This window comes from Carassius gibelio, chromosome B14 (genome assembly GCF_023724105.1).
Source record: "Carassius gibelio isolate Cgi1373 ecotype wild population from Czech Republic chromosome B14, carGib1.2-hapl.c, whole genome shotgun sequence".
Classification (NCBI taxonomy): Eukaryota; Metazoa; Chordata; class Actinopteri; order Cypriniformes; family Cyprinidae; genus Carassius; species Carassius gibelio.
This window is the reverse complement of record NC_068409.1, coordinates 19,074,338-19,125,399: the sequence shown is the minus strand read 5'-3', so window position 1 is coordinate 19,125,399 and position 51,062 is coordinate 19,074,338. Positions and strand designations below refer to the sequence as shown.

At 35.9% G+C, this 51,062-nt stretch overlaps 3 protein-coding genes across 3 annotated transcripts; all 3 read right to left on the bottom strand.

Moving 5' to 3' along the window:
• Positions 1-22,344: 22,344 nt before the first annotated feature.
• LOC127971944 (coiled-coil domain-containing protein 69-like) lies at positions 22,345-33,137 on the bottom strand. Its single transcript, XM_052575281.1, has 9 exons — positions 32,917-33,137; positions 29,793-29,856; positions 29,311-29,468; positions 27,139-27,226; positions 26,891-26,964; positions 26,650-26,751; positions 26,447-26,566; positions 25,988-26,085; positions 22,345-23,856 (listed from the first exon to the last, which is right to left on the bottom strand). Exons 1-9 carry the CDS (start codon positions 32,962-32,964, stop codon positions 23,697-23,699), a joined length of 912 nt encoding a protein of 303 aa, XP_052431241.1. The 5' UTR covers positions 32,965-33,137; the 3' UTR covers positions 22,345-23,696.
• Positions 33,138-34,596: 1,459 nt separating this feature from the next.
• On the bottom strand, positions 34,597-39,968 carry LOC127971287 (ganglioside GM2 activator). Its single transcript, XM_052574178.1, has 4 exons — positions 39,450-39,968; positions 39,211-39,358; positions 38,807-38,992; positions 34,597-34,680 (listed from the first exon to the last, which is right to left on the bottom strand). Exons 1-4 carry the CDS (start codon positions 39,494-39,496, stop codon positions 34,597-34,599), a joined length of 465 nt encoding a protein of 154 aa, XP_052430138.1. The 5' UTR covers positions 39,497-39,968.
• A 395-nt stretch (positions 39,969-40,363) lies between these two features.
• On the bottom strand, positions 40,364-42,989 carry gm2a (ganglioside GM2 activator). Its single transcript, XM_052574884.1, has 4 exons — positions 42,650-42,989; positions 42,035-42,187; positions 41,042-41,224; positions 40,364-40,913 (listed from the first exon to the last, which is right to left on the bottom strand). Exons 1-4 carry the CDS (start codon positions 42,752-42,754, stop codon positions 40,734-40,736), a joined length of 621 nt encoding a protein of 206 aa, XP_052430844.1. The 5' UTR covers positions 42,755-42,989; the 3' UTR covers positions 40,364-40,733.
• Positions 42,990-51,062: the final 8,073 nt, after the last annotated feature.

Genomic DNA, 51,062 nt, shown 5'->3' with positions numbered 1-51,062 from the left:
TGCTATACAACATCCATCACAATACAGAAATACTATGTAGAGAGATTTCATATCTGTGGTTACTATGCCTTTTTTGATAGAATATAAATCACACTTTTCTTGGCAGCTGATGCCAACAGTCCTGTCTGAGGAATGCAGTGAAAACCCTTGAGCCATGCTCACATTACAGCGATGATGTCGCAATGATTTAATGATGACAATTGATATTAAAGTACTAAAGCTGTGTGTGGTTAGCGTTCCCATTGAGTTGATTGCTATAAAGATATCTGCAAACAGCACAGAGATTCCTGCTGTGAAGAAAAGAGAAACGTGAGTTTTACAGAACAAAGGCAGCCTTTGCTTCCGTTTTAATTACTTCAACACATTCAGTATGTGTGTTCTTTGTTGGCTACCCAAAACAGGATTAAGCACAAAAATCTAACACAATGATAAAAACAAAACAAGAAAGTGCTGCAAGAACTCACCTTCTACCCGAAAGATAATAAAACAGATTGCTTTCCAGATAAAAACTCATAATTGCTCTCATAAACCATCGAGAACTTCTCAGATGTTTTAAGCAGTGATCAATTAACACTGTTGCATGTGAATAAACAAAATTAATCCCCCCTGAAACAAGATCTGCCAACTCTTTTCATTGTGATTTTCATGTCTTTGGAAGCACTGTGCTGTCCGGGAGGACATGAGTGAAACTTCAATCCTGGAGCAAAAATCTGAGACTGGAGCAGCGTTGTTGTAGTGGATGATGCACAAATTTAAGAGAGACAGAAAAGCAAAATGAGCGTTTAGCCGCGAGTGTGAATTGCCTTTCGCACCAGACAGATTTTCTGATCCCATTATGGCTCCAGCTAGCGTTTTTAGTGCAAATTTCTCAGTGCTTGTGTGGATTGCACATGCTCCCGATGCCTAATGAGGGAGCATTAGCCAAGGGAGAAGCAGTAATTAGAGCAAGCGTCAGAGCTGAGGACAGATGGCATGCAAAGACAAGTCTTTTCCTTCAGACTTATTGTCCTTCTCCTATGAGGGATGTCAAGACACGCAGCTTTGATTCCGGCTCGTGATACTTTTGATACACTAATTACAAAACTGTTTACTTTGAGGAGCTAAAAAGAGGATTACCTTCTATTCCGTAATTCTTATTAATCTTAATCATATTAATCTTATTTTTATATATATATGAACTGAAAGTTTAATTTATAGAGAACATTTCCCAGACCCACACAAAATTATAGTCAGAAATAGCCATTTTTGATTTAAAAAAATTATTATACACCCTTATAAACCTCTACTGATCAACCTTTTTATTAACATCGTAATATCTCCTAATATATATATATATATATATATATATATATATATATATATATATATATGTATATACACAATGTTATGTAATTTTTATGAACATTTACATCTTATAATTCTTATAAATGCACGTTTCACATTTGGCTATTTTGTTTTTCTGGCCAATATATATTACAAATATATGCCAAATATATATTATGTGTTTGAAATGTAGTAAAATATATGTTAACAACAAGCCTTAATAATTAAAACAATATATTAAAATGTATATCATTAAAATATTAAATGTGTAGTGTGGCCATTTTGTGTAAAATGTTGAATTATTTATTTAAATTTATAACCCACATAAAAATTATAGCCACATATCTTGAAATAATTTTTTTTTTTTTTTTGTAATTTTAGGCATTTTTTACAGCTAGTCATATTCACACAAACTATAAAACACTAAGATTTTGAAATGTCTTTTTCCCCCCTACCTTTGAATGCATCTGAATGTGCAGCCTGTGTTCGGCGAGTAGCATGTCTGCCTTGTTAGTGGGAATAGAAGTAATTTATTTATCTTTTCAGAATTCATAAAGGCTGATGTGATTATTTAGTTTTGACTGTACATAATTAGCTTGAAATTATGGCATAATTTAATGTGTTTTATTAGTGTATTGTTTATGGTAATTTATTGTTCATGTACTCAAATATTGCGAGACGTTCTGCATTTGTCAATGGCACATTTTGATCTCTAATTAGGTTGCATGGAGTTGCGAAGAAAATTGTGCGAAGATGTTGACAGGCCTATCAACATATCTCAGAGGTTTATGGGTAACTTGCAGTGTGAGAATGTTACTTGGATGACAAACACAATGTGATGTGCCCTGTTTATGCGTCTCAGCGTGTATTAACATTCGTGCACGTGCTGCTTTCGCAAGCTGTTTTTATGGCAGTGACGACAGACACTCGCACTCGCACATAAGCGACTGTCAGGAGACTTCTGTTTGTATCAGAGCAAATTCATATTTACTTAAAACTCAGTATTCACACAGTGCACTTTGAGCTTCTCCTGTTACTCATGCAGTTCAGGTGTCGGTGGTGAAGGTGTTATATGGGCTGTGTGAAGCTGGGCGCATTAGTCAAGGAGGCCCAGCCCTCTCTCACCGGATGCAATGCTTTAGGGAATTCTTTCTGATTCACACATATTCCCCCAAGCATCTCTCACTCCGTCTGAAGTCACTGAATCAGCACTATGTGGATTTACAGGGCCCTCGATTCTCAGAGAGGCCTGACAGCTTCGGCTTTCATAGCATTGTGACATTCTTGCGTCATATTTTGTTTATTTTCCTCTTCCTTCATGTCGGGAAACTGCTAGCGCTGCTGTCCGGCTTACACACCTGCAGCGCGGCTCAGACCCTACACCCCTGATGCTCTTAACTTCTAGGAAACGGGGAACAATTAAACATGAGGAACCTTTCAGAGATCACAGAGTGTGGAGTTATCACCCGGCCGTAACAAAACACTGCGGCTGCAGTTCCGCCGCTCTATCTAAACACCAACAAAACCTGTCATCTCCAGGCAATTATCAACAAAGACATATTGCCAGGAATTAAATTTACAGTGCCACACTTAAAATACGGGAATGATGTTTAGTCGACAATCCCAATGAACGCCTTAGTGTTTTTGCACTCCGTATCAAATGAGCTTGATGGTTATACGGGATTAATTGTTGTTTTTGGAATAACAGTATCTGTAGCTACTGGTCTGTTTGTGTGTGTGTGTGTGTGTGTGTGTGTGTGTACGCGTATGCACATGCTAACTTTTTTTTTTTTGCATATGCATGTGTGATCTGCAGCACCTGGGACATCAGGCACACCAGGAACGGTCTCTTTCCCAGAGTGCCGCGCAGCAGTGCCCGCCTAGCTTTGGCACCTCAGCTGTCAGCCCGCTCTGCTGATGAGGAGAAGGTGTGGGGCGATGAAGTCGATAATGAAGGTACCATCTTGTTGTCACGACAGATTGTTTGCTCTGGGCTTTCCGAGGTGCTGGCGAGCTCCTCCAAACTCCACGCCCCCTCCGCCTCGGGGCTTGGCACCTCTGCTGGGGAGAGGAAGGTATTTTTACCCGGCGTGCAACTTTCCGCACTCCTTGCCCAGAGCAGCCATGTTAAATCTGAATGATAATATTTTGCCTAATGACTGTGTATTTTGTAGAAGCGCACGTGTTTTCGGTCTCTCTCTGTGTTAATAAACTGTAAGCGCACACACTCAAGCGATTTTACTCTGAAGAGCATGGAAAATTAAACTCGCCGTTGCAGATTTAGATTTACTTCGAAATGGTTTCATGTGAAGTTTCTCGCTCTCTCTGTGGAGCTTTAGAGCTGAAGCCTCTGAATGGCAGTAGCTGAGTGAGCCAAGACTTCAAAAAGGGGTCTTTGTGAAATCTGTCAAGGATTTGCCTCTAATGAGAGTTTGCCCACTTGATGAGGGACGCCCACTTCCTCTGCGGTAAATGCCATATTCATTACCTGCTTGTCTCTGATATTGTGCTCTTTGTCTCTGACTTGTTGTATTCTTTATAATCTGCCACTCCAGATCAAAGTGATCTGATCTTTATTCTCCCTAAACGCATAAGGATCCTTGCGGATGGATAGAAACAGAGGAAAGTCTAATTAACTTTATAAACTAACTCGTATATAGAGACTTTGACAGAAGATTTAAAACTAACTAAAATGAACTAACTAGTGAGATTAAATCTATGCTTGATAGTCTAGAAACAGGGAAAAATAATACAAAGATTATTGCAGATTTACAACATAAATAGATAAATCAACAAATGAATAATTAATAATAAAATTTTAATTCAGTGCTATACTTGCTGTTTTGAAATTCACTTGCAGTTTCTGAGTGAAAATAGTTTTAACGTAATTCTACACCATTTTCTTTCAGTGTAATTAAATACATAGTAATTAAAACAAGAGGACAAGAGCACATGCTAGCTAACTTACTAAGTAAATAAATAGTGATCTGATCATATGCAAACACATACTGACTGGCAGAAGGGTACAGTAGAAACGGGAAAGACTAACCAGCTAACTAATCCAGTGTAAAAACTAGACCATGACAGAAGGATTAAAACGAAGGATAGCTAAATAACTAACTATAATAATAATATGTTTAATTTATATAGTGCCTTTTCCGAGCTCAAGGACGCTGAACATTGTACACCAAAGCAACAAAAATTGACAACAAGGAACAATTTCTTTGGACATTAGCCCAATCCAAAAAAATGCAGTTGAATATAACACAGATTATGTAGTGGAGACATAAAAATGGAAAACAAAACGGACAAGTACACATGTAAATTAGTGATAGTGTTGATTAAACAAATATGTTTTAAGTTTTGACTTGAATTCACTAAGAGAGGTGAGTGTTCTGAGTGCCAGGGGAAGTGAATTCCAAAGTTTGGGTGCAATAACTGAAAGGGAACTGCTGCACATTGAAGAAGACGGAACCTAGGTACAGAAAGAAGTTCAGAATTAGAAGACCGGAGTGTGCAAGAAGGTATATAAGAAGATAGTAGGTCAGAAAGATAGGAGGGAGCAAGACCTTTTAAGTGTCTTCAAGGTGAGCAGAAGAATTTTGTATTGCACACGAATAGATACAAGCAACCAGTGAAGATTAAATAAAATAGGGGTGATGTGAGCAGATTTTTTTTTGTGGAAAATAATAATCTGGCAGCAGATGTACTGAATGTACTGCAGATGAATGATGGAGTTGAGATGGATTAGCTGGTAAACCAGAGAAAAGAGCGTTACAATAGTCTAGGCAAGTGGTAATAAATGCATGCACTAATGATTCTGCATCTTTTCTACTCCGAAAAGGATGAAGTTGTGCAATTCGACGTAATTGGAAAAAAAGCAGCTTTGGAGAGTTTGCTAATGTGGTCACCCAAGGTTAGTGATGGGTCTAGAGTGAAATAGCTCGTGAAATAGAAATAGCGCCATGGTCAAAGCTAGAAACAATTTTATTTTTTATTAGAGATGGGGGACCAATTATTAAAATTTCTGTTTTATTCAAGTTCAGACTGAGAAATTTAGAATGTAACCAATCCTTTAACTGACACATGAAGATAAGGATGTCATCGACTGGGTAGAATTTGGTTGATAAGCAGTATATGTCTGGATGTCATCAGCATAATTAGTTAAAACCATGACGACGAATTATTTGGCCAAGAGGCTGAATATAAAGGATGAATAATAATGGTCCGAGAACTGAGCCTTGGGGAACTCCTTGTTTGAACAAGACAGCATGAGATTTGGAATTGTGCAGTGAGATGAGGTATTGTCTATCTGTGAGATAGCTAGTACCTAGTAAGATGATGTCTGTGCTCAATAAACATATAGCCAAGAAACCTCTCAAAAGTGTAAAAACAGGACAATAACTAACTTAATTGGTGTACTGAGGTAAATTCCTAAAAACAACATAATGACTTACAGAAGGATTAAAACAGAGCAGCACAGCTAATTTAACTAGCTAATTATATAATTAACTAGTAATCTGATATTAGGTGAACACATATGGACCCTTGCAGAAAGAGAAAAGACTAACTAATTAACTATAAATACTAACTAATAAAGCATAGACCTTGACAGAAGGATTCAAACTAAATCACTATCTGTAAGATGATAGACAAATAAACAACCTCATAAAAGTGTAAAAACAATTTACCTAACCAACTGAAGTCGGGCTCACACTACAGGATTTTTAGCAGATTTTCAAAGATCTTGTCAAGCACCTCGATCGGTCCCAATTTTCGGTTGTGGATTATCTGGTAATGTGAGGCGTTCACTTATTAAATTTTGCACCTCCCGATCTGCTCGTATACAAATTGAGGCCTCCCTGATCATATCAAACATGTTTGATATTTAGTATTTAAATCGGGATAATGATGGCAATATGATTACGTCAGTATTTTTACAATAGCCAATGTGCGAGTGCAAAACAGCTGCTGTACGGCTCTGTTGAATACTGGAGACGGAGGAAACTGCTTTTTAATGTTTTGTAGTAACACGATTGTCTGTATAATGTGTCGAAAATGTATCATAAACGTAAGGAGAAAGACAAGCGCTGGGGTGAAATTGCCACAGTTTTGAATGAGTGCAGAAAGCTACTATCATGCTAGCTAACATATGTAAACATAACTAAAATATCAATGAGGATCTGCTGGCATGATAATCTTAATATATCTTTTGTGATGTGCCACGATTTTCTAATCTTGTAATGTGTACATGTTTAAGAATAGCAAAGATTGCGTGTGCTGCGACCAGATTTCATAATCGGTTACGATTTTGAGCGTGAGCCAGGCTGAAGTGTACTGCGGTTCATTTCTGATAACAACATAATGGATCAGACAGAAGGATTTATAAAGCTAAATTAACTTACCTCTTACAATTAACCAATCTGATCTTAGGTAAATACATATGGGCCCTGGCAGAAGGGTAGACCAAGGAAAAACTAACTACTTGACTAAATGACTAATCAGCAACAAAAGGATTAAAACAGAGCAAAACCAAATAATTAAATAACTGACTAGTTAGATCTTAAGTCTATTCTCGATAAACATATGTAAGGACCTTCAAAAAAAAATCTAGAGAGAGAAAAAATACGAAATTAATGCTTAAGTGCACTGATAAAAACATAATAAAACATAATGGCAAAGCAAACGTTCCTATACTAACTAGTGATCTGATTGTAAAGAAACTAACTAACCAGTTAGCTAGCCAAATAACTAGTGGTGTGATTTTCTGATAAGCACATCCACACACCCTGAGAGAAGTGCAGGAAGAGCTAATCGAGTAAATAAATAAATCCTAATAACTTTTAGGGCATTAATCCCACTAATGAAATGAATCATTTGAATGGAACCATATGCAGAAGCATCTGCTTTCTCTGACTCTTAACTTGCTGAAAAGTCCAAACTATCTCCAGAGTCTCTTGCAGCACACCAAACACTGTTTTCACATGGAAGGGCCATCTGTCCTCCGCTCTTCCCTTGCGAGGGCTTTTCTTGGCACACAGGGATGCTCTACCTCCACCGCCGACACTCTGAAATAACTCTCTCCAGACAACTCCCAATAGTGGTGGGATATGGGCTGTGATTGGACGATCTGTGTGTGTGAATCCGCTGAAAGTATTTGGAGAAGCATAGATCTCACACTAAATGTCACACAAAGTGAACTGCCAACATATGACTTGAAGTAAATATTTTCTCAGGCATAAATTCATGTGACCAATTAACTCCCAATCTGTTTCATCTTTTGATGCAAAAAAAAAGGAAGACAAATCTAAGAATATCTTCATTTCCCGAAACCCTTTTGTCCGTTCCACCTGTTACAAAAGTGAGTCATCAAAGCCCTGGGGCTTTCAGAGGAAGACAGGCTTATGTAGGGACTGCTAAAGGAAAGCTTTAATCTGACGTCTTTTCAGGTCTTGAATGGTTGAGAGCTAAAGAGGTCTGTGGCAATAGGGTGCATGAATGAGATCGGATTGGACGGTCAAAAACTGACCCGTTTCTGTGGGTAATTAGACATTTTGAAAATTAAAGAAAAAAAAAATTATTTATAAAAGTAATGAGATACATTTATTCAGCAAAAGTGTAGGATAGAAAGATTAAGCGAGTAGTATTTGTCTGGTCATGTGATCTTAGTATGGGAAAGGGATATTTTATTATTATTTAAAGTAAAAGAATATTTATTCATTTTAGATTTTTCATTTGTATTTTTTATTTTGTATTTTTTCGATAAATTTTATTTAATGTTCTTTTGTCTATTAGGGTTTTTTATACTATTCTAGTGATATTTAATACTTCAGCTTACTTTATTTCTGTTTATTTTATTTTAATGCAAGCTTATTTTAGTTCCTGAATTAATTTTTTTTTTGCAGTTTTGGTGTTAATTAAAAATAACAACGCTGTCACGAGGTGAGTACAGGGTTATTACAGTTAACTAAAACTAAAATTACAACTAAAATGAAAACCATAAAAACTTTTCACTGCTTAAAATAAAATAAATGTTAAATAATGAAAAACATTTAATTTCAGATAGCTGCCTGGGCAACATTTCTCATTTTTATTGTGTTTAACTAAGTCTAAAATAAGAAAAATAATAAAGTGTGTGTATATATATATATATATATATATATATATATATATATATATAAAAATCAAAAATGAAAAACACACAGCAAAATCACTAAAACTTTAGCTAAAATAAAAGTCGATTTAAAATATGAATAAAACCTATGATAGCACTGGAGGCAATCCGATCCAAATTAAGTTTTTCTTATGCTGCAAAGACTGAATTGTTTATCTCATATGTACGTTATTTTAAAATAGTTGTAGAAAGTACCATTCATTTATTTACCTATTAAAATGAGGATGATACCTCCATTTCACAATACATATGAAGCACCTTTAACTAGCCTTTCAGGGCCGGCATGTTTTCATATCACACCCCATGCAATGAAAGCAATGACCAGATGAAAGGTCACGCTATCGCCAGAATGCCCCCTCGTCGCATAGCTGAAGCCGAAGGTGAGTGCTGTGTTAATCACTGCTGATAATACAGCGAGCTCCGGTCCTGCCGCTCGTAATGAGGGACCTGTTTTGGGAACCTGGGATGACGGCGGCTCCTGCAGGTGTCTTTTGTGTTGGCTCTCCAGGAGAGGTTTAGGAGTGGGAGGAGTGGCGGCTAGTTTGAAAACCACCGCTAGAAAAGGAGCAGGCATGGATTAGCTTGTTCCCAGCAGTATGGGGCTATTTTGGAGGTAACGTCATTAGATGGCATTAAAGCGATTCACTTTTTTCCCCTTTATGCCGGAGTCTTTCTACAGTGAGGGAAGGATTAGAATAAAAGCAGCTTTAATTGGCAAAGCACAATCATTATCGATTTGCCTCCGAATAACGTTATCCTCGCCGATACCCTACTACATAAACGTCTAGCTTTACATCCAGAGAAAACAACAAAGCCTGAAACCAATCCGGAGTTTATCATGTTTAGTCAAACAAGGTTGATTGTGTTTAGCAAAATCCATGTACTTGTATCTGAAATTAGTTCAACATCCAAAGCAGCGTTTTGCGGAAATGCCAGGTTGTTTTGTCTAATGGCTCCTACTTCATGACCCGGCTGAAAAATTGCGATTCGCCAATTACAGCCATTAGAAGTGAACTATTTTGCTCAAGTGAGGTAACTTTACCATTGGCATAGCAGGAACAAGCACTAACACTAACGCAGCCCTTCATCTCTCTAGAGCCGCGCTGTAATTAAAGCATGATTAAGAGGCCGGGGCTGATGAATGTGTTTCTAAGTGCCCCATGCTGTGCTGCTGTTGGGCCCAGCATGCCGATTTTAATTGATTCGGGCTAATCAGTGAACAGAATTAAAACAGTCACAGTTGTTTGGAAGAACAAGAGAGCAGGTCTGGGCACCAGGATGAGTGAAACCAGCAGAAGGCCTGATCCACGCTGGAACGGATTTGAGCCCTGCATAAATTACGGCGAGGAGGCGCAGCATCGCGCCTGGCAGTTTGGTGAGACAAATGTGAGCTGCTATTGTTTATTATCTGCTGAAAGACTGCTCTGCCTCGTTTTTATGCCTACACAGGACTTTGTGTTGTCCATGTGTGATTATTTGAAATAACAATGGAAGTGTATTTTGCGTGTGATTGCAGCGGGTGATTTGATTTATTAGCTTGATTGCTTTGGCGACGCACAGAAAACATACTATGTAGTCAGTTTGAAGATTTCTAATGATTGCAGGGTTGCGTAATGTCAAGCCGAAGGAGTCTATAAGCTCAAAGCTGACAAGCTGAGTAGTCTTTAGTTGGTTTAACCCCCTGTTGTGGCTCTAGTGTTGGCAGGAGGCCCTGCTGCTCAAGAAGAGGAAGTCCTGATGATGTCCGTGACAGCAGCCCTCGGGGCCTGGACCGGAGCCAGAGAGTCCATAATGACAAGCACTCAGATGGACCAATGATTTCACAGGACTTAAATTACTACCTTAAATCAGTGAAGGGGTCAGCTGTGGAGGGAAAACGCCATAGAGGGCAGATAAAGTTAAACCAGGTTGATGTCTTCTAGAATCTAACTTTTAGATTAGATTTGCATGGAAGGTGTTGAAGGAATACTTCACCCAAAAATAACTACTCAACCTACATGTCATTACAAACCTGTATGACTGACTTTCTTTTCTTCTGCATTGAAACAAAGCAAATACATACTTTACAGTTTACAAAAACATATGACTCAAATGCTCCCATCCAGCAAAAAAAAAAAAAAAAATATATATATATATATATATATATATATATATATATATATATATATATATATATATATATATATATATATATATAAATAAATGACCAAAAAATTATTTTTCTAAAATGTTTCAAAATATATTTGTGCATATAATTTGCTTTTGGAAATCATATATTTTTGACAATATACTAATATATTTTAAAACATTTAAAAATATATTTTGACCTATATATGTAAATCCAAGAAAATACATTTACATACAGTAAAAACAACTTTAATTGAAAATACTTGAGGTCTTAACATTTATACAACATTTAGTAGGATGATTGTGCTTTCACAAACAGAGATACCATAGTTCTCGTAACATATTAAGTGTCTTGTAAGTCTATTTATATGGCATTAAAAATGTTGGATCAGTTTATTGTCTTATGAATGAATATCAGGTTTGGAGTGACATGGTGAACTATCCCTTTAAACGGCGAGGATACAACTTCAAAAAAGTTCCCCTATTATTGAATTTACTCTATTTGTGTCCACAAACCAGCTTGGATCATAGTTCCCCAACAAACATGATGTACAGTAAAGACAGATGTTTTGGCTGTGAACACGTCGATGGCGGTGATCTAATGAGAGAAGCCAAGCTGGCTGTACAGATGGCCGTCCTGAGGTGGCTATAACATCCAGAAAGAAAGATGTCATAGGATCTGCCTCCAAGGCCCCTATTAGAAGAATCAGACAATTAAACACCATTTATAAACTCTCTGGTACATATGTATACACAGTGTGGCAGTTAAACACCAATAAATGATGCTCAAATACGGCATAATTAGTACATTTAGATTATCTAAAGACAATTCAAATGATGTTCGTTATTGCAATTCTAATGTGTCTCGGAAGACGAATCGGTTTCCTAGTGGAGCTCTAATTTAATAACCTAACCTCCTCCTGACTGAGCTAAAAATAATGAGTGTGTTTACTGTGAAGTACTACTTAGAAATGACTAAAGTCAATGTCAACCTATTTTGCCTCCGTGATGTGGTGCAACAGGGTATTGAGAACAAATGTATAGGTCAGGACTTGATTTTATCCATCAGGAATGGATTGGACCTTGAAAACTGGGAGTTAGAAATCAGAATTTACTGCCTTATTATTGGTTAATATTATCCATCAGCTCACTCAAGGTTTTTGTATTAACATGCACTAATAAAATGTGCACAATAAGGCACTGAACATCTAAGGTAATAATATAATCCATCAGTGAACATCTAATTGACATCAGTGAAATAGTAGCTTAATTTCCATATGAGTAATTATATTTTAATAAAATATTGTGAAAAATTAAAAAAAAAAAATTATGATAACATCATCTCGAGTTTAGAATGAATGTATAAATTAATTAATTTAAATTATATTTGTTATTATCAGTGTCAGGAAAGTTATTTTTAAAAGTAATGCATAACAATATTGTATTAATCCCTGAAAAGCAACTAATTTTGTTACTTAGTTAGTTTTATAGAATCTAATGAATTACATTACATTGCTTTTTTCATCTGGGTTTTGTTTTCAATAAAAGAAAAGTTATATTTTTGACAAATGTAATATCCCTGTCACACCAAAAATAAAAAGAATGTGCCTCAGGTTGAAGGAAACAAATTAAAGTCATTTTTGCTTATAAATGTGGTTTCATTGGATCACTGAAGGTCAGCAGCAAAATGGCATTAAATACATAAAGGATATGTGTGGTGTTAAAAACTGAATAACTGCTGTTTGCATTTCAGTGTTTTCAGGCACTTTAAGGAATATTGAATCTGTTTTTGTCTGAGAGATGAGTAAATGCATGTTCACATATAGTCTGTAATGACAGTAACATTGACAGCGCACACAACGCCTCTGCACTTACTCCTGGTTTCTCTCAACATGAGGACAGGAGAGCTGTCAGTCAGTACATGGGAAAACAAAGTAACTGGCATTACTCGTTTGAAAAAGTCACTCGGATATTTTCTTGTCAACTAAAAAGTAATTAGTTACTTGACAAGTAATCTTGTTACGTAACTAGATTGATTCTAATGCGTTACCCCAAGACTGATTATACATTTTTATTTACATGCACTTATGAAGCATGCACAATAATAATAATAAAAAAAGCAATGCAAACCCACCTTCTTTACAAACACACACACACACTCACCTCCCCAGTAGGTCTGTGCACTGTAAGAGGCACACCTGGAGACGCTCGAGTGCTCCTTGTGTGAAGCCTGCATTATGCTAATTGTGACCCATGGGCACTGTGTGAAGGCTTGGTATAATTATCCGTGTAATTGTCTCGTATTTTGTAAAGTGCCAGATCGTTTAATTCAGGATTAACATTTCTTCACCTCCAACGGCCAAAGGCTTTACTTGACTGAAGCCCTCACCTCCCTCCCCACCCACAGGGAATTGAACAGTATTCATACATTTGATTTTCATGCACCTCTCTTATTGTTTAGCGTGCATGAACTTACTTATTTGGTGTTCATAAAACAAGGGAGTTTTTTTCCTTGTGTTGTAAAGCAGAGGGTTTGACGTGTACTCTTGTGAAGGGAGATGACAGAACGGCTTTCATTTAAAGCAGCGTCTGTTTTCACATGCTTTAATGATGCCTTAATCCTTCAACCGTTTTCCCGTGTGGCTGTTTGGGGTGAGTTTTCGCTCGCAGCCAGTGTTTCCAACGAAGCCAGAGAAGCAACCACAAATTGAGGTGTTATTAGTCTCTGTAACTCACTAGCGTTGTGGTTTGTTACTAAAGCCGAACGACACTAGAAACTGCTCTGACGCTAAAAGACGTTTTAGCAGCATGTCAATTCATTTCCACAGATGCTCTGCATGTTAAATCAGAAATATTAGTTGTGAGTTCTTGAAATGTTTAATGTCATTTTCCACTTCCCGTCTGTTTCTGTGATACTGACAGGCATGGCTTAAGATTTTTATATAAAAAGTTTGGTACGTGGCCAAGGCTTTTTGTCTCTTGATAATTTGCAGTGTCTATCTGTTGTGACATATACCTGGGTTCTTTGAGTGAGAGACATGGCACTCTATTAATTTCTCATCAGTGTCCCTTCAGGCACAGACTGAATGATTCTTTCAAGTCTTAATTATACACTTACAATTATAATCTATAAACCCCTATGTCTGGGCTCTGCCATCACCTGTCTGAAAATAATAGATGAGTAACTAAGATTGAGTAAGGTAAAAATTGCATCATTTTAAAGTCAGCATGAAATTGTTTCTTCATCAGAACAGATTTGGAGAAATGTAGCATTACATCACTTGCCCATCAATGTGCAGTGAATGGGTGCCGTCAGAACCCATTGATAAAAACATCACAATAATAATATATTAAACTATTCCTTTAAATATATTAAGCAAAAAATATAAAAAAAACAAATGCATCACCCTGTAGACTGAATAATGGTGTTTGCAAACCAATTCTTAGTTCCCAGCCCTAATCACAAAATCATATTATGTATGCTCTGTACATTGCTGACAATTATAAATAGCAGCAGTAACATTGCTATGTCATTATAAACATCTGCAACTAAGAATGTGTTATGAAATGCATCATCCCAACCAAAAAGACATTTCTGGAATATACTTGTGAACGTAACATGAAAATCACTCCAGGATGCAGCATTTTATTTAAACTAATCTGACAAATGAGCAGTCTCGAGCAAAATGATTAGGCCTCGAGCAAGACGAGACACACTGCGGTGTCTCAGGTGACAGCCACTGAAACACCTGACATCGAGGAGTTTTGCATTTAAACATTTCTGGGTAAAACAGTCTGTTCTTTGCTGATGAAGGGCTGCGTAATTCAAGTTTGGACTTGAAACACCCTCACTATAAACTGTACGTTTATTTGCGTTAAAGTGACTCAGCTCCCCCTGGCATGCTGAGTTTTCACATTTCCCAAAATCCATGATAATAGCCGTTTGTCACCTTGATTTACAGTGAATTACAAGCATTAAGAGATATTTGATCTAGTCACAGAAACGCTGTCTTTCAAACGTCTGAAGTCCTGACATGCTTACAGGTCATTAGAGAGGAAGCAAAGTTGGAGAATTTTCCCTTTCATTGAGGGATGATGGCCTACGAATTGCTTGACTGGACATGTCAATATATATAAGACAGACACCACATTGGTCTACTGAGCTCTGATATCTCTAAGATGTTGTTCCAGATTTCCAACACTTCATAAACCTGTTGTACCTTCTGTATGCTGTGACTGCCAAATCATCCTACAGAAAAAAAGAAAAGAAATCATTCCTCATGCTGTGTAAGAGATGAATCCTGGGTTTGTGAAACTCGCTGTATCCATAAGCAGTTACATGATATTCTGCATGTCAATATCTTTGATTCATCCATGTTTTTTTTTTTTTTCTTTGGGATGCGTCCAACATCAAACAAATGCTCTTTGTCAGTGTTTATGACACGGTCTGTTTTTGTTTCCTCCTGATAGGTGACTGACGACTAGCATGTTACCATCTGCACTGTGTGTTTCTAAAAACACTCCAGTGACGCAAAAGGCATCCTGCAGCAGTCAAATCAACTGGCATAACAACTTTGTCAGACTTATAGTTGTCAGTAACAGTGGTACAGAAAGTACATCTAAATATTAGTGGTGCAAACTCCTATTAAAGAAAAAAATCAACCACAGTGCTTTCAGAAGGTTTTTTTTCTTCAGTGCTTTATTCCAGTATACTAGTGGTTAACGATCACGGTGGGCGACTTTTAACTGAACTTTCAAATAAATATTTCAACTGTAAATTTCGGTAGTGCACTCTGTGACTAATACAGTGATTGCGGACCATGCTGGAACCAGACTTACTTTAATGTCAAACCACCTCCCATCAAGCACTTATATTGCATTTTCACATATTAAATTGTTGTTATATTCAGGAGAGAAAGGAACTTGTTGCTAGGTGTTAGTCTATTTTTTTAAAGGTGAAACGAAAATACAAATTACGAGTAGGACAATGTGTCTTGTCATTCTTTTTTCTTTCTCTTTACTCTAGGTCTATTGCACAAAGCTGTTTCCTTAAAATTACAAGAAATTATAATAAATACATAATCAAATTAGTGAAAAATTTTCTCTTTAGTCACAATCCTAGTCTTGACTTAAAAAATAATAAATAAATTATATATATATGCACACACATACATGTGGTATACACTTTATACTTGTTTGCCAGTTTTTTGAAGGTCATTTTCTCTAGGCACACTCCAAGTCTTGACTACAGATAGTTTTTTTTTTGCATATTTAAACTGTATAATTATTTTGAATTTAGCTGTTTAAACAAGCTGTTTGAAACCAATTTACAAACCACTGCTAGAGAAAACATGCACTGGTGTAATTCATCTCCATGTGACAACTAGCCCCGGTCTCCCCTGCAATAGAGAGCGTGCTAAATATATAATTACGTTCTCATTTAATGCCTATAGAGAATTTCTGGCACACTGGCCCTGAAGGAGGGGTGGAGGGACGTCAGAGTGGGCTTATCTGATCCAGACCACTTTGAGACGACACCTGTAGAATTTTCGAAGATAAATAACCACCTAAGTAGCCATAAAAGAGGATTTACTGTCAAACTCCTGCGGTCCCGACAGCTGGAAGAAGCCTTACATCAATGCGCCTAAAATTATAATACTGAGAAAGTTGCATACTAATTCATACTGCTTAACTAAAAAATCTAATTGTTGCAAAATAGTGACAAATTACCTACAGACTGTCTCAAGTTGGACTTTATTTAGTTAAAAGGTTTTGAGGCAAACCGATCACACAGGCCCATTAGTATTGTGCCCAGGGACTCAAGAACATTGATCCACACTGTCAAGTGTCTCGTTGCCCCTGGGGTCTTCCTGTGGTGGCGTATGTTTCCAGTGAAATCCCTAAAGGTGATGGGGCTTTAAATAGAGGCTTTAACCAGCCCAAACGGCTCCCTGGTGTGCACAATTAAGCCTTTGTACATCTCTGTTTGTTTTCCTGTTTTCATGTCGAGTCATTGTTTGTTTTGGTGGAATGTTATGTTCTTACGACGTCGACTTCGTTTTGATGTCTGAAAAGGTGTCATCTTTGAGCTGGGCATTGATTTCCAATATATATATATATATATATATATATATATATATATATATATATATATATATATATATATATATATATATATATATAATCAGAACAAATGTACCAAAACATTTGTCAAACTATCTACTGAGTTCTACAATAAAATAATTGTTGGGTAAATGTTTTAAATTTCAGTTTCTCTAATTTTGAAAGTCATGACTACCAAGAAAAGCAATGGGATCCAAATCAACATTGGGGCTCATTGCCTTTCTTTGTATGAAAAAATGAGTGCTGTCAAGTGATTAATCACATGCAAATTATAAGTTTTTGTTTTCATAATATATGTGTGTGTATTATATGTATATACACATATATAAGAAAAATGTTACGTTTATATATGATATGTTTATATATGATATAAATTATATCAATATAAATATATGCATGTGAATATTTTCAAAATATATGCTGTGTGTTTTTATATTGTATATGCATAATAAATATACACAACACATGTTATGTAAACAAAAGCTTTTATTTTGGAATTATGATTGGTCAATTCGGCTGTCAATCAAGCTTTTTGTGAATGATCAACAACATTCTCAAAATAACAGAACACCCTATTATCTTTAATTGTACTGATATAAATACACTCAGATGCTCTTCAGAATATCTTCTACAAGAAGAGCCAGTTAATTATGTCATGGGTTAATTTTTTGGGCATTTGATGAATTAGCTATTATGCATAATTCTTTTTCAAGTATGAGACTTTTTTATTTATTTTTTTTTTTTTAACTAAATGGCTCTGAATGACTCAGCTAAAGCGCTAACAGGTTGATGGATTATGGCAGGAAACGGACTTTGAAAAACATCCTCGCTGATGATTGACTCAAATTAGTTTCTTCCTGCAAAAATGATATAAATTGACATGACGCATACCACCGAGTTAGAGAGCGAGAGAGTGGACTCATATAAGGTAAGAATGTGGCTAAGCTGCATCTCTTGTCCATCATCCACCTCTGATGTAAGGCACATGTCAGTCACACTCCTTCCGGCTCTCAGCGCAGCCGCAGGGCAATCCTCACCCAGTAACACATCTGTCAGCTTCAGAGCTGCTTGATCCTCGATGATGAAGGACTAAGATGACAACAAGCCAATAATCCTGATAAATATTGTTAATATAAATAAATCGAGGATTTGCGCAGGTGAGCGTCCATGTGTGTCATTAAACAACAGTTTAATTTGCAGGGAACGTTCAGTGATCGCTATACCTTCAAACACACTGGTCTATTGTGTCTACTGTTAAAAAAAAAAAAAAAAAAACTGATGAGGAAGATCCCTGGTGGCAGTTTCATAAAGGCACAGACTTCCTGCTTTAAGTAATTAGTCTACCTGTATCAGCCAAGAGCACCTATATAGACTCATTAGGGAGTCACCTTTTGAGTGCACACAAGTGTCCTTGACCCCATAAGGGAAATATTGCAGTATATACAGTATTGTAAGCATTTAGCTGTGATTATGTGCAAAAGCAAGATGTTTAATCCATGCAATTTGGTGTCACTTTCATGTCCAACTTTGTCTAGCAGTTAAAGGCAGTAATAGTCAGCTTTTAGACGATAATTTATGTTTTGTTCCTCTGGACACTTTGCTTCAGGGGTGGTGTACCATTAACTAAACTGAATCTCTTCTGCATGTTTTCACCTGTATGAGAGCTATGCAAAAAATGCCATAACTCACCATATCTCTGGGCAACTGAAGACATATGAAGGAGTTTGAGCACATATTTCAAAGTGACAGAAACAACTCTTTCACTACCTCGTCGGAGCTGTCAGTTCATCTGTCCGTCTAAATGTAGGACATTTGGAAATCTAATCATCTGGTAACTATAATGAACTCCTATGAAGATTTAAAGAAAGGAAAAGTATGCATGTTGTATTCTAGTGTACAGGCTACAGAGGCAGACTAAAAGGTAATCACAAGTTAAACTAGCCCATTACACTACTTTTATTACCTCATTATGAAGCCGCCACATTTAAATAATTCGCATATTTGAATAAAAATGTAAAGATGATCAGCTTAATATGAAGTCTTTGTGAAATTGACTGTTTTTTACCTGACAATACAGGTGGTATCGTTTCAGTGATCAGCTCTAGCCATCAAATCTCTTGATTTATTAACCAGCCAGACACATGGCGCTATCATCCCGACAAATTACGACGAGTAGTCAGTGCAAACATGTTGTATCTTATCTGATTTGCATTAGGAATTAAGCCAACGTTTGGTGGAGCGCGCATGACTGGAGCGGAGCGCGCTCTCGTGGAGATCCATTACATTACTCTCCAACAGTAGTCCATTGAGAACGAGACGCTCAGCTCTTCTCAAGTCTGAGGGAGAGTAATGCACGCCAGCATTCCGCTTGTTATATTTGAGAACAATTCCGGGGAGGATACTTGTGATTTTAAAGTCTCTCAGAAATGTGAAGATGAAAAGTCCTGTGAAACATGGATCAAATAGGCTACAAATAAGGCAGAAATATTCGAATAATCTACTTTTAAACACGCAGTCCTACCATGTTTATAGAAATAAAATAAAGGTGGTATTCATGTTTGGGTAAAACACTGAATCATCATTTAATCACTCTAAAGATGTCAAGTGGTGTAACCTAGAAACGTAAATGCTTTTCTCGTGCGCGTTAGAGGATGCATGTTATGTATGTAACTTTATAGCCTATATATAAATATTTTATATAAAAAAACAGGCCTACGATGTCTAAAATAGTCAAAAAAATGAATTATAAAATAAAAAATAAAACGTCACTGTGAAAAATATTTGTAACAGAAATAACAAATTATGCAAACATTTAGCCTGTTTTCTCCCTCTACATAATTTCAGGCTTTTAACCAGATTTCCCCCGTTTTGCCTCCAGACCTGTAAAACCTACAAACATGCTAATCAAAAGTAGCTTATATTTTGTATGAATTTTATGCATTTGCATTTTATGCATTTGTTATATATATATATATATATAAGTGTATCATGTCATAAAACACAAGGAAGCGTAGTGACGTAAGACGAAACAGTTTTTTTAGCCTATAAACTTGAATCCTCATGCAACTCTATTTCTGCATTAGTGAATGAAGCCTTGGTTATGTATAAATAGATGCTTCAAATATCGTTGATGTTGTTTGTGAAATGATCCACTTGTTTAAATGCCATCTGTATACCCATGTCATGTTTAAAATATTATACTGCTGCAGTGAAACAGGAGTTTAGGAAATTAAGCTGATTATGGTGTGTAAAAATTGGGGTGATAACCAGCCCCACACCTTTTAATCAAAGCTGTTTTCCCCGGGGTGCAATTTTCACCTTTTTTTTTTTTCAAGTCAAAGTGATAAGGAACAACTCAGCAGCCCCAAATAGCAATCATCTTATTTGAGAAGATTTGTGTCTGCCTCCAACCCCTGACAATTTAAAGGTTATCTTTACTGTAATAAACTGAAATTGTAATAAATATTTTCCAGTTTCGCGCGAGAGCAGATGTAAGTTAATAGCAACACGTTATTTTCCGCACTGTTAATGCATATGGGGACGCTTCTGCTGGCAATTAGCAGATAATGGAATGAAAGACAGGTTTTGTATTACATGCATGTGGCTGATGATGATGTCATTGAGGGACAGCGCGTGAACTCAGGTGTACGGCTCCACTACAAAACCGCGCGCCTTCCCGCCAAATCAGAGGAAGCAGAATTAACATATTTTCTTTTTTACACAAGTTTTAGTTGATATAAAATATAATTTGTGTGTGTGTATATATATATATATATAGCCTATTATAAAAAAATATTTAGGCCTACCTATTTTTGTCAATCCTAAAAATGGTAATTATTTAAACATTCCCACATTCCTAAAATAGAACAAATAGGCCTAATTTAAAATCTATGAGATTGTTGGTTAAATTTAAAGTTAACAAGAATTGTTGCATTTTAGGAAATATAGTAATTGCATTAGAGAAATAACAAAGTATCCAACCTCGATCTGTTGGGATTAAGCAAGCATTAAAAATAAATAAATATATAATTACAAAGTGTTACTGAAAACCGAGTCTCGGATTGTTATTATTAGACAAACAGCTGATTAAATTAGACAATGTAGATCAATTGTAGGCTTTATGTAGCCCTTTTATAATATTTATATTACAAAATTAAAATCACCCAAATGCTCTGTGAAAAATACTGATAAAAGTGCACGTGCATTTCAAAAGATCCTTAATATTTATGCTACACGTTCAAGTGATCCAGCTTTAAAAATGTCTTAAGGCAAAAAATCTAACCTTTTTTGTTTTAGTTTTTTTGCCAAGAAAACCTGCTTTACTGCGGTTCCCTCAAAATAAATAATAATAATGATTGTAATAAAATGCCTTAAAGACTTAAACATGATGACGTTTCATAATTGTTATGCGTCGACCAAAACAAAATTGACGTCAGCGGAGCATACAATTATTCCTAGCAAACTCGTTTGATATGCATTATTTCTGACAAATATTCCATCTTTTGTATTTAATGAAGTAGTCAGTCACTAGTCTACTTGATGTACTGACTAAACACATATTCACCAGTTGAGCATTTTTTAAGCAAAAAGGCACATTTTGCTGCAAATATATAAAAATGCTTACTAGAGTTGCTTTATAGTGATTGCATGAAAAGTTGTTTATTGACACCATGACTTCAAGTCGGATGTTGACTGTTCACTTGGGCTGCAAAGAAAACACTTGAGGTTCTCCAGGTGGCTGGTAAATGCTCTGGGAACCTCCTGACATCACTACAGGGGGCTGACCTGTGCTGATCTTAGTGGCTAGGCAGGTATTGTCCAAACATGTCAGACAGTCAGGGAAGCAGTGAACCCTACATCCGCTCAACCAACAAAAAGAGCCGGGCTCTTCTCCATGTTAAGTGCTGTGTAGTCTACTGAGGGGGTACCACGGGGCAAACGTCTCAGTCGGTCAATCAGCTGGACTTCAGGCTCTTATTTGTCATGAGAGACGCCCAACAATCAGTGTCTCATTACATGCAACAGTGAAAGTTGTTGGGTGAGTGACCTTATACATGAGGCAAAGTCAATTTGTGGGCCAAAAAGGAAAGGGAACTATTAATAAACAATAGCTAAATTAATATATTAATGGCTTCAGTCTGGACCAGACTATTCTAACATCAGGCACACTGACATACTAACAAAGTGCCTGAAGAATGACTTTCATGAAGCTGTAATTCAAAACATATTGACAGGCCGAGGTGAAACACCCAGACAACTTCAAAACTTGTCAAAACAAGAATAACAAAAATTCCCACGCCTGTTTTAATCTGGAGTCCTTGCGCCCCCTAGAGCCCAAACCTGTGTATTAACATCTAAGACATTGGCAAGCCTTGTGACGTCTGAATTAAATTCATTTCATTAATCTTGAAAGCCTAATTTGACTAAACCTGGTATTCATTTAGGAAAACCAAGACTGTGGAAAAACAGGTGATCTGCCATGACCATCCTTGCTGAATATTTAAGTTGTCACTTCTGGAGAAATATGTGTGGGATTTTCCCAAAGCAGTTCTTTGGTTGAACGATTTTGTTCTGGAATAACTGTGCAGAACTTCACATACAGTCCCTCTGATGTAGCTTTTATTGCTTGATTTTTCCAGGAAACAACTTAAACCAAAGGCACTGATGCAGAAGTAAACATATACATGGCAGAACATTTACAATAATTCACAATATCTTACAAAAAGGGGGAGATAAAAAAAAAAAAAAATGGGCACAAAGGCAACCTGTTTAACACGCATGCTTTAAAAAAAAAAAAAAAATCAATGCAATTAGAAGAAAATGAAACCCAAATGTACTCCGGCCACTTGGTGACCAATGAATGCTCTGCAGTGAATGGGTGCCGTCAGAATGAGAGGCCAAACAGCTGATAAAAACATCACAATAATAAACTGTTGCTTTCAGCCAAAATAAAAGTTGATAATGCATAATAATGTTTCTTGCAAATTAAAAGCTAACATGCCTTAACGATTGATTTTTGTTTATTTTAAGCACAGATTTTCATTTCACAAGACGTTAACTGATGGACTTGAGGGGTGTGGATTATTGCGATGTTTTTATCATCTGTTTGGACTCTTAATCTGCAGCACCCATTCACTGCAGAGGATCCTTTGGTGAGCAAGTGATGCAATGATAATTTCTCCACTTTTCTCTTCATTTTGGTGCGAACTTTTCTTTTGAATTATTTAATAACTTTAAAGAGCATACTGGGAGTGTTCCGAATTTTACGATTATTCTTTCAAAGCTTGGGTTTGCCCGGGTGACAAAACAGAAGATGGCTAGACTAGACTCTTCTTCAAATCTTCTTCTTAAAATGACTAGATTTTATCCAATAGGACCCCGGTACTTTACCTACCACTGAAAAGCAGAAGGATTAAAAAAAAAAAAAAAAGAAATACTGTGTGCAAAGTGTAGAATGAAAGCATACTGGTAATCACCATAAGCCCAGTATCTCTCCAACAAATAAAACACTGATAAAAGTGCAAGTGCATCTGATCCCAGATATTCATGTACACGTCCAAGTGCTCTGGCTCCAATAATGCCTTAAGGCAAAAATATTTGCTAACAATACCTGCTGTTTCCTGGAAAGAAATAAAAATAATAATAAAACCGATATCAAAAATGGGAAGAACTGCTACTACACCTTGTTCAACAACAAAAAGACTTAACATGAGTTAACTGCATAGATCCACAACTATTTTCAAAAGCAACCAAAAACTGATAAGAAACGTCTCTTCAAACAAAAATGTACAAAAATATTTGTTTTGCCAGTTAAGATGATAAATGCAGTGAGTAAGTCCATATCAGCACTGCATGCTCACAGCACTCTCCATTATAACCTGGCATTAAAAAAAAAAATCACTATGAAGGCACCGAGGCCAGGTGGGGTGAGGATACAGTGATGCTGCGGTCAGCTGGGGATGACAGAAGGAAGGTGGAAGGAGGAGCATGAGTCTCTACGGTGTATGAGTTTAAAGAGTAGCTCTTCTTTCTCCTGGCTGAGCTTCTGGTTCTGCAGAGCCTGCTTCTCTAGCGCCTCCTGCAGCTCGTTCTGCTCCTTAGACAGTTGTCTGAAAGAGGATGACAAGAGTTTATGGAAAAATTTAAAATAATAACAAGAAAAAAAAAGTTTTTATTTTATGTAGACTCATGCATTCAGTCTATTAAAATTTCAAACTCATAACTGGGCAATCCTGCATCTACAACGCCAGGTGGCGCCACATACAAGCATTTGAGATGACAGACCTTCACTCTGACGGTGCAGGAATAAAAGAACTCCAGGAAAACTTAAAGCTTTTTATTATATTTGGACAATAGCAAGATAGAGACTAGCAAGTGAAAGCCTACTGTATCATATTTGAGGCACAGATTTCAGTCAAATGTTAGTCATTTTTCAAGATGAACAAGATTCTTTATTATTTTTGTTATTCTTGTATTTTTTTTTTTTTTTTACAAAAATCATGTTAAAATGTATCAAATATGATGCATCAGGCTTTTGAGGAACATTTATTTTATTTATTTATTTGCATGGTATTATGTTTTGCCCTCTCCACGATAAAAACAACAAAGCTTTAAATCATAAAACATATTACTGGAAATCTAAACTAGTATTTATATGCATTTTATGCAAGGAGTCCTACTGAAGTACTATACGGTTATAAAGATCTCACTGATTTACATTACATGCTTTTTAGCTACACAACAACACCAGCACAGAATCACATATACTTGCTTTAGTGTGAGCTCCTTATTCTAGTATATCATACTATATGAACCATACAAGCCTGATGTATCAAATACGAAAAAAAAAAAAAAAAAAGTTTTATCTAAAGGGTAAAATAAACTGTTCCCTTAATTTCATACTATTATTTCATATATCAGGTTTGCAGGGTTAAACTAAATTAAATAAATAAAAAAAATCAGTCTATTCCATTACCATATTGGATCTTCATAAAATCTTTGTAAAATTTAAGAGATGCTGCATGTGCTACTTACATTCCTAAATATAATTGCAATAATTCCAGCCATTGGCAGGACAGACAATTCCTGCCCCAAACACTATAAAAGCACAGTCAGGGTTTATACATTTTGAGAGGATCAACCCCTTCAAATGCATATTAAGCTTCTTTACTCTTATCAAACATTTTCACCCAGAAAGAAGTGCACACTTGTGACACATTTCCACCAAAATTGCCGGAACATTTATACCAGGAACGTCTTTTGTTTTTTATCTTCTTCTCACAGGAACTGTTATTCCCCCCAGACCCGTTGCTTTCTGCGTTCCCACCGCTGTCCACCATATAAATGTATGTGTTGTGTTGCTACTGTAAGTGCATGTGTACTGCTGTCTACACAAAGAATTGCCTTTTAAGGACAACAAAGCTGAGTAAGTCAAGAGTACCGTGAAGATTAGGCAAATAGATTTGTGATGTAGGTCTGCCTCCATTTCTCAATACAAAGCACACACATTTCAGACTTGCATCCTCGGTAGTTTTGGACTTTGTGAGTTTGACTCAGTAGTGTGATCTCCGAAAGATGGGACGAAATATTATATCAAACAGTATTGCCTCTTTTTATTTTCATTTTAACATATTAATAGATTAATTGAATAAAGACCAAAGATTTCCTGTTAGATTTACCAAAAAACTTTTTTTTTTATGTTTAGCCACTTGAGAGACATCAGAGCCAGCGGCAGATATCAGAAGGACAAGCCGAGTAGAGGCTGCTCTCGGTGGATACATGATCACTGAGCTCTCGCTGCTCACGTGGAGCTGACCGTCTCTGAAATCGCTGAAACACATTTTTAAATAGGCGCTGTCTTTATAAATAAACCGCAGATTTGAGTTTTTAACAACTACATTCTTGCCTGAAATACTTTTAAAACTAAATTTCATGACACGATAAGAGTAATATTTTAAAATGATGAGAATAAATGGTGGTTGAAATCACAATGCTGCGTGAACTCAACCAATCAGGATGTTTAGTGCCCAAGTCCCGCCCCTGAAAGTTCCAGAACTTTGAAAAAGTACCACCTCTCCAGCAGTGACTTTCTGAGGGGCATTTGTTTTTTTTACCAGGAACTGTATTTAGTTCCTGGTTCCTGTGGTGGAAACACACCGAGTACCAGCCAAAAGTTCCAGCGGTGGAAATGCGGCTGACTATTTTAAAATAGTTAGTTTGCAGATTGATGTAAACACGTACTGTATGAGGCTTTGGTAGTTGTCCATCCTCACTCTGTAGTCCTCGCTCTGCTGGAGCGCCTGCAGGAGCTGATCCTCCAGCGACAGATTCCTCTCCACCTGACAATCACAACAACAAGAAGCAGGAAGTTATCAAAATAGCTGACATATTGTAAAAAAAAACATTGGTTTTGGTTTGAGTTGAGTTGGTGACTTCTGCATTTCTTTATGCAAACAAATAGGTCAATTTGCCACATTCAAATAAACACATGAATACACAAATAATGCACCTGGACTTATTTTTGTGCATTATTTCTCCATGACGGAGTATAAAGCAGATGACTTGTTTACACAAAGTGGATGTAAACCTTTTTTTTTTTTTTAAACGTAAGAATCTGGCACTGAATATACATATTGATTAACCTCTAATCTGAAGATCATGAGTTACTGGCCTACAATAACTATCAATACAACTTCATACCAGTGTTTCCATCTGCAGCAGCTTGTTCCCCTGGTCCTGTAAACGCTCACGCTTCATTTCGATGACAAATAACAGACTCTCCTGCTCCTGCTCCCAGAATGCACCAGGGCTTCCATGAGTCTGGGATGAAAAGAGCGATACAGCTGAAAACTGCAGCTATCTGAAGCACGCTTTGCCAACAGATCTCCACTCTCCTAACAAACCTCAATGTTTCTCTGAAGGTCTCTCTTGAGCGTGGACTCCTGCGCTCTGCGCTTTAACTCGTTGAACAGCTTCAGCTCTGACGTCAGCCCTTCAATCTGATCCTGAGTTCATAGGAAGTTCAGACCAATCACTTCAAAATCAAGTCTGGTATGTCTAGCTTGACGTGGGAAGTATATTAGATCAGCTCTCAATCAAATGTATTGAGGTAATTCAGTGAGGTTACAAAGAGATGCGTTTTACCTTCAGTGCATTCTCAGCTGCTGCATGAGACTCATTTAAAACATTCTTCTCTTCACTGTGTAATCGCTGTAGCTCTGCAAAGCAAACAGTTATTGAATATTACCATTTACCACAAGATTATCTCTCTCTCATATAGTATGTGTATATATATATACACACACAGAGACACATTTATTGCTCTTAGAAACTGTGTTTGCCAAAGTTACATTAGATTTGTTTGTCAGCTGATAGTATTTCAGTGCTCTGACCTTCTGTTGCGCTCTGATGCTGCTCTAAGGTGCTCCTCGTCTGTTTTTCATGAAGATCATTTAGATCAGTGGTTATCTCAGTCTTTACCTGTTAACACAAGAAATTATACATTTATTTACCATTTAACGCCTTATCAGCAGCAAAGGCTATTCTCATGGCAACATAGTACAAATTAAAGCGCCTCTTTTAGGGGTAATGAAAGAGTTTTGGGAGTCCTCAATAACAGGTTGACATGCATGCAAGGTCAAAAAACACCTTTATTATCTTATATGCATTTATTTTTTCCTTACTTGCTCAAGGACTCCCAGATTATTCGATCAATAATTCATTTGAACAAAAATCCCTACTTTGCGTGACGCTAATCAGCAGTGATTGGTCTCATTTTCTTTTCATCATGCCTGTGATGCCTGATAAAACAGTTTTTGAGCGCAGTGCTACTTTGTATTCAGCGTTACAAGGGACACCGCTATTTAACTGCTCCAAAAGCGGCACCTAGTGGCAAAGAATCAATTTGCATTTTCATTCAGACCAACCTGAAAATCGACTGATGTAAAGTTCGCCGAGGTCTGTGCTCGCAACAAGTGGACGGGCATTATGCTAATGTTTCATGTTGACGTCAATATGAAACAGCTTGGGATTCATTATAAAAATTAAAAAAAATACTCGTTTCAATGATTCAGAGTTGACTCTTTCTTTTGAGAGACTTTGGGTCTCATTCATGAAACATTCGTAAATATACAAGTAAATATTTGAGTAAATATCTGAGTGATTTGCGCGTAAAGAGAACTTCCCGAAAACTCTTCTCCTGATTCACAAAAACTTCGTAAACGTCAGATGTGATAGTGAAATGTGTGTGTGTGTTAATGAATTCCAATCAGTCGTAAATGGGACGCGCGTGCACGCTCACTCTCAATTACCATAAATCCCGCCTATTAAATCCGACTGACAACTATATATGAGCATCATATTATGACACCAAACGAAGGATTTCAACATGTCTTCTCAAAAGCGACTGAAAAAGTTCAATCAGAAGTTCATTCAAAACGGCATTTGGCAGCATATTACAGATCCTATTACTGGCTCTCATAATAAAAGTTAAAAGAAAAACCGTATGTAATTAATATATATAATATTTACACAGCATTTTGAAAAAAATATGTAGCCGATTAAGGTGAATTAAAATGCAGCCGTATTAATGAGCAAAACGTTCAGACGTTAAACGCACTATTTACGCGTGGCTGGGAGCAGGTGTAGATTTCTTTCGTACCAACTAACATTTGGAAAATACGAACGTTTTAATGAATCCAAAAATTTACGCCAAAACCACTTTACACGCGATTTACACAAAAATTCGTTCTGCTCGTGTTTCATGAATGAAAGCCAATAACTATATACACTGTGCACTTTTTAACTTAAAACTTTGCGGGATGTTTGCATTCACTCAGAGCTGTGTTACAACGTTGTTAGGTCATTTCCAAAAAAAAAGAAAAAAAAATTATTAAAAACATAATGGGGCACTTTGAAATAAGAAACGTCTATAAAGGATGATATGCAATAATATTTTCTATGTTTTTCTAAAAATAATTTTTACTTAAGATCTTTAAGTTTGATATTTGATATATTTACAGTTTCTTGTTGGGGTAGGTTATATTATTTATACATAGCTTTTTATACAAAATTTTATGTTTTATGAAATGTTCCCAATTATATTTATGTATACATTAATTGTGTCTTAAACTGCTAATAATTTTACATAATAAATGAGTCTGCAATGTTCTTAAAAAAAATCTTTGTTCTGTCTTGTTAAAGCAAGCAGTGCTCTACTGTGTTAAACACAAAAACCAGTCATCTTTCCAGGGCAGTGAATAAACATCCCTCCCAGCAAACAGGTTTAGCTTTGTTGGTCAGAGGTTAGCACAAGGACAGATGCACCAAAGCACACGTTCCCAAACCCTGAACAACAGCGCACAGTATCGGCCTCATTCCCAATTATGCTGTAATAAAAGCATGTCTTGTTTTTATTGCTTGTGACAGCTTTAAAAAGTATAACCCGCTGACATAATCTGGGATCAGAATACTATTCGTTCCTGAATGCCTACATGAAGCTACATGTACTTGCAATGTATTCTATTTACACTACATAAAGAAAGGGCTTTGAATACCAACTCTACCTTCTCTATAATACTGTGGACTAAAGTGCAGATGTCTCCAGGATGGTCCTTGAGGAGCTGGTCTCTCTCCTGGTCTCCTGAAGCCGTCAAAACTGCATTTAGTAGCTTTAGCTGACACTCATAAGTCTCCAACAGATTCTCCACAGATGAGTGTGTACCTGGGGGAGAGCAATTGAACACTACATGTTTGCTCAATGGTACATCTGAAACAATATCTCCATGAGCTTAAGCCAGGATCGCCCACGGCCAGCAACACAAGAGTATTAACAGGTCTCTGCAACCCAACATCCGTGTTACAAAACCCTGCGCTCTGCCAACAACAACACACTGAAAAGACACAGTAACAGATAATAACTGTAGCACACGTACCACGATCTAGAAGTCCAAAACAAGCTTTTCAGTCACAATGCATTTTCTGTTTTTGTTTATCTAAAGAACATCTGCACTTGTTCCCATGACCTGATCGAGGGGAAACCACTTACCACTTCCATCTTGAAGTTTGATGTCCTTTATGTGCTTCTCAGCTCCTTGTGCTTCATTTTTTTTCTGAAAGACATTGCAGACACGGAATCAGTGATTCAGCAACTAGCTGACAAACTCAACCTACATGCATGACAAACATTTCACAGAAGTGTCATATAAATTGATATTTGTTGCACTCCAAAGCGTTCAGACATTACCGGAGAGATATGTGCTCAAGATTGCATAACCATGACATCATTGAAAAACCACTTCCAGTGGTGCAGTATACTTTGAAAACTTGAGGTGTATTTCTCAATGGGTGGAACAAGTGCTTTATTGAGTTTATTATCACGCTCCACACAAGCCTTGAAATTCAGGAAGAATGCTGTCATACATCCATAGTGAGTAAAGATTGTGGATTCTAGTGTGAACGTCTGAAGATAGAGCTCAAGTTCAACAACATTCACAGATGATTTAACATTCTGAAGCTTACGTGCCAAATGTCTGCAGAGATATAGCCCACACACATCCTCAAAACACTCACAAGTGCAACATGTCTCTCCTTTGAGAGCAAAATCTCCTGTTTAGGCCTAGTTCAGGTAAGAGATGCATTTAAACTCACAGATAAGATCTGAGAGCTGAGGCAAAGACTATCAGTGAGTTCAATTTCACAGTTTCACATTTAGTATGACTTTCAACTATGATTTCTGGTACTTGATGGCCCCTTCTCTCCTTTCTCTTCACCTCTACTATGAGGCCAACACGCGCTTTCAAGAACAAAAAGAGTCAAACCTTTTCAAATCATCCTGGTTAATAACTACTGAGATTCTCACTGTCACTTGAGACTGTTTAAATGAGAAATGACAAGACATGTGTGGTTTAGTGTCGGGCTGGGACAAATGCCAACCAAAACATGACACTTATGCTTCACGCCATCCACAGTTTGAAAGGAACCACAAGCAAATGATGTCATCCTGCCCGTGTATATTGTATAGAAACAAACGCCTGCCTGGAGGGCATTCAGCTTTCCTCTGCTGAATGCAATTCATTTTTACCAGGTTTCTATTAGGAACTAATGTACAAAGACAGTGATATTATAAGAGCAAACTCCGTATACACCTTATTAATCATGAAAACTATGTATAGATGAAAAGATGCAGCCACAATACAAATTCAACTTGCTGAATTTGCACACAAGGCATTTTCCATTAAAAAAGCATTATAAAGAAAATGCTTTATATAGCTAAATGCATTCATATTCTGGGCCCAGATGCTTGCTTATTTAGATTGCATCATCAGTAAAGTCTATGTTGAATTTAATCTTTTAATATAACTTAAAAAATATAAAATATTATATAAAATATTTTTTTTAGGTGTGTGTATATATATATATATATATATATATATATATATATATATATATATATATTTTACAGAATTATCCACCATTTTTAGTCATTAAAATGCTGCGACAAGTGCTTTATATGGATTGCAAGTTCCCAAAACTTGCAGTTTGTTTGCATTACTTTGTTTTCTTCTTTTTTGAGAGATGATCTAAACTAATAGCTTAAAACAAACTATGAATGTAGCTTGTGCCGAAAACTATGAATAGCATTTTAAAGGTCTTCAACTTTTTTAGCCTAGGCTTATTTTTCATAAATTAATCAGCAATAAAAACCCAGAACAGGAACTGCTTTCATCTCATAATTCGGTTTAATCCACAATAACACTATTATGCATTTGCCGGCTCTCTGTGGCAGGGAACCAAATGTTCTGGAACTTTAATGAACCCATAGCTTTATTGCACTTTTGCAGTCATGTGGTTATGTGCTTTTGATGCAACTCCAATAGAGGCTGTAATAGTGAGCGTAAGGCTTTCTCTGTTCGGTCTTCAGGGAATTTTCACACTTCTCCAGTTGTCCATGTCAAGTATACTGACACATGGCTATGTGATTAACAGGACCAAATGAACTCAGGCTGTTTATAGATCACATTAAAACTTGCAGTGAGAAACTCGGGACCCTGTGTCTGTCACATCCAAGCCCAGTGAATATAAATCCTTCAGCAATCTGGGCTGGGCTATGAAAGCTTGACCCTGTTATTATCAAAGCTAGATGTCCCTGTATGTTTAAAGGCCCCAAAAATGCATTGATTTTTCTCATGCATTTACATTAAAAATGTCAAATCTAAAGTGCCATTGATGTTCTATTGGTTTTACTTTTAATGCATGCATGAAAACACATTAAAATTCAATTTATTAAAAATAAATGGCTAAATATGCCTCTTCTATGATGAACATTTTCAATATGTGGTACGACTGCCCAGTTAGCTTGAAAATTACAATTATAATGCTTTAATGCATGCAAAAATAACTTGAATAAAAAACACACACGATAGGCTACTAAATAAAAAAGGTCCAATTAAAATACTGAAATTCTTAAAATTTAATTTCTATAAATATCCTAAAAAAATCCATAAGTAATTTGGCAATCTTAATAAAACAGACATAATTAATCAGGTCAATATTTATTTTATTTATTAATTGTTATTATTATTATTATTTATTTTTTTTCGATTTCGTATCATTTTCGTTAACTGGAGTAACCCTAAGAAGAAGAAAAAAACTATGACTAAAAATATTTTATATTTACAAAGCTGTGTACCAAAATACATTAATTAAAACCACAAAATGATAACATTTACATATAGTGTTAGTACGAAACTAACAGGTATACCAAGAGGACTAAAAAAAAAAAACTACATATAAATTACATTTGACCTTTTTTACAACCTCGTATATCCTGATTTGTCATTGACCGAAATGCGGAACAATTTAAAAGGAGCACAAAGTGATCAAACTTAAATGCTGGATAACACGCCTTTAATTTGTCATAACGGATGTCAGTAGCACATTTTAAGTTAGATCTCATCGGTTTCTAATTAAAACTTCCACAAGTCGACAAACTATCATGATGAGAGCTTTAGCATCGACTAACGCATTAGAGAGGAAGTAACCAAACAGTGGCTCCCATAATACAGACACATTTACACGTGCTGTATTTGCTACATTTCTCGTCTCCACAGTATAACATTGTAAGTTTGCATTATTTGTGAAGATCCTGGGAAGGTTTTAAAACGACCTACCTTCTTCCGGGAGACCTGGCCACAAACTTTGCTGTTGTGACAACCCATGCTCCTCTGATCTGCCTCTGTATTTCAGCCCGTTGTTGTGTCGCTGGTAAGTTTCTGGCTGTTTGCAGGAGTTCAAATATGAGCGGAGCTCTCTTTGAGCCTCATTGTCGCAGAGGCTGAGACTGAGCAGATGGGCGGGAACTACAGAGTCAAGGCGGCGTTCCGAGAACGCAGGCTGCATTTACATCAACAATTTAAACCGAGACAAGCGGGAAATTTGTCGATCTATGCGCAGCAGCTGCGCAAACGGATGCATACTGCAGCTTCCTCGAATGAAAACATAAATAAATAAGTGTATTTGGCCAATACAATAGTATGTCCCTAAATATTATGTTCATTGTTTCCCCACTCATTTCTTTCTATTTAATGTAGGCCTATTTTTTTTTCTCTCTGTCTCTCTTTTAAATTTTAATTGCCGTATTGTTTGACCATCCTTGAACTCATGGCTCTTTATCTTTTCTTTCACATTTGTATTTCCCGAGCAAGTGTTTAATAAAATATGTAAGTATGTATTGTCACTAATTATAATAAAGCTAAATTAAGCATTTATTAAATTAAATAATTGTTTATTAATTTTTTTTTACATATTTTATTATAGAAATATTAACCATATAGAGAACGTTGACAGAGTAACACGGCGGATATCGCATTTTGCGTAAAATTCTAAATGGACTTTTAAATACCGACAGGATAAAATACTGATTTTGGCGGGAACTTTTTTTGTTTATCGCCTTTTGGTCCCAAACTCTTCATATGCTTGTATGGATCTGGGTATTTGATGCTAAACCACTTTTTAGTGAGAAGGTTTAATTTATGTTTATGTCATAAGGAAGCCATAGTTACAGGCTACATGGTAGCTCAAACACGTTACTGTTACAGTAAGTGTTGTAAAAAAAAAACATGTTAAAACTGAAAGTTTGATGTTTGAGGGTTAATTATAGACCATAGGCCCTACAGACATATTGTTACTTTTTGTTCAACTAAAAAAAAAAAAGCACTGCATTGAGCAAATTTAGCAAATTATCATCCAGCAGATTTGAATGAGTAAAAATGTGAGGCTCACAGGTCAACCGAGTGAATCTTAATTTGTATTTTAAGCTGCCATATTGTCATCCCGCTGCTTTAGAGGAATTCTGTTTAGAGAAACTGTCAAAACAGCAGTGATCCATAGCCAGCGGTGAGGTATGTGGATGCACATGCTGAATCTAAACATTACAAGATTCATACTGGCTGCTAGGTATGATTTCATCACCAGTGTCATTTTAATGACAAATGAGTTAAACACTAAGTGTAAACTGAGAAAGAGAAAAGCATGGATATTTAAACCTTTCTAGCATGCTGTCACTGCCTATTGTAACAACATATTGTTCATATATTCAGTGGAGAAAATATAAACGGGCAGATCTGAGCTCATCATATTCACTGCTTTATATGGTGCATACAGTAGTGTGTCAGAGATATATCTATCTTTGGCCTCTTGGCTCTCTTGTTTGGTATATATTAAGCGTTAATATGATACATTGACTTTAGATCTTCTGGGTAATTTGAGACTTGCCGAAACAGTGCCTATTTATAGCAGGGTCTCAAATCTGTCATAAAAACGATAGAGCAGTTGTTGCTGAGAAGTGTGCGTCATGACAAACTTTCCATTGACAGGCAGCTGCAGGGACTCGGCAGCTCAGTGGTGACAATAATAAAGATCAGGTCTCCACTTATCTACAGGAACAAAAACAAAGCAATCACATAAAAGAGTATGTTTGGATTAAACATGGATCTGCCAAAGTTAACAGGCTTATCACACATATGAGGTCAGGATTTGAAGGGAGAACAATAAATCAAGTCTGTTTTCCTTAACACTGGTCAGGAATCATTTCCCTGCATGTATTCTGAATTGTTTTGGTATTATTTTTGGACAATCATGATTTTTGGTTTGTATTTTGGGACTATGGGAACTGAAAAGTGATGTTCTAAACCTAAATGAGATTCTTTCTTCTGTTAAAACACAAAAGAAGATATTTTTGATAAATGTTGACAGTAGTCATTGACTTCCATTGTATTATTTATCCATACAATGGAAATCAATGGCTGCCATCAGCTGTTTGGTTACCAACATTCTTCAAAATATCTTCTTTTGGGCTTTGGTTTATAGGTTTGAAACAGTGAGTTAATGGTTACAGGATTTTTTATTTTTTGGGAGGTGAACTATACCTTTAAAGACTTTGTTTCTTAAAATGTTGAGTTTATTTCTCACAATTCCGACTTTATTTCTCAGAATTGCAAGAAAAAAAGTCAGAATTATGAAATAAAAAGTCACAAATACCTTTTTTTTTTAATTCCCTGAAAAAAACCGTGATCCCATATAGTCTTGCACATGCATTTAATGCTGGTGCAAAGATATCTGCCATTTATATACTCCCAGAACATGAAGGGGGAATGTGGCCTTTCGCGTTATTAGAAGTCATTGTACCATCAGAATGGATTTTGAATTGTTATTTAAATGTACAAACACACATGGAGTTGCTTTAAGTTCATTGTTTGAGTTCACATAGTATATTTCTCAATTTCTAATGTTTTTGAGGGAGATTTTCTGCATGGTAAATGCCTGTAGTCTGCCAGCCAGGAGTAGCATGTTCCATAAAGCTTTATGAACGTGCTTTGTGCCACAAAGCTCTTAAAAAAACCAGACACAAGCTCTCAGTCAGCCAGGAGATAACATTCTTTCCACTGCTCCCCCTCCGACCCCAGGCATAGTGTAAGCCTCAAGGACTCGCAAAAACCTCCACGTTTTCAAAGGGCAAAATAAAACATAGTCCTACTGAGAATTCTGTCTTAGGTTTAATTAAAACTGTAAAAAAAAAATTGTTATGCATAATAATACACTATACTGTTCTCTTACTGCTGTGAGCTCTAAACTTCAGAGTTAAGTGTGTATGTGCATTTTAGTAAACAGCACATTTCACATTTCAGGAAAGTTTTACTAGTGATGTTACATCTGGGTTCAACAATCATTAAAGGGGTCACATGACGTTGCAAAAAGAAAAAAAAACTTTGTGTATTTGGTGTAATGCAATGTGTTTATGCTGTTTAAGGTAAAAAAAAAAAAAAAAAAACAATATTTTCCAGATACGGTATATTATTATTGTTGCTCTCTATGCCCTGCCTTTCTAAGACGCGTACATTTTTACAAAGTTCATTGTTCTGAAAAGCAAGGTGTGCTCTGATTGGCCGAATTCCTCAAGCATGTGACGGAAATGTTACGCCCCCTTACCATACTGTGATGTCATGTCCCGGCCGGCGCAATGAGACAAAACAAAAAAACCCGTTACAAACAAGGCATTTGTTCAGGGCCGGCCCTGACCAATTGGCTGCCCTAGGCAAGATTTTACCTGGCGCCCCATGCATCACAGCCCATTTCACCCTGTCATTGTGTTCATGATTTAGCGCATATATATATATATATATATATATATATATATATATATATATATATATATATATATATATATATATATATATATATATATATAGACTGGATGTCACATGCGACACTGAAGAATGGAGTAATGATGCTGAAAATTCAGCTTTGCATCACAGAAATAAATGATTATTTAAAGTATAATAAATTGAAAACAAATTATTTTAAATTGTAATAATATATCACAATATTACATTTTTTCTGTATTTTTGATCAAATAAATGCAGGCTTGATGACCAGAAGAAACTTCTTTCAAAAACATTAAAAATAGTAATGTTTCCAAACTTTTGGCCTGTACTGTATCCCCCCAAAACTGCACAACTGTAGAGTAAAACATTAATAAAAAGGTGATAATAAAAAATGCGTCTTAAAACTGACTTGATTGTACAAAATCACAGTCTGGGGACTCATAACTCAGAACAACTGCTAACATTAAGTTTAAGGTAAAAATAACTGCCACGAAATTATAGTATCTTACTCCTATGCAATAAATTGTTCTTTCACTACATCTCTTTACCTCTTTATCCTCTTCTCTTCTTTTTGGCACTGTATCTATCGCAGACTATGCTCATTTATAACGTGTCATGTAAATTCGGCCTTCCGTCACAATCAGGAAACTTTCACCGTGTCTAGAACTGGCGCGAGCTGCCAGACCCGTTTCTATGAGCTGTGTGTTAACAAAAGCAGTGCTGTCTACATTGGATGCGGCGTCGGGCACGCTACACAACAAATTACCAACAACTGATCGTGCGCGCGCTCTGTTTCTGACGCACTTCAAGCACTCGATGGGCAGGGGAAGATTGAAGAGTCTGACTTTTTTTTTTTTTTTCTTTGCTTTATTTGGTACTATTTAGATTAAATGGTTTTTAAATAGTAGCCTATTATAAAAAAAAAATATATGTAAAAAAGAAATTCACTCGTTCACTCATTCTGGCGCCCCCATGGATGAGCCTATACGCGGGCCGGCCCTGCATTTGTTGCATCCAGTGGGGACATAATTACTGATTATAATGACTTATACTGTCTTTTTACACGTTGCATTGTGTATCACGCCACGTAAACATGAAACCACGTCTGCCTTTGTGATCAGAGCAATGCCAAACAACAAGCACTACTCTAAACTGCTCAAAACTTGCGTTTAAATCATTGGTGGCAAATTCTTTAAATATAAAAACGTACTTACAGGATGTGAGTCAGAAGCGCCAGACTGTCATGGCAAAGTTGGAATTGCTCCACTTTAGAAACAACCTTTGTGCACAGAAGGCATTGTAAGCTACACTCAAATGTTCAGGAAACAGTCCTCTGTAAAATGCACTACACACATCTGAATATTTGGGTTGAACTGTTCTGGAACAGTGTTGTAAATACAACTTAACCACTGATTTCCAGTTGTGTGCTCTTTTGGAAGATCAAACAAAGTATTATTGCTTTCACAACTAAACACACAGCATCTCCACAGTTTTTCTCTGTTTCCACAAAAAGTCATCAAGTGTATGAATGATAGGGGTTTAAAATCTGTCCAAAACTGTAAATTTTATGTAGTCTATTCCAGCCTTAACTGACGTTCTTTTGTGGAAAGCAAAATATTTTGTGCACTTTGCTCCATAAAACATAATCATACAGGGACCAGGAGAAATTAAGCTAAAAACAGATAATAAAGTAACATATAAGCAGTGCAAGCAACTTCCCTCCACTGCCGCTCTCAAATCTCATTAGTATTTGCATACATTTAAACTTTTGGTTATTTGGTCATTTTGCATCGCTGACATCACTGACACATCTGTGCAAATGAGATGTAAAAGCTATGGCACAAAGGAAAATAAGATTTAAAAAAATAATAGTGTAGCATTAAAGATTCAATGGGAACAATATAATACATAACTAAAATAAAACTGTTACTGATTTGAATGTTAAGTTTTGTGTTTTTTTTAATCAGTAACTGAATTGGCTTCTTTTGCCACTGCATCACATTAGTGCATTAATCATGATGGGAACGGTAGAGGTTACAAGTGTTTGATCCTGAACCCGTAACATCTCAATTTAGTCCTGGACATTTGGCTCTTTTTTTGACACTTTCCCAAAAACCAGGAAAAGAGCAGATTGCTACATTTCATTGTGTCGGTTGTACAGTACTGATGCTATTGAGAAGCTGACTTTAATGCATCCCAGCTCTTCTCCAGAGTTTCCTAAAACGACCTGTAATCTGAAATTGGTCAGCCTGTTAGGCAGTGAAAAATTTGGGATGTAAATTCCAGATGATGGCCAATAGTAGTCCCCCCTGGGGAAAAAAACAAATAAATGTTAACCTGATTTAATAAAATACACAAAGGTTTGCTGTGGATGTTCAGTGAATGAGGACACACTCACAGCTCTGAATGGACATCCACAGGGGACACTAGATGAAGGTTTAGGTTCAGGACAGAGCTGCGGGATCCACATAAAGAGCTGGGCCAGCCGCACACAGGCATCAGGATAATAACAACTTCCCAAGTCATCAACACAAGGCACTTTTATCCATACACCAGCAACTTCTCTTTCCAGTGTCAAGTTCACCTGAAACAAATAAAATAACATCATGTTTTGTAATCCAGATGATTTTATGAAGGCACAGTGTTGAGCCGTTTAAATGTGGACAGACAGGTTTACCGTCTGCACAATGCTCACAGCAAGTCTCAGGCATAAATACATTCATGTCACCATGAGTTTGTAGGTGATAGGATGGGTACAGCTCAGTTTCGAGTTCCAATAAAAAAGAAGGTCAGGGAGCTCACACTGAAGGGAGAGCGCAGGTGCAGCGATGTGGAGGCAGATGCAGATGCCATCACATATCCCGGTGAAGGAATTGGGTTTGGATACACATGAAGAGTCTTCACATAAGTTGGGTCTTCTGGCTTTCCACAGGTGTCCCAGGAAAAGCCTCTGAACTATCAGTAATAGAACCTACTGTAACATGTGGCGATGCAAAGAAAGTATTAAAACAATATCATTTCCATATAGCTCACGTTCTTACCTTTGTAAAGGCAAAGCTTCTCCTGCTATGCCATTTGCTCGAGACATCCATTAAAATAATGCAAGCAATAAACACGGAAATGCATCTTTTCATTTCGCACGGTTGAGAATCGTATTTTACTTAAAGTTAAAGATATGAATGCTCTGAAACACCAGAGCGATCTATGCCCCATCAAAGACACTTAAGGAACTCTTTGTCATTTTACTTCCTTATGGTAATGAAATATGTTTCTCCCCCGTGTCATTTATGGAAACAATTATACAGCGTTCTACAGCGCCATCTACAGGCTGATGCGCACAGAACCATAAGAACCCGTTTAAAATAATGGATGAAGGTAACGACAGCTTAAAAAAATATATATAATTATAATTTAAGCTCCTTTAAACACTACCGTACTCTGTCACATGTTAGAGGATAACAGCATTGATACAAGATTATTACTATAAAAGTTAGGATTATTTAGTGACATAGCATCTGAATAAATGGAATTATATATATATATATAATTTAATTAACGTTATAGAATTTTACTAGGTAATAATAAAATCTTGGTAAATATAAAATACTGGAAGCGATAAAAAGTATATCAATATTGTCGGTTTTTTAATTTTGATGAAGAAAGATTTACTAAATTCTTACTTCAGAACTGTTACGCATCTCCAAGCAACACTCAGCGGCGTTTCATTTCAAAAATAAATACTGACACATTACTGACACATTTCTTGTGTTATCTTCTCAAAATTCAAATTATGTCGACTCAGATCAAGTTTTCTTTCTAAAGTTATTTGTAATTTGATGCTTTTTCTCACTTAGCACAGGGGTGATTTCTTAGCCAAAATATGATGTGCAATAAATTAAATAACAGCTCTAATATCTATCACATCATTTTGCATTAAAATAACTGCTAAACACTCTAATGTTTGAATATTTATTATGAAAAAAAACCAAACGGAAACATCCCCTTTAAAAAGAACTGAGAAACTTGGTTCCACATTGACACTGAACTTGTTTAACCTCAGAGAACAAGAATAAATCACAAAAGCAGCAGTTAAAACTAGACAAAGCATTGTTAACATGTTAATAAAAAAAAAAAATAATTAAGAAAAATCAAAATGTGCATTCCAGTGGTTCATAAAGTAAACGTAAACCATATTTACTTCCACCAAAAACAAAAAATATTCAAAGCGATTTATCATTAGTAAAAAGAAATGCGTTCATTAGGACTGAAAATTCATCATTCTAAAAAGCTAAAAGAGAATCTGAAGTAAAAGTCCGATAGAATGATCAAATGCTACTTTTCTTTTGCTTCCTGGAGGAATGCAGGGAGAAGCTGAGTTTGAGGCATCCCAGTTCTTTCCCAGAGCTTCCTAAAATGCCCTGTACTCTGTAGTTTCCATTGGTCAGCCATCCAGGCAGTTCCACATGTGGGATGACGATGTCTGATGATGGCAAAGCATAATCACCCTGGAAAAATGATATGATAAATGTCATGCCTCTCAAAATACAAGACCTATCGGTCACAAAAAGAAGTCTTTATGAACCCATAAACACGTGCATGTTGAGTAAAGTCTCCTAAAGTGGGGCACACTCACAGCTTTGAAGGGGCAGTGGCAGGGCAGGCCGTATGTGTGCAGGGGCTCGGGACAGTCCTGTCCCGGCGGGATGAGTTGATCGAGCAGGTCACAGGCGTTAGGATAATGACAACTTCCTATTTCATCCAGACATGGGATTTTCACCCACAAACCTGCGATTTCTCTTTCCAACGTCACGTTCACCTGAAACAAATAATATGGGGCGGACATGGAATTGAGTTTTTAAAACAATGCCTTATGGAGGCACTATTATAAGAAGTGATAATCATGGAGGTTTACAGCCTCTTGTGATAGTCAGATTCAGATTCAGGCATAAAAGCATTTATTTCACTGCCATAAACTAGGTCACAAGAACACTGAACTCTATTCCTAAGCCAGTCTGGCCTTTTTTTGTTGAATGTCAATGTAGTATTTGCATTTCAGTAGCATTACAATTTGACAATTTCAGAAAATTTTCAGGAAATTATAGTGAAATGAAGCCAAGATGCAACTATAAATGATTTTTATCCTTAAAATATAATATATTATACATACACACTTATATAAACTTACATAACCTTTTTCATAAGCATACCAGCACACAGATGAATTACAAATGCTTGCTTTAAATAGGCAAGTGTATCATTCTCTTGACTATATTAGGAGTATTATTACAAATTATAAACATTTTAAATATATTTAATTACTTCCCAATTTATTGCCCTACCTGTAGAAATCAAAGTCAAATAAAATAAGTAAATAAGTGACTAGCACAGTACCAAAGAGTTCCTCTTTCTACACACAAATACAGAATTGGTACTTCCTAAAAACCTAAAAGAGGAAGTCCTCACGATCATCTGTGAAAAGCTTAACATCTACCTGGATATTTCTACCTTGGAGATATATATAAATAAATAAATGCCCCCTGCAAAAAAACATGAAATGTTGTGTCTCAGACAAAAAATCAAAACCGTCTCTGGATTTCCAGAAAGCTGATAAATGTCTGTATCTTACAGAGAGAGGAGATGTCAGCGCTACAGACGTGGAGCCCGACGCCGCTGCGGTCAGCTGTCCCGGGATGGAGATGGGATCTGGAGAAATACTGAGACTCTTCATCTTTGCAGGATCATCTTGAGCACCGCAGTTTTGCCAAGAAAAGCCCCAAACCTATTCAATGAGAATCACGAACAATGTGATCCTGGACCACAAAACCAGTCACAAGAGTCAATTCTTCAAAACTGACATTTATACATCATCTGTAAGCTGAAAAAAAGTTTTCCATTTTTCCATTTTCCAGTTTGTTGGGACAATATTTGGCCGAGATATGATGGTGCAAAAAATAAAATAATTGTAAATTGAGAAAATCACCTTTAATGCCATTCAAATGAAGTTCTTAGCAATTAATATTACTAAACAAAAATTATTTTTTGATATATTTACGGTAGGAAATGTACACAATATATTCATGGAACATGATCTTTACTAAAGAAAAACAGATCATTTCGACCCATACAATGTATTTTTGGCTATTGCTACAAATACACCCCAGCAACTTAAGACACAAATGACAATTCAATTAACTATATATAAAAAATAAAATAAAAAAAAGTCATTATTTCACCCCCTTACCGTCGTGAATTTGGAGATTCTCTTTCCGAGAAACTGACTCGAGGCTTCCAGCGAAAAACAGTTTACAGCGAAGAGAGCAATGAACACGGAAACGCAGCTTTTCATTTTGCACGGTTAATATAAAAAACCCACGAAGTGTATCTTGAGATTTTGCTTAATAAATGGAGAGCCTCACAAAAGCGCAAGCGAGCATGCCCGAAAACAACAGAAGCAGTGCACGACACGATGTGATTCAGCACCTGACTCCACAACAGGACGATGAAGACCGTGCGAGACTCTTCCCATCAGGAACTGTCAGAACCGTCATGTGAGGCTGGTGTTGTCTTTAAATACTTTGACATGATTCTTTCCGCATTGTTTTCGCCAACACTGCGATACACAGAGCTACAGCGCTCTCTAAGGCCAGGAGGAATATAACAGCAGGCCAGTTACAAACAGAAAATGACATTTTTACACAAGTATACATCTTATAAAAATTAAAACTGTGAAATTATTTATTAAATTAGGTAAGCAAATCTTTCCATGTCACCTGCTGTGAGTTCAACAATGCTTCACTGGCTCTGGTGAGTTCATAACTAAATTAGTTTAATTGATCATAGTTTTATTTGGTGTTATTTAGCCACATTTTTATATGTTCTGTGTCACACCCATGATATGTAAGCTCGATCAAAATAATTGCAGAGAAACTGTTTTTGATTTTTAAAAACATACTTTTCACAGGTCCTGTTAGTTGCTTATATAGCAGCACTAGAAAAGCAAAATGTTCTGTATATGTGTGCATCTGATGGCGTTAACTCATGCATTGAACTGCAGTTTTGAATATTTCCCTACCCACTTATCACACAAAAAATATCCATGCATTGGATGGGTGGCATGGAATGGTGTGCTTTGAACAGATGTATCTTTGTAGACATACTGAAAACTTTCCACTGATCACAGAAGTGTTAGTAGAAATAACATGACGTGATATGACTGTGGTCATAGTGTCAAAGTTACTCTCAGCTTCTAGAAAGCCTTGTTCTAAATACGGTGTAACACACACTCTTCACTTCTTGTGTGAGTGTCTCTACCCATCTGGTAACCTTTTATCATACAAAATTATACGTTCACTTTATGAATGCATCTTTTAGCTACTGAAATATATGTTCACTCTGAATTATAACAATAAGCAAAAACAAAACAACAACGGTAAAAAATCTAGAATCCATAGCGAGAGAGAAAAAAGTACTGTACTAATAGATTTCTGCTGGACATTTACATTCAACGCACAACCTACACAGTGCATAATTAAAAATATAAAAAATATTAGAAAGAAAAAACACCTGTGGAAAAATAAATATTTAAAATTCCTTCATATACAGTATGCTTTATTTGATAGACTTTTCCTGTGATTTTTTCCCCCAGCCTTTTTACTGTTGAAATATTTATTTTAAAATAATATTTTCAGAATTCTATATTTATTTGTCTGATGTTGCTTATTGTGTGAATTTAATTTAATTTAATTTAATTTAATTTAATTTAATTTAATTTAATTTAATTTAATTTAATTTAATTTAATTTAATTTAATTAGAATACACATGCTCAAAGGGTTTGGTGATTGATTTTGAAAGGAGTGATTGATTTTAAGTGTGGTCTCTCTCAGGCCACACAGTACTTCATTGTCCTTTGTCTTATGTTGATGTCATTTAAATAACCATTGAAACAGCTGAAACCAGTTGCATTCTTTCGTTGTTGTCATCACTGTGGCCACAAGATGGAGATCTTGTATTTGTGCTTAGAGAGTCATGCTGTTTCGCTCTTGGTCTGTAAGTATACGTAAATCCATACATTTTCTAAACCACATGCACATTAATTCAATGCACACATACATTCAGTCTGAAATAAAGCTAGTAATGCACACACATTTTAAAGCTGAATAGTTTTATGGGAGAAATTCCCGTGCAGATTTGCACCCTACAATCATTTCATGAGAAATACGAGGCTATGTAATTTTCTTTGTCTGCTTCATGTGTTTTCTTCTGTTATGAATCACAAAAGAGTGCATTAATCAGGGTTTCAGGTTTTATTTGATGCAGTGCTTGTATTCACAGGCCGTATGATGATACTGTACGTGTGCATGAGTCACCTTTAATCTCTCTGCATGTGCCTGCAGGTAATTGCCAGAACACATGTGCCAAATAATAAACTAATGTTTTGATCTAAGGGTACTATTCAAACACAGCTTTGTTCATAAAGTTTAACTCCTAAACAGTGCTGGAAAAAATCACAGCTTATCAAATTACTGTACACACCTGCCCAGGGATTTGTCAGTGTGTTCAGAGGTCATGTACTGTACTTAAGCTATATGCATTAGAACTATATAGCAAAGTATGTCATGATGTGTAAAAAGTGTTAAATGCACAAACCGTGTTGAAGCACGTTATCTCTGAACATGCTCCTAAATCTTAGAGGAGCATTTAATTTGATTAGCAGCTAAATCATTATAGATTGGCAGCCAACATTCTGGAAGAATGATTTGTAAAATGTTTTGAATGTTCACCAAGGCTGCATTCATATGATCAGAAATACAGTAAAAACAGTAATATTGTGAAATATTCAGCACTGTTAAATTTTTAACGTCACAGATTTTGAGATGAGGATGAATGGTATGTGGTAAAACCGACTTGAAAGTCTTTTCCAAACAAGCTGAATGACTTGCATACAAGTGCATCATGTATTGTGTGTAAGTGTGCATTCTTTATGCATTGATTTTTCTCAACTCAAATTGAGATGATTATGTGGATCAGTTCGGAAAACATTACACTGGTTCTCCACAGTTCACTATTGTATGCCAATGAATATCCTTTATGGATAATTTGTATAAATTGTTTAAATACTCACTGAAAAGTGAGAGGCATTGAGATTTTTCCCTTTTTTGGGGGCAAAAAAATATCTGTAGTTTTTAGTTTAACTAAATACATTTTTTTTTGTCCCCAACTCTCTTATTTGCAGATGTATAAACGTATACACTGCCTGCCAAAAGATGTAAAATATACTGTTTTTTTTGTGTTTTGAAAGAAGCCTCTTATGCTCACCAAGGCTACATATATTTGATTCAAAAATACAGTAAAAACTGTGCTATTATTAAATATTATTACAATTAAGTCAAAACTGCATTCTCAGCATCATTACATTAGTGTCACGTGATCTTTAGAAATCAATGTTGAAAGCAGCCTTTTGTAATATTTTTGGAAACTGTGATACACTACTGTTCAGAAGTTTGGGGGAAATATTATTAAAAAATAATTAATATTTTTATTTAGCAAGAATGCATTGAATTGATCTAATGTGACAGTAAAGACAAGTATATCAAGTATTACAAGTACTTTTCACATAACTATTAGAAGAATCCTGAATTTGTTTTTAATCACAGTTTCTACACAAACAATTGATCTATCTATCATGTCTGTGTTATTAAATATGACCATGCAATTTTTTTTTCAAATAACAAATTTTAATATGTATTTAACTACATTTTACTAGTTTTAGAACAAGTAAAGCACAAGATACTCTCCATTAACGCTGTGGTCTCTTGCACCGTCATTCATCAGTAGATGATACACTCAAACGCAGCTGAGTTAAATGAATAGCCAGCATCTCTCTCTCACTCCCTCTCTCTCTCTACACGTCAGACAAACAGTTCACAGGTCTCCCAGGGTGATAATGTTACCCCTTACCTCGCACAGATGCACCCTGTAGGTACAGGAATGAATGAGGGTTTCACTTGGCCTTGGTTCTGCGAGTGAACTCGTGCATGACAATACTTTAATAACATAATACACCGGGTTCCCTGATGAGTTCATGTGCAGTGTTTCTTTAAAATATCATAGCTGCGTGAATGTGCGGGTGCCTTCAGGACACTTGCTTAAATAATACACCAAGGGTTTTTTCCATTTCAGTCGAGAAGGGATTTCGATAGATGACAATAAATCAAATCCAAGAATCTTTGCGCAAGTAAAACCCGTGTTGACAATCCTGAGCTGCAGCTTGTGAAATATAGCTGACATTTCTAAATGCCACTAGTCAGTACCATCATACATAAATAGGCTGCAACATACTTGTGAGAAAAAGGCCACATGATTTACATTTCTGCACTAGATTTTGTAGGATTGTCTTCAGTGTTTGCTTGGTCTAGCCTTGGATAATTTTGAACTCGATTTTCTAGCACAAACTAAAAAGCTAAACCTGTCGACTACATAAACATCACTTTAGGAGATTTGCTTTAGTCACTACATATAATAAAATAAAATAAAATAAAAAACAGCGCTTTCTCTGAATAACATTATGTCAACCAACAGTTATTTAATAGCATTATTAAATAATTAATAAGTTTAGGGTCAAGTCAATTTTAATGTTTTTGAAAGAAGTTTCTTTTTCTCACCAATGAAACATTTATTTGAATAAATACAGTACAACATATATATTGTGAAATATTATTAAAACTTAGTTATATAGTTAAATGGATATATATTTTATTTATTCCTATAATACTTTTCAAGCTGAAATGTACATATTATCTACATATTATTATTCAGAAATCATTCTAATATGCTGATGTGGTGCTCAAGAAATATCATATTACGTTACAAATAACACCATGATTATTATTTTTTTTTTTGATGAATGTTTTGTTTTATTTTGAATGTTTTGAATGTCATTAACAGTGCTCATGAAAACTAAAAAAAACAAACATGCAGAATCAAAATAAATATTTATCTGTACTAAACCAATGTCTCATAATTAATAATAGTAGCTCAAAAACATTACCATACCTAAATATTTACCACAATATTTATGTAATTGATGCTACATGGAAATAATTAGTAAAATAAATAAGCACCACATAATGTCAGAAGAACAAAGAATACATTGTTATGTAATAATTTAATAAGACAGCTTAAAATGCATTGAAAAATGTTGAAGACAGATGCTGCTTAATATTTTTCCAGAAACCTTTAAACATTTTTCCTAAAAAATAAATTCTGGCACACTTTATTTTAAGACCCAGTCTCACTGTTAACAAACCATCAATGACTACAACTTTTGCTTCAATAAACTTCTAATTTGCTGCTTGTTAATAGTTATTATGGCAGGTGTTAAGTTTAGGTTTTGAGTAGGATTAGTAATGCACAATATGTTCATGCAGAATATGTGCTTTATACGTACTGATAAACAGCCATTATGTCAATAACACGCATTCTAATAAGCAACCAGTTAATAGTGAGAATTGGTCTCTGTAATATATACATTTAATCAATTAAATGGATCCATGATAAATAAAATATTTAACAAAAAAAAAAACACCAAACTTTTTAATGTGCATTTTTTTTATTTATTTATCAGGACAATGCATATTAACAACAGTAAACCTGTAACATGCCAGAGTTAGCCGATGGCTAATCATGTTCGATACATTTCTGTAGTTCAATAAAATGTCTCATGCTTTATTTAATAGTTTTTATACTGTGTCAAGAAGAGTGTTTTTCTAGAATGCTGAAGCATAAATATTCCTTTTCCATTTCTAAAGTTGGTCTTTAAGTATCGGTAGAAACAGAAACATGTTTACAGGCAGACAACAAGTACCTCAAGGTTGCTAAAAGTTATTATGGTGGCTCTTTTTACACCAAATTCCAACTTAGTATTTCCAGCTGAACCAAACCCTTTTGTGCAGTTGATTTGAGTCAGTTATTTCTGTTAATGTTTTGGGTTCGATTCAAACGCTTCAAGGGTGGCATGATCCACACCGAACCCTGTTAAAAGCTCAGACTTTGCCAGTTCTTACTGGCGCCTGAAGCATTGTTGAGCAACTGCACTGAATGCATTTGACTTGCTGAGGCAAAGCCTGCGAGAGAAACTGATACTATGAACAGACTGGGTGAAAGGTTGCCCAGAATACGATCTATCTTCGCTGTAGTCTGTTTTAACAGAGCACATATTCATTTGTACAGGTGCCCATTCCTCAATTCTCATAGTGCACTTTTGTCATCTGCTGCTTAACAATGCATATCAATAGCAGCTGTTATTCATTTAGGAATCCCAATGGGATGCTAAAGCCTAGTTTTCTCGTCCTTCATTTGCTCTTCTTTATCCTACATAGAAATATACAGTATCGTAGATCATTTCCAGAATTGCAGGACTTGAATTAAAGCAATGTATTTCCATTAAACATTCATGAGCATCTTGCTTGGGTTCCTGGTTTCTCCTTGTGGATAATGCTTTGTATTTACCTGCCGACCTGTGTGTGTGTGTGTGTGTGTGTGTGTGTGAGTGGGAGTGTAGATAACGGCCAAGGCTTTCCTCCAAAGACATCTGCATCCTTATCTAATCGTGTTACACAATATAATCTTTCTTTTTGCTTCTGTTGGTGAGAACATCAACCTCTTCATCAAATAGGTCTTTGTTCCAAAAGAGAACAACGCAACCATTTAATCTTATCTGAACACTTGTCGCTGCAGCTGAGCTACAGTATGTTGTTACAACAATCCTTGACAAAGCCTTTGTCTGAGCACTTAGAAATATGGCACTTTCATCAGGCTTAAAAGGAAAATGTAGTGCTGCCGTATTTTATGTGTTAAAGATGGCTGAGAGGACAGTGGAATTTAAATGTCATAAAAATTTAAAAAAGAAGATTTGGGGATCATCAGTCATTCAGTATGATACTGATGGGGCTTATGAGCAGATTAATGACCTAATAAACTATAAAACACACATAAACCTCCGCAACAGGATGCCATCATAGATTTAGAATGCAAACCTGTGAAATCAAGCAAATCCACGCTGGTTAAACCAGTTTTCAGCTTTGTCGACAAATACAGGAAAAGCACTTTGAGGCTTAACTGTATATATTTATATTGTACATATTACTTTTTTTTACTATCATTCAATAGACAGTTTTTGAAATTCTTAATTCTGATTGGTCGTTTGCAACATTTTGTGTTGCATTTATGTGTGATGATGATGGTGTTTTTTTTTTATAGTTGTCGGCACTCTCTCGCTTCTTTGTTATTAATATAATTTAAACTTGATATCTTGATAACTCTAAAATTTGATATCCATGTATTTATTAGGGAGGTAGAACCATCCAATAAGAATGATGAAGCTCATGTATGTACTTGGAAAAAGAAAATATGCTTTAGTTTGATTTCTTTGGTTTTTGTGTACATTTCATGCTAAACAGTTCTAGATCTTGAAGCAATCACCCATGTAAAAATTACCTTTAGCAGCAATAACTCCAACCAAACGTTACATGTATTTGGAGATCAGTGCCTCCACATCTCTTTGCATTAGATCAGAACTGCTATAGTTCAGCCACATTGAAGGGTTTGAGCATAAACTGCCTGTTTAAGATCCTGTCACAGCAACTCAATTGGGTTCAAGTCATAACTTTGACAAGGCCACTCTGAAAAATGTAATCTAGTCTGGTCCTTGTGTCTTTTTTGACTTCCTGGATGAAACGTTGATGTACTCTTGGAGGAATTTCACAAGACTGGACACCTCTGGGAAGGTTTGCTACAGTGCTGAGATTTTCTTTTCTTTTTCATTTGGAAATATTGGCTCTCACTGTGGATCTTTTGGAGTCTGAAAGCCTCTGAAATAGCTTTGTAACCCTTCGAAGACTGATGTATTTTAGTCACATTCTTCCCCAACATAGGAAAACATATAAATGCAGATCCATAGAATTAGGAACTACAGGGGCAAATAAATGTTTACAACCTTTTTTTAAGACTGTGATCACACATTTTAGATGTCATGAGCATTGTAAATCTCGTCTTTAATTAAAACTTTACATTTGAAACACAATACTTTGTATTATATTAATTTGCATCAAATTATAAAAAGTGAATGTTGTTTGCGGGTGTTTTTACTGTAATACAGTGGCTGTGGAAGTGATTGGACATTTTTGACATGTTCTGTCTACTAACAGATGTTATCAATTTCTCTGTTTTTTCTTCTTTTGGCAAATTTTTTAAACACTTTTGTAGACTTTACCCATTAGAGCAAATGACAACACAAAAATATACCTGATTTAATCTACTGTTCACTGCTAAAGGAGTTTACCTAATTATGGCTACTTCCACTTCTGAGAGAGTGTGATTAATTTGAATATTTTAACTATTTAGTATGAAATACACACAAAAAAGGGAGTAATCAGGACGGGGCAAATACATTTTCACAGCATTGTACCTGCATCAAATTCCAATTCTTTCCACAATCTGTCATTGCCAATTAAAGTTCGATTTACTTTAACAACTATAAAGTACAACTTTTAAACTTTCATAATAAGACTTAATGTCTCAGACACCATGAGTGGATATATGCCATTTTAATATGCTTTTTAATCTCCCTGTTAAGATTTACTGTAATCAATTTAAA

Excerpts from the sequence above, each read along its gene's own strand:
- LOC127971944 (XM_052575281.1), bottom strand. The coding sequence starts at position 32,964 with ATGGGTTGTCACAACAGCAAAGTTTGTGGCCAGGTCTCCCGGAAGAAG. Across the intron at positions 29,469-29,792 it reads CAAACTTCAAGATGGAAGTG|GTACACACTCATCTGTGGAG; the intron begins GTAAGTGGTTTC and ends GCTCTCCCCCAG. Across the intron at positions 26,965-27,138 it reads GCATCAGAGCGCAACAGAAG|AGCTACAGCGATTACACAGT; the intron begins GTCAGAGCACTG and ends TTTGCTTTGCAG.
- LOC127971287 (XM_052574178.1), bottom strand. The coding sequence starts at position 39,496 with ATGTCTCGAGCAAATGGCATAGCAGGAGAAGCTTTGCCTTTACAAAG. Across the intron at positions 39,359-39,449 it reads GAAGCTTTGCCTTTACAAAG|AGGCTTTTCCTGGGACACCT; the intron begins GTAAGAACGTGA and ends CTGATAGTTCAG. Across the intron at positions 38,993-39,210 it reads ACCTGCGCTCTCCCTTCAGT|GTGAACTTGACACTGGAAAG; the intron begins GTGAGCTCCCTG and ends TATTTGTTTCAG.
- gm2a (XM_052574884.1), bottom strand. The coding sequence starts at position 42,754 with ATGAAAAGCTGCGTTTCCGTGTTCATTGCTCTCTTCGCTGTAAACTGT. Across the intron at positions 41,225-42,034 it reads CGCTGACATCTCCTCTCTCT|GTGAACGTGACGTTGGAAAG; the intron begins GTAAGATACAGA and ends TATTTGTTTCAG. Across the intron at positions 40,914-41,041 it reads GCCACTGCCCCTTCAAAGCT|GGTGATTATGCTTTGCCATC; the intron begins GTGAGTGTGCCC and ends TCATTTTTCCAG.